This window comes from Gobio gobio (assembly GCF_949357685.1).
Source record: "Gobio gobio genome assembly, chromosome: 15".
In the NCBI taxonomy this organism is placed as follows: Eukaryota; Metazoa; Chordata; class Actinopteri; order Cypriniformes; family Gobionidae; genus Gobio; species Gobio gobio.
The window spans coordinates 28,545,556-28,605,796 of NC_137108.1; the positions used below are offsets into that span (position 1 = coordinate 28,545,556).

General features: G+C 37.9%; 2 protein-coding genes across 3 annotated transcripts; both read right to left on the bottom strand.

Annotated features, from left to right (window-relative positions):
- Window positions 1-18,476: 18,476 nt before the first annotated feature.
- Window positions 18,477-36,063, bottom strand: ddx61 (DEAD (Asp-Glu-Ala-Asp) box helicase 61). 2 transcript variants are annotated; one of them, XM_079837192.1, is made up of 15 exons: window positions 35,991-36,063; window positions 30,832-31,087; window positions 29,158-30,110; window positions 28,945-29,008; window positions 28,754-28,858; window positions 28,499-28,628; window positions 27,815-27,961; window positions 25,061-25,155; window positions 24,836-24,958; window positions 21,714-21,842; window positions 21,394-21,510; window positions 20,923-20,986; window positions 20,727-20,828; window positions 20,387-20,595; window positions 18,477-20,283 (listed from the first exon to the last, which is right to left on the bottom strand). In XM_079837192.1, exons 3-14 carry the CDS (start codon window positions 29,331-29,333, stop codon window positions 20,396-20,398), a joined length of 1,452 nt encoding a protein of 483 aa, XP_079693318.1. In that variant the 5' UTR covers window positions 29,334-30,110; window positions 30,832-31,087; window positions 35,991-36,063; the 3' UTR covers window positions 18,477-20,283; window positions 20,387-20,395. The 2 variants fall into 2 exon arrangements, with proteins under 2 accessions (XP_079693318.1, XP_079693319.1); XM_079837193.1 differs by lacking the exon at window positions 35,991-36,063 and having other exon boundaries at window positions 18,603-20,283; window positions 30,279-31,087.
- Window positions 36,064-36,722: 659 nt separating this feature from the next.
- Window positions 36,723-59,557, bottom strand: bcl3 (BCL3 transcription coactivator). The gene is made up of 9 exons (XM_079837935.1): window positions 58,621-59,557; window positions 57,087-57,237; window positions 46,926-47,034; window positions 41,286-41,493; window positions 40,572-40,660; window positions 40,343-40,420; window positions 39,900-40,067; window positions 38,460-38,526; window positions 36,723-38,365 (listed from the first exon to the last, which is right to left on the bottom strand). Exons 1-9 carry the CDS (start codon window positions 59,174-59,176, stop codon window positions 37,845-37,847), a joined length of 1,947 nt encoding a protein of 648 aa, XP_079694061.1. The 5' UTR covers window positions 59,177-59,557; the 3' UTR covers window positions 36,723-37,844.
- Between the last annotated feature and the right edge of the window lie 684 nt (window positions 59,558-60,241).

Sequence of the window (60,241 nt, forward strand, 5' to 3'; positions counted from 1 at the left end):
GAACGGGGTAAACTGGGGCAAATCATACTAGAACGGGGTAAACTGGGGCAAATCATGCTAGAGCGGGGTAAACTGGGGCAAATCATACTAGAACGGGGTAAACTGGGGCAAATCATTCTAGAGCGGGGTAAACTGGGGCAAATCATTCTAGAGCGGGGTAAACTGGGGCAAATCATACTAGAACGGGGTAAACTGGGGCAAATCATTCTAGAGTGGGGTAAACTGGGGCAAATCATACTAGAACGGGGTAAACTGGGGCAAATCATACTAGAACGGGGTAAACTGGGGCAAATCATACTAGAGCTGGGTAAACTGGGGCAAATCATTCTAGAGCGGGGTAAACTGGGGCAAATCATACTAGAACGGGGTAAACTGGGGCAAATCATTCTAGAGCGGGGTAAACTGGGGCAAATCATACTAGAGCTGGGTAAACTGGGGCAAATCATACTAGAGCGGGGTAAACTGGGGCAAATCATTCTAGAGCGGGGTAAACTGGGGTAAATCATACTAGCACGGGGTAAACTGGGGTAAATCATGGTAAACTGGGGTAAATCATACTAGAGCGGGGTAAACTGGGGCAAATCATACTAGAGCGGGGTAAACTGGGGCAAATCATACTAGAGCGGGGTAAACTGGGGCAAATCATATTAGAGCGGGGTAAACTGGGGTAAATCATACTAGAACGGGGTAAATCATACTAGATCTATCTATCTAAACTACTAAAACTCAAACTATTTCAAACTTTAAACTTTTCAAACTATTTCAAACTTTTCAAACTATTTCAAACTTTCTGGTCTAGCTTTTCCAAGCCAACTTAAAGTTTGTCTCGACGAACTTTTTTATCTAGTTATTAAGTTGGCTTGGAAGAGCCAACTTACTGAAATCCTAATAAACTTATTATTATTATTAAGTTGGCTTGGAAGAGCCAACTTACTGAAATCCTAATAAACTTATTATTAAGTTGGCTTGGAAGAGCCAACTTACTGAAATCCTAATAAACTTATTATTATTATTATTATTATTATTTTTCTTACTCAAATTTCTGACTCTAACTCCTCCTAGAGCTTTAACTCTACAAACTCCAAACTCGGCTCAGATCTTCAAACTAGTCTGACTCGCGTTGCTATATCTTTTCTAACTGATCCGACTCACGGTTTTCCTAAAAATGACGATTAAAACTCGGAAAAACTCCCATAGACTTAACATTGACGGAATGTTCAGATTTTCAAACTGTCCAACTGTCAAAAATTCAAATCTACACACTGAAGCCCAGACTCACTCCAACTGACATTCTGTGAAATACATCTGAGCCATAGAGACTCATTAAACTCATCTATCTATCTATCTATCTATCTATCTATCTATCTATCTATCTATCTATCTATCTATCTATCTATCTATCTATCTATCTATCTATCTATCTATCTATCTATCTATCTATCTATCTATCTATCTATCTATCATCTGACTATTTCTATCTATCTATCTATCTATCTATCCATCTATCTATCTATCATCTATCTATCTATCTATCTATCTATCTATCTATCTATCTATCTATCTATCTATCTATCTATCTATCTATCTATCTATCTATCTATCTATCTATCTATCTATCTATCATCTGACTATTTCTATCTATCTATCTATCTATCTATCTATCTATCTATCTATCTATCTATCTATCTATCTATCTATCTATCTATCTATCATCTATCTATCTATCTATCTATCTATCTATCTATCTATCTATCTATCTATCTATCTATCTATCATATTAGAACGGGGTAAACTGGGGCAAATCATTCTAGAGCGGGGTAAACTGGGGCAAATCATTCTAGAGCGGGGTAAACTGGGGCAAATCATACTAGCACGGGGTAAACTGGGGCAAATCATTCTAGAGCGGGGTAAACTGGGGCAAATCATACTAACGCGGGGTAAACTGGGGCAAATCATACTAGCACGGGGTAAACTGGGGCAAATCATTCTAGAGCGGGGTAAACTGGGGCAAATCATACTAGAGCTGGGTAAACTGGGGCAAATCATACTAGAGCGGGGTAAACTGGGGCAAATCATTCTAGAGCGGGGTAAACTGGGGCAAATCATACTAGAGCGGGGTAAACTGGGGCAAATCATTCTAGAGCGGGGTAAACTGGGGCAAATCATACTAGAACGGGGTAAACTGGGGCAAATCATACTAGCACGGGGTAAACTGGGGCAAATCATACTAGAGCTGGGTAAACTGGGGCAAATCATACTAGCGCGGGGTAAACTCGGGCAAATCATACTAGCACGGGGTAAACTGGGGCAAATCATACTAGAGCTGGGTAAACTGGGGCAAATCATACTAGAACGGGGTAAACTGGGGCAAATCATACTAGAGCGGGGTAAACTGGGGCAAATCATACTAGAACTGGGTAAACTGGGGCAAATCATACTAGAGCGGGGTAAACTGGGGTAAATCATACTAGATCGGGGTAAACTGGGGCAAATCATACTAGAGCGGGGTAAACTGGGGCAAATCATTCTAGAGCGGGGTAAACTGGGGTAAATCATACTAGATCGGGGTAAACTGGGGTAAATCATACTAGAGCGGGGTAAACTGGGGTAAATCATACTAGAGCGGGGTAAACTGGGGTAAATCATACTAGAGCGGGGTAAACTGGGGTAAATCATACTAGATCGGGGTAAACTGGGGTAAATCAAACTAGAGCGGGGTAAACTGGGGTAACTCATACTAGAGCGGGGTAAACTGGGGCAAATCATACTAGATTGGGGTAAACTGTGGTAAATCATACTAGCACGGGGTAAACTGGGGCAAATCATACTAGATCGGGGTAAACTGGGGTAAATCATACTAGAGCGGGGTAAACTGGGGTAAATCATACTAGAGCGGGGTAAACTGGGGCAAATCATACTAGAGCGGGGTAAACTGGGGCAAATCATACTAGAGCGGGGTAAACTGGGGTAAATCATACTAGAGCGGGGTAAACTGGGGCAAATCATACTAGAGCGGGGTAAACTGGGGTAAATCATACTAGATCGGGGTAAACTGGGGTAAATCATACTAGATCGGGGTAAACTGGGGTAAATCATACTAGATCGGGGTAAACTGGGGTAAATCATACTAGAGCGGGGTAAACTGGGGTAAATCATACTAGATCGGGGTAAACTGGGGTAAATCATACTAGAGCGGGGTAAACTGGGGTAAATCATACTAGATCGGGGTAAACTGGGGCAAATCATACTAGAGCGGGGTAAACTGGGGTAAATCATACTAGATCGGGGTAAACTGGGGTAAATCATACTAGCACGGGGTAAACTGGGGCAAATCATACTAGATCGGGGTAAACTGGGGTAAATCATACTAGAGCGGGGTAAACTGGGGCAAATCAAACTAGAGCGGGGTAAACTGGGGTAAATCAAACTAGAGCGGGGTAAACTGGGGTAACTCATACTAGAGCGGGGTAAACTGAGGTAAATCATACTAGAACGGGGTAAACTGGGGCAAATCATACTAGCACGGGGTAAATCATACTAGAACGGGGTAAACTGGGGTAAATCATACTAGCACGGGGTAAACTGGGGCAAATCATACACATGTGTAAACTTTTTAAACTATTTCAAACTATTTATTTAAAACTTTTCAAACTATTTCAAACTTTCTGGTCTAGCTTTTCCAAGCCAACTTAAAGTTTGTCTCGACGAACTTTTTTATCTAGTTATTATTATTTTTCTTACTCAAATTTCTGACTCTAACTCCTCCTAGAGCTTTAACTCTACAAACTCCAAACTCGGCTCAGATCTTCAAACTAGTCTGACTCGCGTTGCTATATCTTTTCTAACTGATCCGACTCACGGTTTTCCTAAAAATGACGATTAAAACTCGGAAAAACTCCCATAGACTTAACATTGACGGAATGTTCAGATTTTCAAACTGTCCAACTGTCAAAAATTCAAATCTACACACTGAAGCCCAGACTCACTCCAACTGACATTCTGTGAAATACATCTGAGCCATAGAGACTCATTAAACTCATCTATCTATCTATCTATCTATCTATCTATCTATCTATCTATCTATCTATCTATCTATCTATCTATCTATCTATCTATCTATCTATCTATCTATCTATCTATCTATCTATCTATCATCTGACTATTTCTATCTATCTATCTATCTATCTATCTATCTATCTATCTATCATCTATCTATCTATCTATCTATCTATCTATCTATCTATCTATCTATCTATCTATCTATCTATCTATCTATCTATCTATCTATCATCTGACTATTTCTATCTATCTATCTATCTATCTATCTATCTATCTATCTATCTATCTATCTATCTATCTATCTATCTATCTATCATCTATCTATCTATCTATCTATCTATCTATCTATCTATCTATCTATCTATCTATCTATCTATCTATCTATCTATCATATTAGAACGGGGTAAACTGGGGCAAATCATTCTAGAGCGGGGTAAACTGGGGCAAATCATTCTAGAGCGGGGTAAACTGGGGCAAATCATACTAGCACGGGGTAAACTGGGGCAAATCATTCTAGAGCGGGGTAAACTGGGGCAAATCATACTAACGCGGGGTAAACTGGGGCAAATCATACTAGCACGGGGTAAACTGGGGCAAATCATTCTAGAGCGGGGTAAACTGGGGCAAATCATACTAGAGCTGGGTAAACTGGGGCAAATCATACTAGAGCGGGGTAAACTGGGGCAAATCATTCTAGAGCGGGGTAAACTGGGGCAAATCATACTAGAGCGGGGTAAACTGGGGCAAATCATTCTAGAGCGGGGTAAACTGGGGCAAATCATACTAGAACGGGGTAAACTGGGGCAAATCATACTAGCACGGGGTAAACTGGGGCAAATCATACTAGAGCTGGGTAAACTGGGGCAAATCATACTAGCGCGGGGTAAACTCGGGCAAATCATACTAGCACGGGGTAAACTGGGGCAAATCATACTAGAGCTGGGTAAACTGGGGCAAATCATACTAGAACGGGGTAAACTGGGGCAAATCATACTAGAGCGGGGTAAACTGGGGCAAATCATACTAGAACTGGGTAAACTGGGGCAAATCATACTAGAGCGGGGTAAACTGGGGTAAATCATACTAGATCGGGGTAAACTGGGGCAAATCATACTAGAGCGGGGTAAACTGGGGCAAATCATTCTAGAGCGGGGTAAACTGGGGTAAATCATACTAGATCGGGGTAAACTGGGGTAAATCATACTAGAGCGGGGTAAACTGGGGTAAATCATACTAGAGCGGGGTAAACTGGGGTAAATCATACTAGAGCGGGGTAAACTGGGGTAAATCATACTAGATCGGGGTAAACTGGGGTAAATCAAACTAGAGCGGGGTAAACTGGGGTAACTCATACTAGAGCGGGGTAAACTGGGGCAAATCATACTAGATTGGGGTAAACTGTGGTAAATCATACTAGCACGGGGTAAACTGGGGCAAATCATACTAGATCGGGGTAAACTGGGGTAAATCATACTAGAGCGGGGTAAACTGGGGTAAATCATACTAGAGCGGGGTAAACTGGGGCAAATCATACTAGAGCGGGGTAAACTGGGGCAAATCATACTAGAGCGGGGTAAACTGGGGTAAATCATACTAGAGCGGGGTAAACTGGGGCAAATCATACTAGAGCGGGGTAAACTGGGGTAAATCATACTAGATCGGGGTAAACTGGGGTAAATCATACTAGATCGGGGTAAACTGGGGTAAATCATACTAGATCGGGGTAAACTGGGGTAAATCATACTAGAGCGGGGTAAACTGGGGTAAATCATACTAGATCGGGGTAAACTGGGGTAAATCATACTAGAGCGGGGTAAACTGGGGTAAATCATACTAGATCGGGGTAAACTGGGGCAAATCATACTAGAGCGGGGTAAACTGGGGTAAATCATACTAGATCGGGGTAAACTGGGGTAAATCATACTAGCACGGGGTAAACTGGGGCAAATCATACTAGATCGGGGTAAACTGGGGTAAATCATACTAGAGCGGGGTAAACTGGGGCAAATCAAACTAGAGCGGGGTAAACTGGGGTAAATCAAACTAGAGCGGGGTAAACTGGGGTAACTCATACTAGAGCGGGGTAAACTGAGGTAAATCATACTAGAACGGGGTAAACTGGGGCAAATCATACTAGCACGGGGTAAATCATACTAGAACGGGGTAAACTGGGGTAAATCATACTAGCACGGGGTAAACTGGGGCAAATCATACACATGTGTAAACTTTTTAAACTATTTCAAACTATTTATTTAAAACTTTTCAAACTATTTCAAACTTTCTGGTCTAGCTTTTCCAAGCCAACTTAAAGTTTGTCTCGACGAACTTTTTTATCTAGTTATTATTATTTTTCTTACTCAAATTTCTGACTCTAACTCCTCCTAGAGCTTTAACTCTACAAACTCCAAACTCGGCTCAGATCTTCAAACTAGTCTGACTCGCGTTGCTATATCTTTTCTAACTGATCCGACTCACGGTTTTCCTAAAAATGACGATTAAAACTCGGAAAAACTCCCATAGACTTAACATTGACGGAATGTTCAGATTTTCAAACTGTCCAACTGTCAAAAATTCAAATCTACACACTGAAGCCCAGACTCACTCCAACTGACATTCTGTGAAATACATCTGAGCCATAGAGACTCATTAAACTCATCTATCTATCTATCTATCTATCTATCTATCTATCTATCTATCTATCTATCTATCTATCTATCTATCTATCTATCTATCTATCTATCTATCCGTCTATCCGTCTATCCGTCTATCCGTCTATCCGTCTATCTATCTATCTATCTATCTATCTATCTATCTATCTATCTATCTATCTATCTATCTATCTATCTATCATCTGACTATTTCTATCTATCTATCTATCTATCTATCTATCTATCTATCTATCTATCTATCTATCTATCTATCTATCTATCTATCTATCTATCTATCTATCTATCTATCTATCTATCTATCTGACTATTTCTTTCTATCTATCTATCTATCTATCTATCTATCTATCTATCTATCTATCTATCTATCTATCTATCTATCTATCTATCTATCTATCTATCTATCTATCTATCTATCTATCTATCTATCTATCATCTGACTATTTCTTTCTATCTATCTATCTATCTATCTATCTATCTATCTATCTATCTATCTATCTATCTATCTATCTATCTATCTATCTATCTATCTATCTATCTATCTATCTATCTATCTATCTATCTATCTGACTATTTCTTTCTATCTATCTATCTATCTATCTATCTATCTATCTATCTATCTATCTATCTATCTATCTATCTATCTATCTATCTATCATCTGACTATTTCTATCTATCTATCTATCTATCTATCTATCTATCTATCTATCTATCTATCTATCTATCTATCTATCTATCTATCTATCTATCTATCTATCTATCTATCTATCTATCTATCTATCTATCTATCTATCTATCTATCTATCATACTAGAACGGGGTAAACTGGGGCAAATCATACTAGAACGGGGTAAACTGGGGCAAATCATACTAGCGCGGGGTAAACTGGGGCAAATCATACTAGAACGGGGTAAACTGGGGCAAATCATTCTAGAGCGGGGTAAACTGGGGCAAATCATACTAGAACGGGGTAAACTGGGGCAAATCATTCTAGAGCGGGGTAAACTGGGGCAAATCATACTAGAGCGGGGTAAACTGGGGCAAATCATTCTAGAGCGGGGTAAACTGGGGCAAATCATACTAGAACGGGGTAAACTGGGGCAAATCATGCTAGAGCGGGGTAAACTGGGGCAAATCATACTAGAACGGGGTAAACTGGGGTAAATCATACTAGCGCGGGGTAAACTGGGGCAAATCATACTAGAACGGGGTAAACTGGGGTAAATCATACTAGCGCGGGGTAAACTGGGGCAAATCATACTAGAACGGGGTAAACTGGGGCAAATCATACTAGAACGGGGTAAACTGGGGCAAATCATACTAGAGCGGGGTAAACTGGGGCAAATCATTCTAGAGCGGGGTAAACTGGGGCAAATCATACTAGAACGGGGTAAACTGGGGCAAATCATGCTAGAGCGGGGTAAACTGGGGCAAATCATACTAGAACGGGGTAAACTGGGGCAAATCATGCTAGAGCGGGGTAAACTGGGGCAAATCATACTAGAACGGGGTAAACTGGGGTAAATCATACTAGCGCGGGGTAAACTGGGGCAAATCATACTAGAACGGGGTAAACTGGGGTAAATCATACTAGCGCGGGGTAAACTGGGGCAAATCATACTAGAACGGGGTAAACTGGGGCAAATCATTCTAGAGCGGGGTAAACTGGGGCAAATCATACTAGAACGGGGTAAACTGGGGCAAATCATTCTAGAGCGGGGTAAACTGGGGCAAATCATACTAGAGCGGGGTAAACTGGGGCAAATCATTCTAGAGCGGGGTAAACTGGGGCAAATCATTCTAGAGCGGGGTAAACTGGGGCAAATCATACTAGAACGGGGTAAACTGGGGCAAATCATGCTAGAGCGGGGTAAACTGGGGCAAATCATACTAGCGCGGGGTAAACTGGGGCAAATCATACTAGAGCGGGGTAAACTGGGGTAAATCATACTAGCGCGGGGTAAACTGGGGCAAATCATACTAGCGCGGGGTAAACTGGGGCAAATCATGCTAGAGCGGGGTAAACTGGGGCAAATCATGCTAGAGCGGGGTAAACTGGGGCAAATCATACTAGAACGGGGTAAACTGGGGCAAATCATTCTAGAGCGGGGTAAACTGGGGCAAATCATTCTAGAGCGGGGTAAACTGGGGCAAATCATACTAGAACGGGGTAAACTGGGGCAAATCATTCTAGAGTGGGGTAAACTGGGGCAAATCATACTAGAACGGGGTAAACTGGGGCAAATCATACTAGAACGGGGTAAACTGGGGCAAATCATACTAGAGCGGGGTAAACTGGGGCAAATCATACTAGAGCTGGGTAAACTGGGGCAAATCATTCTAGAGCGGGGTAAACTGGGGCAAATCATACTAGAACGGGGTAAACTGGGGCAAATCATTCTAGAGCGGGGTAAACTGGGGCAAATCATACTAGAGCGGGGTAAACTGGGGCAAATCATACTAGAACGGGGTAAACTGGGGCAAATCATTCTAGAGCTGGGTAAACTGGGGCAAATCATACTAGAGCGGGGTAAACTGGGGCAAATCATTCTAGAGCGGGGTAAACTGGGGTAAATCATACTAGCACGGGGTAAACTGGGGTAAATCATGGTAAACTGGGGTAAATCATACTAGAGCGGGGTAAACTGGGGCAAATCATACTAGAGCGGGGTAAACTGGGGCAAATCATACTAGAGCGGGGTAAACTGGGGCAAATCATATTAGAGCGGGGTAAACTGGGGTAAATCATACTAGGACGGGGTAAACTGGGGCAAATCATACTAGAACGGGGTAAATCATACTAGATCTATCTATCTAAACTACTAAAACTCAAACTATTTCAAACTTTAAACTTTTCAAACTATTTCAAACTTTTCAAACTATTTCAAACTTTCTGGTCTAGCTTTTCCAAGCCAACTTAAAGTTTGTCTCGACGAACTTTTTTATCTAGTTATTATTATTATTTTTCTTACTCAAATTTCTGACTCTAACTCCTCCTAGAGCTTTAACTCTACAAACTCCAAACTCGGCTCAGATCTTCAAACTAGTCTGACTCGCGTTGCTATATCTTTTCTAACTGATCCGACTCACGGTTTTCCTAAAAATGACGATTAAAACTCGGAAAAACTCCCATAGACTTAACATTGACGGAATGTTCAGATTTTCAAACTGTCCAACTGTCAAAAATTCAAATCTACACACTGAAGCCCAGACTCACTCCAACTGACATTCTGTGAAATACATCTGAGCCATAGAGACTCATTAAACTCATCTATCTATCTATCTATCTATCTATCTATCTATCTATCTATCTATCTATCTATCTATCTATCTATCTATCTATCTATCTATCTATCTATCTATCTATCTATCTATCTATCTATCTATCTATCTATCTATCTATCTATCCGTCTATCCGTCTATCCGTCCGTCTATCCGTCTGTCTGTCTATCTATCTATCTATCTATCTATCTATCTATCTATCTATCTATCTATCTATCTATCTATCTATCTATCTATCTATCTATCTATCCGTCTATCCGTCCGTCTATCCGTCTGTCTGTCTATCTATCTATCTATCTATCTATCTATCTATCTATCTATCTATCTATCTATCTATCTATCTATCTATCTATCTATCTATCTATCTATCTATCTATCTATCTATCTATCTATCTATCATCTGACTATTTCTATCTATCTATCTATCTATCTATCTATCTATCTATCTATCTATCTATCTATCTATCTATCTATCTATCTATCTATCTATCTATCTATCTATCTATCTATCTATCTATCTATCTATCTATCTATCTATCTATCTATCTATCTGACTATTTCTTTCTATCTATCTATCTATCTATCTATCTATCTATCTATCTATCTATCTATCTATCTATCTATCTATCTATCTATCTATCTATCTATCTATCTATCTATCTATCTATCATCTGACTATTTCTATCTATCTATCTATCTATCTATCTATCTATCTATCTATCTATCTATCTATCTATCTATCTATCTATCTATCTATCTATCTATCTATCTATCTATCTATCTATCATACTAGAACGGGGTAAACTGGGGCAAATCATACTAGAACGGGGTAAACTGGGGTAAATCATACTAGCGCGGGGTAAACTGGGGCAAATCATACTAGAACGGGGTAAACTGGGGCAAATCATACTAGCGCGGGGTAAACTGGGGCAAATCATACTAGAACGGGGTAAACTGGGGCAAATCATTCTAGAGCGGGGTAAACTGGGGCAAATCATACTAGAACGGGGTAAACTGGGGCAAATCATTCTAGAGCGGGGTAAACTGGGGCAAATCATACTAGAGCGGGGTAAACTGGGGCAAATCATTCTAGAGCGGGGTAAACTGGGACAAATCATTCTAGAGCGGGGTAAACTGGGGCAAATCATACTAGAACGGGGTAAACTGGGGCAAATCATGCTAGAGCGGGGTAAACTGGGGCAAATCATACTAGAACGGGGTAAACTGGGGTAAATCATACTAGCGCGGGGTAAACTGGGGCAAATCATACTAGAACGGGGTAAACTGGGGTAAATCATACTAGCGCGGGGTAAACTGGGGCAAATCATACTAGAACGGGGTAAACTGGGGCAAATCATTCTAGAGCGGGGTAAACTGGGGCAAATCATACTAGAACGGGGTAAACTGGGGCAAATCATTCTAGAGCAGGGTAAACTGGGGCAAATCATACTAGAGCGGGGTAAACTGGGGCAAATCATTCTAGAGCGGGGTAAACTGGGGCAAATCATTCTAGAGCGGGGTAAACTGGGGCAAATCATACTAGAACGGGGTAAACTGGGGCAAATCATGCTAGAGCGGGGTAAACTGGGGCAAATCATACTAGCGCGGGGTAAACTGGGGCAAATCATACTAGAACGGGGTAAACTGGGGTAAATCATACTAGCGCGGGGTAAACTGGGGCAAATCATACTAGAACGGGGTAAACTGGGGCAAATCATGCTAGAGCGGGGTAAACTGGGGCAAATCATACTAGAACGGGGTAAACTGGGGCAAATCATTCTAGAGCGGGGTAAACTGGGGCAAATCATTCTAGAGCGGGGTAAACTGGGGCAAATCATACTAGAACGGGGTAAACTGGGGCAAATCATTCTAGAGCGGGGTAAACTGGGGCAAATCATACTAGAACGGGGTAAACTGGGGCAAATCATACTAGAACGGGGTAAACTGGGGCAAATCATACTAGAGCGGGGTAAACTGGGGCAAATCATACTAGAGCTGGGTAAACTGGGGCAAATCATTCTAGAGCGGGGTAAACTGGGGCAAATCATACTAGAACGGGGTAAACTGGGGCAAATCATTCTAGAGCGGGGTAAACTGGGGCAAATCATACTAGAGCTGGGTAAACTGGGGCAAATCATACTAGAGCGGGGTAAACTGGGGCAAATCATTCTAGAGCGGGGTAAACTGGGGTAAATCATACTAGCACGGGGTAAACTGGGGTAAATCATGGTAAACTGGGGTAAATCATACTAGAGCGGGGTAAACTGGGGCAAATCATACTAGAGCGGGGTAAACTGGGGCAAATCATACTAGAGCGGGGTAAACTGGGGCAAATCATATTAGAGCGGGGTAAACTGGGGTAAATCATACTAGGACGGGGTAAACTGGGGCAAATCATACTAGAACGGGGTAAATCATACTAGATCTATCTATCTAAACTACTAAAACTCAAACTATTTCAAACTTTAAACTTTTCAAACTATTTCAAACTTTTCAAACTATTTCAAACTTTCTGGTCTAGCTTTTCCAAGCCAACTTAAAGTTTGTCTCGACGAACTTTTTTATCTAGTTATTATTATTTTTCTGACCGCTAACTTTACAACTCTAACTCCTCCTAGAGCTTTAACTCCACATACTCCAAACTCGGCTCAGACCTTCAAACTAGTCTAACTCGGTATGCTATATCTTTTCTAACTGATCCGACTCACGGTTTTCCTAAAAATGACGATTAAAACTCGGAAAAACTCCCATAGACTTAACATTGACGGAATGTTCAGATTTTCAAACTGTCCAACTGTCAAAAATTCAAATCTAAACACTGTAGCCCAGACTCACTCCAACTGACATTCTGTGAAATACATCTGAGCCATAGAGACTCATTAAACTCATCTGGGGTAAACTGGGGCAAATCATACTAGAGCGGGGTAAACTGGGGCAAATCATACTAGAGCGGGGTAAACTGGGGCAAATCATACTAGAGCGGGGTAAACTGGGGCAAATCATACTAGAGCTGGGTAAACTGGGGCAAATCATACTAGATCGGGGTAAACTGGGGCAAATCATACTAGATCGGGGTAAACTGGGGCAAATCATACTAGAGCTGGGTAAACTGGGGCAAATCATACTAGATCGGGGTAAACTGGGGCAAATCATACTAGATCGGGGTAAACTGGGGCAAATCATATTAGAGTGGGGTAAACCGGGGTAAATCATACTAGAGTGGGGTAAAACGGGGTAAATCATACTAGAGCGGGGTAAACTGGGGTAAATCATACTAGAGCGGGGTAAACTGGGGTAAATCATACTAGAGCGGGGTAAACTGGGGTAAATCATACTAGAGCGGGGTAAACTGGGGTAAATCATACTAGAGCTGGGTAAACTAGGGTAAATCATATTAGAGTGGGGTAAACTGGGGTAAATCATACTAGCGTGGGGTAAACTGGGGTAAATCATACTAGAGCGGGGTAAACTGGGGTAAATCATATTAGAGTGGGGTAAACTGGGGTAAATCATACTAGCGTGGGGTAAACTGGGGTAAATCATACTAGCGTGGGGTAAACTGGGGTAAGTCATACTAGAGCGGGGTAAACTGGGGTAAATCATACTAGAGCTGGTAAACTGGGGTAAATCATATTAGAGTGGGGTAAACTGGGGTAAATCATACTAGCGTGGGGTAAACTGGGGTAAATCATACTAGAGCGGGGTAAACTGTGGTCTATCTATCATCTATCTATCTATCTATCTATCTATCTATCTATCTATTTATCTATCTATCTATCTATCTATCTATCTATCTATCTATCTATCTATCTATCTATCTATCTATCTATCTATCTATCTATCTATCTATCTATCTATCTATCTATCTATCTATCTATCTATCTATCTAAACTACTAAAACTCAAACTATTTCAAACTTTAAACTTTTTAAACTATTTCAAACTATTTATTTAAAACTTTTCAAACTATTTCAAACTTTCTGGTCTAGCTTTTCCAAGCCAACTTAAAGTTTGTCTCGACGAACTTTTTTATCTAGTTATTATTATTCTTCTTAGACTAAAAAACTAATTGCTACTCCTCCTAGACTGTTCAAGCTACATCCACCAAACTCGGATCAGACCTTCAGACTAGTCTGACTCGGGTTGCTTTATCTTTTTAGACTGATCCGACTTACGGTTTTCCTAAAAAAGCTGATTAAAACTTGGAAAAACTCCCATAGACTTTCATTGACGGAATGTTCAGATTTTCAAACTGTTCAACTGTCAAAAATTCAAATCTAAACACTGAAGCCCAGACTCACTCCAACTGACATTCTGTGAAATACATCTGAGCCATAGAGACTCATTAAACTCATCTATCTATCTATCTATCTATCTATCTATCTATCTATCTATCTATCTATCTATCTATCTATCTATCTATCTATCTATCTATCTATCTATCTATCTATCTATCTATCTATCTATCTATCTATCTATCTATCTATCTATCTATCTATCTATCTATCTATCTATCTATCTATCTATCTATCTATCATCTGACTATTTCTATCTATCTATCTATCTATCTATCTATCTATCTATCTATCTATCTATCTATCTATCTATCTATCTATCTATCTATCTATCTATCTATCTATCTATCTATCTATCTATCTATCTATCATCTGACTATTTCTATCTATCATCTGACTATTTCTATCTATCTATCTATCTATCTATCTATCTATCTATCTATCTATCTATCTATCTATCTATCTATCTATCTATCTATCTATCTATCTATCTATCTATCTATCTATCTATCTATCTATCTATCTATCTATCTATCTATCTATCTGTCATCTGACTATTTCTATCTATCATCTGACTATTTCTATCTATCATCTGACTATTTCTATCTATCATCTGACTATTTCTATCTATCATCTGACTATTTCTATCTATCATCTGACTATTTCTATCTATCATCTGACTATTTCTATCTATCATCTGACTATTTCTATCTATCATCTGACTATTTCTATCTATCATCTGACTATTTCTATCTATCATCTGACTATTTCTATCTATCATCTGACTATTTCTATCTATCATCTGACTATTTCTATCTATCATCTAACTATTTCTATCTATCATCTGACTATTTCTATCTATCATCTGACTATTTCTATCTATCATCTGACTATTTCTATCTATCATCTAACTATTTCTATCTATCATCTGACTATTTCTATCTATCATCTAACTATTTCTATCTATCATCTGACTATTTCTTTCTATCATCTGACTATTTCTATCTATCATCTGACTATTTCTATCTATCATCTGACTATTTCTTTCTATCATCTGACTATCATCTGACTATTTCTATCTATCATCTGACTATTTCTATCTATCATCTGACTATTTCTATCTATCATCTGACTATTTCTATCTATCATCTGACTATTTCTATCTATCATCTGACTATTTCTATCTATCATCTGACTCTTTCTATCTATCATCTGACTATTTCTATCTATCATCTGACTATTTCTATCTATCATCTGACTATTTCTATCTATCATCTGACTATTTCTATCTATCTATCTATCTATCTATCTATCTATCTATCTATCTATCTATCTATCTATCTATCTATCTATCTATCTATCTATCTATCTATCTATCTATCTATCTATCTATCTATCTATCTATCTATCTATCTATCTATCTATCTATCTATCTATCTATCTATCTATCATCTGACTATTTCTATCTATCTATCTATCTATCTATCTATCTATCTATCTATCTATCTATCTATCTATCTATCTATCTATCTATCTATCTATCTATCTATCTATCTATCTATCTATCTATCTATCTATCTATCTATCTATCTATCTATCTATCTATCTATAGCGCGGGGTAAACTGGGGCAAATCATTCTAGCACGGGGTAAACTGGGGCAAATCATTCTAGAGCGGGGTAAACTGGGGCAAATCATTCTAGAGCGGGGTAAACTGGGGCAAATCATACTAGCACGGGGTAAACTGGGGCAAATCATTCTAGAGCGGGGTAAACTGGGGCAAATCATTCTAGAACGGGGTAAATCATACTAGAGCACTACCTTAGCAACTGCATAGCAACCACCCTAGCAACCACATAGCAAGACCTTAGCAACCACCTGAGTACCCTAGCAACCGCACGGCAACCACCCTAGCAACCTCCTTAGTAGCCTAGCTTTCTATCTATCTATCTATCTATCTATCTATCTATCATCTATCATCTGACTATTTCTATCTATCATCTGACTATTTCTATCTATCATCTGACTATTTCTATCTATCATCTAACTATTTCTATCTATCATCTGACTATTTCTATCTATCATCTGACTATTTCTATCTATCATCTGACTATTTCTATCTATCATCTGACTATTTCTATCTATCATCTGACTATTTCTATCTATCATCTGACTATTTCTATCTATCATCTGACTATTTCTATCTATCATCTGACTATTTCTATCTATCATCTGACTATTTCTATCTATCATCTGACTATTTCTTTCTATCATCTGACTATTTCTATCTATCATCTAACTATTTCTATCTATCATCTGACTATTTCTATCTATCATCTGACTATTTCTATCTATCATCTGACTATTTCTATCTATCATCTGACTATTTCTATCTATCATCTAACTATTTCTATCTATCATCTGACTATTTCTATCTATCATCTAACTATTTCTATCTATCATCTGACTATTTCTATCTATCATCTAACTATTTCTATCTATCATCTAACTATTTCTATCTATCATCTGACTATTTCTATCTATCATCTAACTATTTCTATCTATCATCTGACTATTTCTATCTATCATCTAACTATTTCTATCTATCATCTGACTATTTCTATCTATCATCTAACTATTTCTATCTATCATCTGACTATTTCTATCTATCATCTAACTATTTCTATCTATCATCTGACTATTTCTATCTATCATCTAACTATTTCTATCTATCATCTGACTATTTCTATCTATCATCTAACTATTTCTATCTATCATCTGACTATTTCTATCTATCATCTAACTATTTCTATCTATCATCTGACTATTTCTATCTATCATCTAACTATTTCTATCTATCATCTAACTATTTCTATCTATCATCTGACTATTTCTATCTATCATCTAACTATTTCTATCTATCATCTGACTATTTCTATCTATCATCTGACTATTTCTATCTATCATCTAACTATTTCTATCTATCATCTAACTATTTCTATCTATCATCTAACTATTTCTATCTATCATCTAACTATTTCTATCTATCATCTGACTATTTCTATCTATCATCTGACTATTTCTATCTATCTATCTATCTATCTATCTATCTATCTATCTATCTATCTATCTATCTATCTATCTATCTATCTATCTATCTATCTATCTATCTATCTATCTATCTATCTATCTATCTATCTATCTATCTATCTATCTATCTATCTATCTATCTATCTATCTATCTATCTAAACTACTAAAACTCAAACTATTTCAAACTTTAAACTTTTCAAACTATTTCAAACAATTTATTTCAAACTTTTCAAACTATTTCAAACTTTCTGGTCTAGCTTTTCCAAGCCAACTTAAAGTTTGTCTCGACGAACTTTTTTATCTAGTTATATTTAATAGCTGCCATTCAGATTTAAAAAAGAAGAATTAAACAATAGAAATAAAGTTTTAAAATTTTACCAGATAATTTTTTTTCATATATTATTATTGCATTCCAGTTCATGTTTATTATATTTAATGTAATGAAAATGTACTTGTTTAATGGTTTTAGATAGCCCTGATTCTAGTTCAAAGTATCCACCCGGAAAGATAATGTTTGTGAAAAAATATATTAAAATTATACATTCATCATTAATTTAATTGTATTTTTGTTTTATTCTCGTGTTCTAGTGATACTGACTTAAATTGATACTCTTTAATTTGAAAAATTTAGACTGTTCTTCCTTCACCATGAAAGACTAATTTATCCTGCACAAAAACCAAAGCTTTGCCTATAATATTGCCTTTCGACCACAAAAAGATGTCTAGCTCCAAATAGATGTCTTACTCCCCACCCATTTCACAACACAAAATCAGTTTTCCAAAGTTTGAGATTATAACTTGGCCTCAGGCAGGAGCTGATATTGATCTTTCACAGAAGTGGCTTTTTTTTTAGCCTCCCAAAGAGGCTGAAGTGCTTAAGAGATTGATGTCTGGAATGTTTCTTCCATTTCAGCCAAAGAGCCCCACAGCACGGTTTGTGTTATAATTGGCGACTTGTTCCCTTTTCTGAAACTTGTCCTTGTCTGGTTTTTCAGTTTGCTAGCCTTGATATTGTGTGGTGAGCCATTTGGCTTTTTCCATTCTGTAAAAAGCTTCACCGAACAAGATATAAATGAAAGAGTTTATGTAGTGTATCCTCAATTTTTTTAATTTGTGACTTTAAAAACTTAAATTTCAACATCATAGGAAGTTGCGTGTGTGAAAAACTGTTATAGCTTACTATATTTGAAATAATCCATGTAGAGATGTGATAACATGCAGCCATTTATGTAAGTAAATTGTAAATGTTTCCAATGGTGGTGAGAATCAAGGCACAAAATAGAAAATAGCTTAAACACAGACCTAAAACCAAATTTAAAAATAAATAAATAAAAAGGAGTAAATTATAGGCAACAAACGTTCAAGCATTCAGCTGCCTATACTATGAATTAACAAGCATATTTATTCCATACCAATAAGGTCACTGAAACGATAGTTTCCTTGATTTTTAAGTACTTAGAAGAGAACACAAACATTTGGAGAATATGCTGGACTTTATTTTGTTTAAAAGAGAAGGGAAAGAATAGGCTGGCATTGACATTTGGAGCAAAAAGCTTTGGCCATTCTCCCATAAATCCTCGCAGTAAAACATACATCTACTTAATACAACACATGGCAGAGAGCACAATTCAACACATACAACAGGGGACAAGTTTATACTTCAAGAGCTACCAACTTTATTACAGCTGCCATTTGATATCAGCATTAGTGCTGATATGTTGTAAAATACATTACTTAGATTCTTTCTGTGCATTAGACACCACCAGGGAAAAACTGAATCTGATCAATCACATGGTTTTAATGAAATAAAAACCGACTGTATGTTTCAACGGGAAAAATAAGTAATGATTAATCCAAACTGTCAGCCAGATTTAAAAAAATGAAGGCTGAATTATTGAAATTCAAGTCCTACCTCACCAAATATCTGAGCTGGGATACCTGGTCGTCGGACACAAGCAAATCTATTGCTCACCCAGCCAATGCTGAGGTAGGTACTGTTCATTACCAACAAACTGGTGGGTCAAATAGAGAACAAGTGATTTATGGGTTTGAGGTACTGGAGAAGTCTAAATCTAGCTGGTAACAATTTCTTCCACTAACAATCCTGACCAAAGCAGAGTTTTTTTGCACTGCGCACCTATAGAGTGCTCCCTCCTACCCAGAGGAAGTATATAGATTAAGGCACTTAGAGAGACAGAGATGGCTGAAGTCAGAGTGACAATGCAGAGACTGAATTTTAAAAAGGGTTGGATGTTTTAAAAACTTTTGAGAAAGATGACACGGTGGTGAATCTAAAGTTAGCCAAAGAAAAAGTCTGTTTGCATTAGAAAGGACAAGCCTCTCAAGATGATATTTACACACACAAGGCTGTAAACAACCAAAAGACGACCAACCTCCCTAGTTTTCCCTGACCAACTGTAAAGCTCTGAGTAAAACTCATTATATAATGCGCAAAAAAAACTTTCATGTTAGGCGATGGATAGGCAGCACTAAACGTACTCCTAGTAAAGCTTGGGCATTTGTTTTTGGCACTAACTCCGGCCAGTATTTTCTATTTTTATTGTTATGGTAAATAAAAGAGGGGACAAAATCCTCATGAACAGCATTTATGGATGGTGAATGGTCTTTGCTAATGCTCTGGGTCCAAAGAACAGTGGCTTATTGTGCTCCAAATGGAAAAAGGGTAAGCTGCCTCAGTGAGTCCATAGAGAACAAGCCGAATGACTTATACTGGCCCCTAAACTTGTGGCAGCTGATCACATTTTACCATGGCAGTTCCAGACCGCTGAAGCATTTGGTGAGAAAAACTACAACAAAAAACAATCAAAGTCATCTTTGCGTCTGTCTTCAGTAGAAATTGTGCAGAATGCCAAGCATTGGTCCCTTTATTCTCCTGGAAGAAAGAGATATTGGTATATTACACCTAAATGTAGTCACGTCTGTATAAATGAGTTGAAGTGCTTCAGATAAGGTCATTTAGGACATGGCCTTCTTACCAGTAAGGGTTAATTAAGCTCGCCAGCTTTGTGAGCAGCCTCTTCCTCATCAGGGTTCAAGGAGTGAAACTCCGCCACATACAGGCTCTTATCAATGCTGCTGGGTATGGGCTTTATGTCAGTCATCAACTGGTCCTCAATGCCCTTTAGGTTGAAACGATCTTCTGAGGTGATCAGGTTAATGGCCAGACCCAGGTGACCGTACCTACCTGAGAACAGAGAGAGAAAACACTGAAATGCACCACATGTAGACCCAATAACAATTCAATTAACACAAAAAGATAAATGAAAACCCTATAATAATACCGAAAATCAGTTAAAATCTAATGTTGATGGTTACCTGATCTACCAATACGGTGCAAGTAAGTCTCAGCATTTTTGGGGAAGTCAAAGTTGATGACTACATTGACAGCCTGGATGTCAATTCCTCTTGTGAAAAGATCTGTGACCGATAAAACACCACCAAAAAGGTTTCAGAAACATTTAGGAAAATCCCTTGAAAACAGGAAGAGTACAGCGAATGTGGCTATCCATACCTGTGCAGACCAGGTTCCTACACAGTCCGTTTCTGAAGTCATGGAACACACGATTTCTGTATTCCTGTAATATAAAAATAATTTAGGAAAACACCAATCACAACATTATAAGAACATACACTACGGTTCAAAAGTTTGGAGTTTATAAGATTGTGTTTTTAAAAAAGTTATTTGTGCTCAGCCTGACTGCATTTATTTGATCAAATGCATTTCTTAAATATTACAATAAAAAAAAAAAATTCTATTATATAATTACTAAAAAACATTACTCCAGTCTTCAGGGTCACATGATAATTTTAATATGCAGATTTGGTCTTCAAGAAACATTTCTTTTTAATATCAATGTTGAAAACTATTGTGGAGCTTAGCATTATTGCAAAATAATCCTGTCACTATCTATAAAATGCATCCTTGCTGAATAAAAAAAACACAAAAAACTTTTGAATTGTGTAGCTGCATTCTGAAGCTGACCTGCATCATCTTGGCATGGATGTAAAAGCAAGAATAGCCAAGCTGTGTGATCTTCTTGGCAAGGAGTTCCACCCTTTGAGTGGAGTTACAGAAGATGATGGACTGGTTGATTTGGAGCTAGGAAAAAAGAATAAAATAAATACAAATAAAAGAGAAAATTAAATGACTTCCTTAGGTGAGGACAAATTGTTCAAAAAGGCTTTAAGATAATACAGTAACTCAAATGTAGTATGCCAAAGAAGCTTTGGAGTAATACAAGTGGAAAACTTGCAAAATAGAAGTCAAATCTAGAGCAGATTTTGGAGGGAATGTCCGCTTACCCTTGAGAACAGTGTGTTGAGACAGTGCACTTTCTGTCTTTCTGTCACATAGGCATAGTACTGAGTGATGCCTTTCAGTGTCAGCTCATCCATCAGATTGATTTCATATGGCTTCTGAAGGTGTTTGGACTACACAACGAGAGGGAGTCATTAGCATGGTTAAAGCTAATTTATATGAGAAATAATCTGGATGTAGTAAAACACTGTATACATTAAAGGTCCCATTGCATGGCATTTTTCTATTATTTTATAATGTTTCCTGAGGTGTACTTATATTGTTAGTATGATTTTTACATCATAAAATATCATAATTTAGAAATAAAAGGCATTTTTTCTATACTGCTGTTTGCCCTGTGGCTGAAGGCCCCGTTACAAGAGGCGTGTCTGCTGTGAGACGTCAGTAAAAACGCCCACTGTTGTGATTGGCTGACATCTTTGCATTTGATATGAGCGGAGGGGGCGTGGTTTAACGAGGTCTACGACGCACAAGCTGCTGCCAGAGAGACGGATGGACTGTAGTTCACTTCACATCGGTTCTGTCAGTCTCAGTTCAGTGAACTGTTTTAGTTACAGCATATACTTCAGGTTATTTTATAATGTTTCCTGAGGTGTACTTATATTGTTAGTATGATTTTTACATCATAAAATATCATAATTTAGAAATAAAAGGCATTTTTTCTATACTGCTGTTTGCCCTGTGGCTGAAGGCCCTGTTACAAGAGGCGTGTCTGCTGTGAGACGTCAGTAAAAAACGCCCACTGTTGTGATTGGCTGACATCTTTGCATTTGATATGAGCGGAGGGGGCGTGGTTTAACGAGGTCTACGACGCACAAGCTGCTGCCAGAGAGACGGATGGACTGGAGTTCACTTCACATCGGTTCTGTCAGTCTCAGTTCAGTGAACTGTTTTAGTTACAGCATATACTTCAGGTTATTAGTCTATTTCTAGTCGGAGGGGCTGTCACTCATGTCAGAAAGTTAGTAACTTTAGTAAATTATGGATCAGCGCTGACTGGAGATGCGAACCGTTTAAAACGATTCAGTCCGATTTGGTGAACTGATTCGGTTCACTAAAAAGAACCGGTTCAAAAGAAAGATCGTTCGCGAACCGGACATCACTAATGTACCAGAGACTGAGCTCAGCGATTGCTAACAAAGTTATTTATAGTAACTACTGAGTTATGAGAGCGCTGTCAGTCAGCACGAGTTTATTGTGTTTGTATCTGAGAGTTCTGAATAAACACGAGTCCCAGTCACGCCAAGTCCGTCTTCATCATTATTACCAACTTTGTAACACATGCAATGAACCATTACAGCTGTCGAGATGAACGAGTTATGAGTAAGTGTTGATAATACCATTATTTTTAGATGTTCCTATCATATGGAAAGCGTCAGTGACGCGCATTGAGTACACAGCGCAAACAAAGACACAACAGCAGTAATCGAATGTAATCCAGTTTATTGTGGGAATAGCTGGCTAGCCTAGCCGGATACCCTCACGTTTACCCCCCTTCTGCTTAATCTCACGCCGCGTATGGTGCCAAGTTCATGTGCAAAGCATGTGATCGCTCCCGCAATTATTGTCTGCTATAGACAATTTGCTTCTTATTTATTAAATCCAGGCAATTATCTGATTAAACGTTGATTAAAATTAAGATACAATTTATACAAAACGAAATTCACATTAAAGAAATGCTTTATAAGCAAAATCATGCAAAATTTTGTGTCTAGAAACCTGCGTTAGATTGTTGCGTTAATGTTTTATAAATGCATAGGTTCAATTAAATAACGTGGTGTTTAGATTATGTTTTATTTCTGAGAACTAGCCTAATGTATTTTTAAAAAATGAAATTATATTTGTTTTAATTTTGAATGATAATTTAGATTTTTTATGATTTTAATGATTTAAAAAAAAATGCATGGCAACTGCTAAGACATGCATGCAAACCACAGTTAGCCTACGTTTTATAGGTTCAATTAAATAACGAGGTGTTTGGATTATATTTTATTTTTAAGGTGTCTAATTAAAAAAAATAAAATCAATTGTTTTAATTTTGAATGATGATTTAGTTTTTTGAAGATTTTACTGATGATTTTAAAAAATGCATTTATGATTTTCATACGCAACTGTTAAGACATGCAACATGCTGGGTAAACCACATTTACGGTGTTTTACAGATCACCTGCATAAAGTTATTGATGTTTGTTTACCCATATTTTGATTTTTTTTTTAAAAAACGGTTTGAATATGTTACTGATAAAAGCAATTTGTCTAAATTATTGAATATCGTTCGCATTGTGTCCTGAACAAAATTTTTTTTTTTTCAAAGGTTTCTCTCTCGTTTTATTCTTAGCGTTAGTATTTTAAATGTTTTCCAGGTTTACATGTTTGATTAATATTTGTATTATTAATAGGCGATTCTATTTATAATTTAATAGCCAATAATATTTTTAGAGCTGTTTAAAACATTTAGCCAAGCCAACCTATGTCTCGTTAATTTGTAACGTGCTTCTCTTTGCGCATGTATAATAAGAACAGACACAACCAACGTCTTATCCATATACTTCAATGTTTTGCTTTAACACATAAAAGCTACTGTAGCTATGCATCAAAAACACTAAAAAGGTAAGTGTATGGTAACTACTAAGCTATTTATAATGTATTTGGCAACGCAATGTCCTGTGAGTTTATCAGGCGTCATTTTTATGATACTGTCGATTATCGTCTGATAACACTGACTGTTATCGATATCGACATATTTGCGAGACATCGTCGATATACCATAATATCGTCATATCGCCCAGCCCTAATGGGCGTGCCAGATTCTCTGGGTGGAGGAAAGGGAGGTAACCGTTCCTGCTTGGACGTCAAACCAGGAGACTTCAGGATTGGCTCGTCTGGCCTGTCATTTTCTCAAAGGCAGAGAAAGACAGCCAGAACTCGGAGTTACACCGATCAACATTTCTATCCACTTGGGGACAATATTCAGGCTAGGGGAACTCATATTAATGTTGAAAAACCTCATAAAATGAAAATTTCATGCCATGGGACCTTTAAATCCAAGACATTTGGCTTCAAAAAGTCTAGGCCAATTATAAAAACAGATTAGAAAATCTCTCACCATAAATTTCTGCACACTGATTGGGAAAGTGGCAGAATAGAGAAGAATCTGACGGTTTTTGGGCAGGAAGCTGATGATGTCCTCAATAAGCACCACAAAGTCTTGAGAAAGCAACTTATCAGCCTGTGAAGAACAAAGCAGACATAATGGACTTCCATCATATTAGGACTCATTTAGAGAAGATGCTTAGTTAGAAATCGGCTCTTTTTGCATAATTTTTCTCACCTCATCCATCACCACCATCTGAGCTTTGTCAACCTTGGCCACACCTTTCTTTATCAAGTCAAGGATTCTTCCTGGGGTAGCTATTATAACATGTACTAGAGAGAGAGAAAAAAAGGTTTACAGAGAGATTCATCATTGGAATGTGTATTTAACATCAAAATCGTGGTCCTGGGGGCCTACTGCTCTGCACATATTTGATGTCTCGCTTATTTTACACATCGGATTTAGATCATCAGCTCAATCGGAAAAAGCTACAAAAACTGAACGTGTTCGTTCAGATAACGAAGACCAGGATCAGGATTGAAAACCATATTATAAAAGGGGTGTCCAATCCTGCTACTGAAGGGCCACTATCCTGCAGAGATTAGGTCCAATACTAATTAAACTTCAAATTTCAAATCTGCTGAGTTATCTTCAGTGTATAGCGAATGCAGGGCCACCGACTTGACTTTGACCTCAATACCAAAACTACGTCTAGGAAATAATAGTACACAAAGTTTGAGTTTAACTATTTTCTCACTCACTTGAAATTAACATGAAGCTTCCGTGAAGAAAAGTTAGTAGCAAGTGGCTATGAGCCGAAGATGAACGAACAAGTAAAAAAAAACAAAAACAAACAAAAAAAAGACTCTTAAGTATGACATTTAAGGGATAATAATCTATATTAATTAGGGGTGTATTCACCGTTTTGGTACAAGGCTTCCGGTAAGGTTCCGAATGCAATCTTTAACGGTTACCAGTAAGTTAGGCTTGTTTTACTCGCAGAACATACTTCAATCCGAGTTCCCACACAAACACATGAAGTATTCTGTCCATTTTAGCACGAAATTCAAACGATAAATGCCGTTATGACGATCTTTTATCTGACGTGACTGATCACTGTATGTGACTGGCACGTAATTTCAAGGGGCAGCACGCGAGTGAACGTGATCATCTCTTACTGATTTGTGACTGACTTACTGAATTAACATCTGAGGTATGTTGAGGATACATTACAACTTACCAAAACGTATCTTATGTCGTATAATCACTCAGTGTTTCAACGGCAGAAAGACATCAACAAAACCGCTTGCAAACATTTACCTCATAAGTCGTTCAGTGTCTACAGCAGCTGGTTAGTTCACTAGAGAAACGAACACTTTTGCTAAATATATGCACTATATTTGCCTATATATTCATTATATTCGGTCTTGTGATGTCTTGATTATTTAATGCATGTTTAAATAAATGTCATGAAAATGACAGCCACCGTGTATAAATGATTCAAAGCCTATATTTCAACAATGAATTGTTAATATTGATAGTTTTAATAGTTTTGGTTCTGTTGTTATAGTAATGTGCAAGTAAGAGCACCCGATAGCCTATGGTTTACAGCATTAGCAGAGTTTTGTTTTCAACGCTGCACCTGAAAATAGGCCAACTTCCGTTAACATAACCAACGTGACAACCTGCTTGCAAAGGGAGTGTGCTGGGGACTATTTTCAGGCGCTGCATAATATCATTGCGCCGCTACACCCATAGTCTGGCAGCAAAGTTCCTTGATCATCATGCAGGAATGAGAGTATAGTTCCTAGCCATATCGGCTTAAAAAAAAAATGTAATTGTCCGACGGTCTTAGTATAGATGTAACTACAGAAGAATAGGAAAAATATCAAAACTCTTTGGTCATTTTGAGCGAGATGCTAATGATCAAATCCGATTCAATGATCTATGCTAAAAGTGCTACCGCCAGACCTGGAGATCGGCTGAATGGATTCGAAAAACTTAAAACTCAACTGTTTAACTCTAGGGTAGTTGGAAAATGTGCCCATTTTCAAAAAAAGTGGAGTGTTCCTTTAATATAGAGCGGCGATTCAACTGACTTGGAACTACCTGTGCATTAAACGATTTTATTGTACACCTCCCAGCCAATCAGAATCAAATATTCAGACAGACCATGGCATAAATTATTTTAGTTATTGTTAAACTAAAATGTTAAGGAATTATGTATACTTTTACTTAAGATTTCCAGTGAAAACTCTACCAACTTGTAAGCAAAGTAAAAAAGTAGCCTTGGTTGGCACATTTGACTCTGTGTGACTGACACTACTATTGGCTGCTGCTGCTGCCACCTTATGACAAAAGATTTACACTTTGAAGTATTCTGTCATCAATGACAGTAGCTCATTGGAAAAGGATGGAAAATGCCCTTCATTATGTTTGCACTAATAAATGCTGCTGCCTAACAGCTGCAATCAACAATAAATATTTGTTCCATATATTTTTTTCTATATCGCCATAAATCGCAAATATTCTTGAAATATCATGATATAATTGAGGCTATATCGCTAAACTGCAGGATATTGACCTCCCAGGAGCAGGATTGGGCAACCCTGCATTATAATGCAGTGCATATAATTGAGACTCCTTGTCTAATAACATTGCTCTTTGAGGAACAAGGAAGCACAACTTAAGAATTGCTCAAATGACTGGTCTGGCAAGACTTCAGAAAAACAGGCGGCAGGTGTGGCGTTCCGTCAAATCAAGCCATTTAGAGTGGAATGCAACCTTTGGGCAAATTTACTGATCAAACTTTTCTCACTGAAGAACTTACAAGAGGAGTGCCTGCAAGGCTGCCATTTGTAACTTTGTTACTGTAAAGTTTTGTTTTTCCTCCAATTTTATAACCCTTTCTTTAATTTCTTTAATTCTCAAATCACTACAAGTGGTTTAAAACTTGGGAAACACTCAAGGATGTTAGAGAAATCCAATTACCAGTCTCATCAAGACGCATGATGTCATCCCTCAGGTTGGTGCCACCTGTTGTAGCCATAACCTTAACGCCACCAAGGTGCTTGCTCATGTTGATACTTATCTGGCTCACCTGCAGAGCCAACTCACGAGTTGGTACCATCACTAAGGCTAAAATAAAGTCAGAAAAAGAAAGAAAATAAATTTATATGCACACGACCATTCAAAAGTTTGAGGTAAGCAAGATTTTCTTTTTAAAGAAATTAATACTTTTATTCGCCAAGGATGGATTAAACTGATCAAAATTGAGTTATAGACATTTAAATGGTGACAAAATTTCGGTTTTAAATTGGTGCAGTTCATTTAAACTCCCGAAAAAATGAATCACGGTTTCCATAAAAATATTAGGCAGCACAACCGTGGTCAACAATGATCATAAGAAATGTTGCTTGCTTATGAGAACGCTTTCTGAAGTATCATGTGACTGGAGTAATGATGCTGGAAAAATCAGCTTTGCCAGGAATAAATAACATTTAAAAATACATTAAATGTTTTAACTTGCAATAGTATTTCACAACATCAGTGTATTTAATAAAAAAAATTACAGGCTTTGTAAGCATGAGACATCATAATCTCAAAATGTTGAATAGTAGTGCATGTAATTAATGTACAGAATTGTATAAATAATAAATTCAATGCATGTCAAACCTTGAACATGGTCTTTCTTCAGATCAATCTTTTCCAAGAGGGGGATGAGGTAGGCTCCACTTTTACCTGTACCATTTTTTGCTCGGGCGAGAATGTCCCTCCCTGACAAGACAATGGGAATACTCTCCTCCTACAGAGACAGACAATGCGGGATCGATCAATCTCAGGACAGGTTCATTTGACAACCATTCTAAAAGGCATAAGCCAAGCAAAGAGACCAGAGTTTATTTTGTAACTGTACACAGGTTAGACTACCTGGATAGGGGAAGGTTTCTCCCAGCCCATCTCAAATATACCCATTAGCAGTTCCCTCTTAAGGCAGTAATCTTCAAACTCGTTCCCCTTGGTTGCAGTCACATCCTGTCCAAAAATAGGGCATACAATGTCAAAAACAAGCAACTCATTCCAAAATAACCATCTAATAAGAAACAAGTTTCACAACTTACTGTGGTTCGCACTCTCATGTCTTTTGGTGGAAGTTGCAGGGACTTCTTCCAGTCATCTCCAAACCTAAAATAAATTGTTTACAAAATGAATTGGACTTTATACATTATACAAGATTTAATTAATTTATTCATAAACAGTTCAACTAAAATGATTAATATGATGAATCAATGTCAAATTACTAGACTGTTCAAATAAGATTAAACAATGCATACCTGATACCGCCACTGCTTTGGGGTATACTGCTTCCTTTCTGGGGCATCAAATGTGTTTTTCCTGACTGCGCTGAGGAAGTAAGTGATCCTGACTGGAGGTTCATAGGCCTGGACTGTCCATTCTGTTTGGTCATTGGCATGACTGATGAAGGGATCTCTGTTCTCGCTGTAGCCATTGTCAGATGTTTTTCTCAACTGTTTCAATCAAATTACCCTTTTTTTTTGGTGCTACTTTTGAGCTATTCGTTAAACTGTTTTACAGTTACGCTCAATGCGCCTTTGTGTAAACAGTTTTCGGTACGTACAGACCTCTTAAAAAGAAGAGTGCCTGTCGTATAACATTTATTTATAATAAGCTCTCCCAAAATAGGAGAAAATTATATTTATATGAATAAATATATCACAAGCCTAGAGTCAACTTACAAAATAACTAGCAAACAAGTACTTGTAAAATTCAAGTCTTGCACAAGGATTTCAAAAATGCAAGTGAGCAAAAATCTATTAATGCCTATCAAAAGTCACTTTTACGTTATCCCTGAAAAATGACAAAGTATTCACTTTCAATTTTTTCTTTCTTTCCTTTTTTTAAACAGCTGGATTGCAGAAATCCTGAAGTACCCTCTGTTTTCCTTTTGGTATCCAAAATGTATAAAGTATTTACATTCAAAAGCACAAGGCTCAGCTAAAGGTTCTTAATGTGCTCTAAAGATTCTAGTATTCTCTTCGTCATGAGGAATTTCAAACTTTACTCAGTGTTACTTGCTCCTATTTAACCTGCTGAAAAACTCCAACGACACTGAGGGTTTTCAATCTGAAAGTCAATGCAGGATTGAGAGTCCAAAATTAAGTTAAAAGTCCATAAATGTTTCCACTCTTGGCTTTGCAATGTCTCGTATCTCCTCACTTTACTGTCACAGTTCCTGAACACTTCAGTGGAGGAAATTCTGGAACACCTGCCAAATGTGAAAGTTATAGGACAAAATGAGTTTCATATCAAGGACAGACTATTTCTGGCATCAAACAAAGGGCTAGTTTCACATTTTATCTTTAAATACACGTGAACAGATGTGTTCAAATAATATTAAAGAGAAAATAAAATAAAATACACTTTAATAACTTACCTCACTTTCAATACACTAACTAGCAAGACACCCACGTTTAGCTAACAGTTTCAAACACTTGTTAAAAGTGTGGAAACACTTGGAATTCGTATGACAATTCGGAATCCGAATCTGATTTAATGTCCTTCACTAAATCGCTAAAGGTTTAACGATAAGCTCTGAAGCTAAAAGTGTGCACGAGCGTCAGGAGTTGTTAGCGGACCATAATGAGCTAACTTAGCCGACAAGAACCACAAAGGTGGTTTATCGACAAAGTTTTTTCGTTCCACATTCAACGAAAGAGTTCGCGAATATAGTTCCGAACATTATATAAGAACAACTCAGCGCAAAACGTTTTTTTCTGGGGACAGGGTGAACTTTGTTTCCTGAGTTGAGATATGTTAACTAAATTTAAAACATATTATTAAACGGCATGCTAGCTCAACCTGCCAGCGGTACATTGTTAAGACTGGTTAGCTTAGCTAAATGCTAATAAGAGAGCTAGAGAGAGACGCTGTGAACGTTTGGAAAGATACATGTCTAATTTAACTAAATTCATGTTTGACTATGTTACCTCCTAGTTTTGAAGGATTTGAATCTTCGTGGATTTGATTAATTCTTCGAATGTTTCTTGAGAAATTCTTTGTTGCTGTGGCTTTTGTCTCTTCCGTCTAGAGATTTAACATGGCCGTGCGCTGAATTCTTCTTCTTCTTCTTCTTCTTCTTCTGTTTTATGGCGGTTTGGCAAACCAACTTAAAAAGGTGCATTCCCGCCACCTACTGATCTGGAGTGTGAAGCTCACATATAGGCTACTTAATCATCTCTTTACCTTAAAAAAAAAAAAAAAAAAAACCATATTCAAATTCTATCCATTATTCCAATCCTTTTTAAATACTTCAACATTATTTCATATACCCTTGATTGCATTAACCCATTTCCTAATAGCACCTGCATCGATATATTATTTATTCCTATCATTTCTAATTCATGAGATAACTGAGATCTTTCACTTTCATATGCAACACATCTTAAAAGAATATGCTCTACCGTTTCTGGCAGACCACATTTGTCACAATAACCATTTTCATGTTTCCCCATCCTTTGCAGACTGTGATTTAATGTTGTATGCCCTATTCTCAATCTTGATATGATCACATCCTTCCTTCTATTGCCATACCTTATCCTTTCAGCACCAACACATCCCTGAACCTGATATAAATGTCTTCCTTTTTGATCACAATCCCAAATTTTTTGCCATTTCTTTCTTACTTCAATCTTTATTAATCTCTTCATTTCAGCTTTACTTATTGAAACCGTAAATTCAACTTGATTTTGTTTCAGGGCTTTCTTTGCCAGCTGGTCCACTTCCTCATTCCCTTCCACTCCTACATGTGCCGGCACCCAAAGGAAATATACAATTATACCCAACTGTCTTACTCTGTACAAACACTGTAATATTTCATATATTACGTCTTGTCGTGCTTCAGATTTTCCACTCTGTAAACTTTTAAGGGCAGCCATTGAATCTGAACATATCACTGATGTATTAGGTTGCACCTCCTCTATCCACTGTAAAGCTATACATATTGCAATTAATTCGGTAGTATATACTGAAATATGATCTGATACTCTCCTTGCGATTTTGACTTTAAATGTAGGTATATACATAGCTGCTGCTGTTCTTCCAGATTCTGGTTCTTTAGACCCATCAGTATATATCTGTAATACTGAAAAATATTTTTGATTAATATATTGTTGTATCATTGTTACTGTTGAAATGTTTATATCCTTATTTTTAATCTCATTATGTATATCTAGATCAACTAGTGGCATTTGAAACAACCATGGAGGAATTGCAGGAATCGCCACTGATGGTGCAATCTCATAAACATTCAATCCCATAATCTGTGCCTCCTTCCCAACAGTCCACCCAAAACTTACTTTTTCTTTATATTCATACTCCCAACATTCTTTTAAAATTTTCTTAACTGGATGACATTCTAAATGACCCTTTACTCCAGTCCAGTATCCCATCTTCAATTGAAGTCTGCGTAATTCTAGAGGCATTTCTCCTGATTCTACCTGTAACGCTACCACTGGAGATGATCTCACTGCTCCGCAACAAATTCTCATTGCTTGAGATTGTATTGCCTCAATCATTTTAATACAAGTTATACTTGCCGAGCTATACACCATGCTACCATAGTCAATGTTAGATCTTATTACTGCTTTATATATTCTTTTCAATGACTGTCTACTTGCCCCCCATTCTACTCCTGCTAAGCACCTTAATATGTTTATCCCTTTTTTACATTTTTCTATCATTTTCTGAATATGTATTCTGAAGTTTATTTTTGAGTCCATCCACATTCCTAAATATCGAACTACATTTACTTCTTCTAACTGATGCCCATACATTTTAATATTCATAGATGGTTTAACTTTCTTATTCGAAAAACATAACACCTGAGTTTTTGCCACAGAAAATCTAAAACCCCATTTCTTTGCCCAATTCTCAACCTCATATACTGCATTTTGCATTTTCTTTTCAACATAAGCAACATTTCGCCCCCTTATCCATAAAGCTCCATCATCCGCATACAATGACCTACTTACTCCCTCATCCACATTAGTAAAAAATGTCATTTATCATCAAGTTAAAAAGAATAGGACTACTTACACTTCCTTGAGGAGTACCATTCTCTATAGGATATGTATGTGAATATGAGGACCCCACTCTTACTTGAATTGTTCTTCCATACATAAAATTCAAGATCCAATTATACATTTTCCCTTCTATCCCCATACTATCTAACTTCATTAATATACCCTCCTTCCAAATCATGTCATACGCCTTTTCTACGTCAAAAAACACACCAATTACAACCTCTTTACTAACTTGTGCTTTTCTTATTTCGTTTTCCAGACATAATACTGAATCCATGGTATTTCTCCCTTTTCGAAATCCACTCTGATATGCTGATAAAAGATTATTGCTTTCTATAACATACAACAATCTATTCATAACCATTCGTTCCATTAGCTTACACATGTTTGATGTCAATGAAATTGGTCTGTAATTGCTGGTCTGAGTATTATCCTTCCCAGGTTTTGCTATTGGTACAATAACTCCATGCTTCCATGCTTCTGGCAAAGTTCCTGTCTCCCATACCATATTAAAAAGTTTTAGTATCATACTCAATGACAGATCTGATAAATGTTTAACCATCTCATTACATATATCATCTTTACCAGGGGAAGTCTGTTTAACACCTGCCAAAGCTCTCTTCATCTCAAACAATGTAAAATTAGAATCTAATGTACCTCCTGCTGGTATTTTTTTTTTAAATATCTTAATATTGTCCTTCACACTCTGTTCCCTATACTTCCTCATATCATCTGGCATATTTGCGTTACTGTGTACCTTTACAAATGATTCCACTAGCATCTCTGCTTTATCGCTATCTGTTACCGCAATTTTATCATTATTAGCTAAAACAGGTATATTATTTTTCCTCTGAATCCCTCCCATCTTCCTAATCATACCCCATAACTCATTAATGTCTATTTCTTCCCCGATGCTATTACAAAATTCTCTCCAATAATTTCTCTTTGATACTCTAATTTCTCTCCTCACCAATGCCTGAGCTCTCTTATAGCTTATATAATCATTGAACACTAATGTTTTCCTTGCTTTCTTAAGAGCTTTATTTCTTTTTGAAATTAATTCACTACATCTTTCATTCCACCATGGAACTGCCTTTCTTTTCTTGGTATTTTTATTTTTTCCAATTACCTCCTCTGCTGTATTCCTAATAATTTCATTTATTTTTTCATTTAATATCTCTATGTCTCCATTCACTTCATTTAATTCATCCATTTTATTATTACACAATTCTTTAAACATATCCCAGTTGGCATTCTTCAACTTCCACCTTGGATTACTCTCCACTACTGCTTGAGTTACATCCACCCCTATTTTAAAAATTATTGGAAAATGGTCACTTCCAATTGTGCTTTGATTCATTATGCTCCATTCACATTTCCCTGCCAAGTTTTCAGACATTAGCGTTATGTCCAATGCAGAATCATGCCCACGAGTAACATCTATTCTTGTATCACCCCCATCATTAACACAAACTAATCCTCCCCAATCAAGCATTTCTTCCACCACCAGCCCATTAAAATCTGTTCTAGCACTCCCCCACAATGAATTATGTGCATTAAAATCACCACACCATATCACTTTGCTTCCTTTATTCCCTCCAATACTTTCCAGTACATTCTTATTTAACTTCTCACATGGATTATAAAAATTTATCACTTTTATACTTTGATTCCCTTCCCATATGTCCACCACCACTACCTCTTGTTCTATATCAACTTCTACCTTTCTAAACCCAATTCCTTGTTTTATAAATGTGGCTACCCCACCACCATTCCCTTGTTTTCTATCTCTCCTTACTATTGTATACCCTTGTATTATAAAATTCAACTGTGGTTTGAGCCATGTTTCTTGCACACAAATTAAATCAGGGCCATTTTCTTGATTTGATATAAATTTCTTAAATTCTTGCCCATTAGCAATTAGACTTCGAGCATTCCACTGCAGTATTAATATTACCATTAAGATCCACCACATCCTGATTGCGTGTTTGTTATCTGTACTTTTAACTTCTCATTAATCATGTCTACAGTTATTCCTTCCATCTCTAAGTACTTTTCAGCTGCTTTGATTATTATTTTGATTCTTTCTGTCCGACTTTCTGTTTGAGCAGAGCAGTTCACAACTTCTGCCATGAATGTTACAAATGCCACTTTGTCTGCAATCTTTGAGGTCTCATTAACTTCCCCCTGTTTATCGTTCATCATTTTTCCTTGAGGAATTGATACCGTAACATTTGCTTCTTCGTTATTTTTTCCGACTTTCTTTAGTGCTTCCGCATATGATATTCCTTCCTCTACTCTGACGTTCTGTACTTGGACTGCGTGTTTCCTCACCTTACATCCTCCATATCCCGCACTGTGATCACCACCACAATTACAGCACTTGGGAGAAACGTCTTGTCCACACTTGCCGTACTCATGCTCACCCCCGCATCTCGCGCATCTCTGTTTACCCCTGCACACTGCCGCTACATGTCCATACTTTTGGCATTTATAACATCTTAGCGGAGGGGGGATATATGGTCTTACCATGTAACTCACAAATCCTAAGAACACTCTACTAGGTAGTTTCTCTTCATCAAAGTTAATCATCACTGAAAAACTGTCAGTTTTCTCATTGTTTCTATTGGATGTCAATCTCTTAACGTCTAACACTGCTGCTCCAGTTAAACCTTTCTTAATCTTTTCTACTGGAACATCTGGGGAGATACCTGTAATAACTCCTTTAACCCATTTTTTTTCTTCTGGGATCGAACATATCACTTTTTGCCCTAGAATTATTTTTACCCCTAGAGCTGTTCTTTGTTGTTTGTTATCTTTACAAAATAACATCAATCTACCATCCCTAAATGACTTAACACTTTCAATCGTTCCGATCATTTCCTTAATAGCTTTAGAAAGCTTCAACGGATTAATGGCATTACTAGACCCAGCAGCAAATTTCATCACTACCTTATACTCTTCTTTTCTCCTTCTTGCCACATAATTTCCTTTCTCACTATCAGTTTCAGATACCTGACCACTATTTTTCTTTCTTTTCCTGTTTACTACTACATTCCATTCACCTTTCCCATTCCCTCCGCTGTCCGCGCCAATCATTTCATCCTCCATTTCCGGATCACTACCGGAATCAACACCACTTCCTACCATGCACGCTCCAGTCACAGATCAGCTGTTGCCAAACCGCCTCGCGAGAATCTGTCCCTACCGTCGTCACCCCCCCGTGCGCTGAATTGATCTCGAAGGACGTAAACGCATCGAAAAATTGACATCGACCAATCAAATGACAGAGTTTGAATTTGTTGGGCGGTACCGTTATCAAATCCACCCCCGTACTTCTACACTTTCGTGCCTGTGGACAGAAACATTTCTCACGCATCATAAAAATATTCTATTTTCATCACCCATCACAAGTTTTATATTTCATATCAAACATGCTACACTAGCAAGGCCAAATATTTAGTTTTGTTGAAAATGTTTTGCCATGTTTGAAAAATTATAATATTAAAATGATTACTGATATAAATGACATTGCGTATATTTAGATAATTAGTTTTAAACATGAAATAATGTTTTTATATAAATATTGAAAGTCTGAGTCGTGACAAAACGTGAATAAATAAATACATATATAGCTACACACAAAGTAGAAAAAGTAGTAAAACAGATTAAGACCTTCATTTAACAAAAGAAAAGCATTAAAAAAATGTCTTTGTTGTTTCATAAGTGCTTAATGTTGTTAAAATAATCATATGGCTACTGTATTATGCAAATATTAGTCATGGAAAACACATATATGTATAAAAAAATATGTATTTTTTATTCAAAGTAAACTATTTTACTTTATATTGCTGCACTTCTAATCACACATTCATATGAAAATCACAATTTATACATTCACATAAATGTCAGCAATATCACCATTAAGTACCTTTATGGTAATTCATGTCGTTATCGTTTTAATCACAGTTTCTAAACATTCTGGCAATGGTTTTAATTCTCCATTTACCACAATTACCTTTTCTCCACACTGGCTTTTTACAGGATTATCCATTTTAAGCCACTGGACAGTGAGTCAAAACTTATAATTTGTCACCGAACTTCATCAGACAGAGATTTCAAGCTGCCATTCAAAGATTTACACTAAAATAAAAGTGGCACGAGTCACAATGTAGGTTTACATGGCATTATCAACATGCACATAAACAATATCTCAATATCAAAATGCTAACTTTGACAATATTAACAATGTTGGTTGTAGATAAATCTATCCTGACGTAGGCATTGTACTTGGTTGATATTGGCTGTCATGTGTGTACCCGAATAATACCCTTTTGAGGGCCTCATTGTGTGAAATACAATTATTGACAATAAAAAAATTTCTGAACCAAAAATGTTCAGAAAATCTGAACATGGTAAAACCAAAATGTTGTCAATAAATAAACAGACTCCATGGTAAACAAAAGAAGACCACAAATGAAAACAGGAAAAAATAGAAGATAATTTAGAAGATAATTCTGCTGTCTTGCTATTGAAGTATAAATATCATAGCTATTTAAAATACTTTAAAAATCACCATAATAATTTCAATTACATAGCTAAACACTTGGTAACACAAATACACAGTTACATGTTATTAGTTTTCATCAGAATCAACTTTTAAAAAATTGAAAAGATTTGAAAAATGTTTAGAAATATATACATGCTGTAGAAATCAGTCAGTTATGTTATCATGTTATCTAAACATAAATAATATTCAAACACCACTGAAAGCAATCATTTCACCCAAAAATCATAATTTACTTACCCTCATGTTGAACGTTCAATGTTTTTATTTTGGGGTCAATGGAAGTCTATGGTCACCAAAGCCATTTGGTTATTACATATATTCAAACAGGTTTTCATTTTTGGGTGAACTATCAACTCACACCTTTTTCTTCACTGTTTACACTCACAGTAGACATGTCTGACTGGTCACTGCTGCGACTGGATGGCCGTGATTGGTTAATGGCACCCTGTGAGGGAGAGCCATATGTGACTGGCACAGGGATACTGGGAAGTAAGATTATCTGTGCATCTGAGTAATATGGAGGTCTTTGAATACCAGGGGGATAGTAAAGAGGGGAGGTGATTAGAGTCCTTCTCTGGATGTGAGAGACAGTGGGCTTCATTTGGTCATACCCAGACGGTGACAGATATTGGAAAGGATGGAGTGCCATTCCATAGCCTACCCTGTTGTCTACTGCTATATTATGGTGTGTCCGAGGCAACATTTGCAGAAGAGTTTTATCATTGCTGTTCATCGGTGATTGACGTTCTGAAATGCTCTCCACTGACTGACTTCGTGGTAAATTTGGAGTCACAGGAGAATGTGACGTACTGCGCTGAAAAGTGGGAGTCCTCCGGAGAGAATGGTTGGAGCTGCCAGGGGACAGAGAGCCTAAACAGGGGGAAGAAAAGACAAAAAACTTTAAATGGCCTACTTGAGGTGGTTAGAGATAATTTCACTCTTGTAATTTCAGAGCGACTCTTACCATTACTGCTATGTAGCGTTTTCCCATTGCAGCTGCGAGTGCCCCTCCCCCGCAACACATCAGACACCTTAAGACAAAACCACATAAATACTTGTTTAGATGAGTTACAGAAGCTATGTGGACACACATGGATGGATTATGGGGCCAATGTTGTTGTTGTTGTTTTTTTTCTACTTCAGAGACCTTTAACTTGAGAGGCCTGAAGTGGAATTACACAGGAAACAAGACTAAAGCTAATGTAGCATTGAATTTGACAGATGAATAGAGCTTGAATGTGTGACAAAGTGAAGTAAAGACATGATAAATGTTATTCATCCCATTAGTAATATAAACTTGCAATTTAAGCATCGATTTAAGGATTTAATGTTATAATTATGAGAAATAGATGGATCCAGGGAGCAGGTCAGTGATTTGAACTTTGATAATAGAAACAGTGTTATTTGAGGCTTATCCAAGCTGAATAACGGCAGTAAATGGCAGCCCAAAAATGTAAGGCCAAAAAAGTGCATCCATCCATTATAAAAGTAATCCACACAGCTCAGGAGGGTTAATAAAAGCCTTCTGAGGCGACTCAATGGGTTTGTGTAAGAAATAAATCCATATTTAAAACTTTATAAAGTAAAATATCTAGCTTCCGGCTGACCGCCTTTTGTATTCAGTTTATGCAGAAAGTGTAACGCCTCCCGCAGTTCAAATGCTTGCGCTATACAGAAGGCAGTCTGGCGGCAGCTAGATATTTTATTATCATCATCATCATCATTTATAAGGTTTTAAATATGGATATTTTTCTTACACAAACGCATCGCTTTGCTTCAGAAGGCCTTTACTAACCTCCTGGAGCCGTGTGATTACTTTTAGAATGGCCTTCAAGGCCTTTTTTGGCCTTCAAATTTTGGGCTGCCATTATAATGCTTGGATTAGCCAGGACATTTTTTTATATATCTCCGAATGTAATTGTCTGAAAGACAAATGTCATATACACTGAGGATGGCTTGAGGGTCAGTAAATCATGGGGTAATTTTCATTTTTGGGTGAACTATCCCTTTAAAATTCAGAGATTTTAAATCACAATTTAAATCACAAGTTGCAATATGAAATGTTATTTTGTTTTTTGTTTTTATTTTTTACAAGAAATGGTCTGCATGGGGCTTCATATAACTATAATTCATCTTTGGTGATACGTCTGACTAGTAATTAAGGTGTATGTATGTTTCATATGCAAATCAACTGAGCAATGAAGGTTTTGTGAATCGCCACTTGTTGGCAGTGTTCACATACTACATTTATATTTTACTGGCTTTTTCTAATTTATTTCAAAATATGATGTTGATAAATAGGGGAAAAACACTTTATTTGGTCAATAAATACATAACTAGGAAAGAGTTATAAACATACAGCACATGTTTTCAAATGCACTACTGCCATCCTTTCAGTTCTTACCTTTTTGTTTTTTGCTACCATGATTGCGGTGTCATTGTGGTTGTTTTTAAGACTGCTGTCAGCTCCGTTCTTCAGCAAGACCCTGACAATCTCTATCTGACCTCTGCCACAGGCGATGTGTAAGGCTGTGTTCCCACTATAAGACTGTGCATTCACATCACACCCACTCTGAAAGAAACAGCACACAGAAAAAGACATTGTGAACACTAATAACTGCTTCTCATCCACACTCAGACAAACACTGAGTAATAATGAATACTAGTTAAAGATTTCAGTGTCATAGTAATACATGTTCTTTCTTGTGCTCCCCAACAGAGAAGTAAAAGATAGAAATGAAAGGAACAGACAAAAGTGATGATCAGGAAAATGATCAGCTGAACAGCTGACTCATTGGATTTGACGTGTGAAGTGTGAAAAAACTCAACAGAAAACTGCACACACACCTCGATCAGCAAGATGACCATGTCAGTAGAGTTGTTTTCTACAGCATGAATCAGTGCACTGCGACCACTTTTATTATCCTGTGATTAAAGAGGAAAAGAGACACAATAAACAAATAGCGTGTGCAATAAACCATTGAGATCATAATACACAACTAATTGCACAGATACTGCAGAGATAGTATCACATCGAAAGCATAAAAGTAGTGTAAATGACAACTAATTCACTGACCCCAGCGTTAATTTCAGCTCCGCTCTCCAACAAGAGTCTTGTCAATGTTTTATCTCCTCTCTGCACAGCCAGGTGGAGAGGCGTCAGACCTTAAATTAAACAACAAAATATTCATGCAGTAAACTGAATGACCCAATGGAGCGAGTTTGGGCCTGTTTCAACAATACACAAACAAAACATGTCCTCTCTGTGTTTCTAGGGACTTTTTGAATCATGACAGCAACAGGAAATGTCTCATCTTACATTTCTTACACATGAATGAAGCCAATACCAAATAAGCCAATAAGGCTGTTTAGGACAAATGATAATCCTCTGAAACTCTGAAATAACATAAAATATTCTCAAATGAAATAAAATAAAACTGTTTAGTTAGCATACTTAAAAAAATAAAAAACATTCTTAAGTAGTACATAAGTAGTTATTATCTGAGTATTGTACTCTTACAAGAGGGAATTATTGTGTCAGAATCCACAAATAAAGCTAGATGGCGATATACCCTCCTTCCTGATGAGCAAAAATTTTCTAAAACAATGTAATCTTACATTCATGCAGGAAATTCTATGACCAGCAGCTCTTTTTCTGTCTGGAGTCTTTTAAGGGGTGGAGCTTAATCTAATTATGAAACAACATTTCCCTGAGACCAATTGTGCTACAAAAAAATATGTGTGTGTAATTCAATAAATATACCCATCTAGATGTAGGTCCAGCACTCACCCTCATAGTTCCTGATCTCAAGGTGGTTGGAAGAGTTTTGGGGGTAGTGTCTAATGATGACAAAGAGGCAGTTCACATCTGTGTGCTCGCAGCACAAGTGCAGCGCTGTCTGTCCATTGCGGTCCAGAGCACCAGGGTCAGATCCTGCATCCAGCAAAGCTTTCACCAGAATAGGCTGATGGGTGATTACAGCCAAGTGCAATGGTGTCTGAGAGAGTGAAAGGGAGAAAGAGAGTTTAATCAAATCCACAGTATATTTAAGGTTATATTTAGACCAAATGATCAAAGCTCTCACAACTCTTCTTGCATGTCAATATTTAAGCAGTGTATCACAAAAATCTACCACTCTGATGTCTGATAAGGTGTTCAGGTTTATTTGGGCTAATAGGTTGAGTCATATCCTGGTGTGGATTCCTGTAACCGTAGCTGCTAACCTGGAACTTGTCTAACAGGTTAAAGGTCAGTTCCACAGATCTGATGAGATAATAAATGAGATAAAACAGGGCTAACGCCCCTTTGTGAACAGCTATACAGTAACTTATCTAACACGCAAACAAACTACTACTAAGGGCGTAAACATGACAATATTCTGGATTAAATATGCACATATCCACTCTTTATCGTATGCAAATATGCTAAAAGCGGATTTGTTAATGTTTCCTTTCTTGTCACTTCAATAATGGAATGCATGAATCTCATAAATGATTGCCTATATTTTCATATAATAGTTTGCATCACTGGATATTACTGCCAGTCTTTTAACCTTTCTAGCGTAAAACTATTGGAATTCCCATTCAACATCTGTGAATAGCAAAGCCCGAATTTGATTGGCCATATTTGATTACAATGTCTATGATTGGTGTACTATAAACTGATTAAAGTAGAGTGAAAAATGTATAGAAAAATATAAAATAATTATTTAAATTTAACATTAAATTAACTGACATGACTGTTACAAGCCAAAGTTTGTGTGTCTGCTTGGTGTGTCCGCATGAGTGAAATGTTACAAGTCATTTTCATTTCCTTCACCTGAGGTAAATTTCTACAGAACTAGCATTGTTGAAAGCAGTTAAACAATAAAAAGAAAAAGGCTTCACGACAAGATGACAACACACAGCACTAGTTCCTTCAATGTAAGTATATACCTCAGGCGAAGGAAGCAAACATAAAGTATTACACGAGTCACTTGACAGTTCTTGAAAATATAAATATCCAATCTGGCATTCAGACATGCAATAAAGTCATATATCCATTGAAGGTTAGCATTTTTGCTAATATAGGGGGCTAAAACTGCATAGTAAGTTAAATGATCTATCGTGTGTGTGTTTTGCTGACAGACAGGAAGATTGAAAGAAAGATAAAGAGAGGTTTGTGGTTTATAATGATACCCGCTAAAGATTAGCATCAGTTCAGACTTGCTAGGAGGTAAAGTTGGTTCCTGGCTAGCCGTGGGGGGGTGAGGGGGATTGTGTCACTGGAGGGAGGATGTTCCAGGAAGGCACAGAAGAAAAAAAGTACAGCGAGAATGAAGACAGAAATTCCTCTGGTGTCACAATGCCTTTAGCCCTGCCTTCCTATGAAAACAACTCTCCTATTTCCCTGAATCCTGTCTGACTCACCGAGCATCACACACTCGAGTTTTGTGTGTATGTGCTAAAAGATGTTACCACACACGTAAAATTTGATGGGTTTTTCTGTGCTCAGATCAATCACTACAAATCTAACTTAGGAACAGGGATGGATAAAACACTCACATCCTCTTTAGGCAAGCCCTGAAACAGGAAACTGTATAAGAAAGGACGTCACATTAAATTGAGAAGAGAAATTTTAGTGCGATAGTACCTTTCTCATTTTACAATTCCAATGAACCTGCAATTACTGACCAATAAACCACCAATACAATTTTAAAGAGAAACTGTAAGTCCTTGGAAGAGCAGGAGGGGAGAAAAGGAGGGACGAGAGAGACAGAGAAAGGGAAAGGAGGAGCCGGAAATGATCGAGCAAAGGGAGCGATGAAGGGAAGAGATGGATAAGAGAGGGAAAATCCCTTTCCTCTCCCCTGCAGTGAGTCCTTAGATTCACATTCCTGTGTGTAAACAGAAAAGAAAAAAAGAATGAAAAAGAGGGATGTTGGATGAATAAGGAAAGTGATTGAGGGGAAGACTCATGACACATACATGAGCCAAAAACACACTCTAGCGAACTGAAACTAAATCTTACATGATTTAGCATTGATGACTAGGCTGAAACAAAAACACACAGACAAGAAAAAACAGTGCACTCAATGCATGCAACAAAAAGATGAATTTTATATTTTCCATGGGGAATTGCAAAAGGGGGTCTTGCATTGGAGCCAGATCTTAATGCTAAATACCTGAAAAATCCAGGGTAAACCAGCATAAGGTGGTTTGCCAGTATTATGCGGTATAAGCTGGTCTCCCAGCCCGGCCAAGCTGGTGTTCAGCTGGTTTTAGGATAATCGGTTGCCTGGTCCCCCAGGCTGACCATCTCAAAATGGCCCCAAACCCCTCTGAAACCGGCCAGTCTGACCAGGCCGAGAAACCAGCCAAGACCAGCACAATAATGTAGGCTTTATTATTTAGGTTTTAGTTGGGGTTATTTTCAGCAAGGTAAATTTGTAAAGGTAAAATAATGCTAAATACATGAAAGATTCCACTTAAACCAGCCTAAAATTGCTGGTCTTAGCTGGTCTCCCAGCCTGGCATAGTTGGTGTTCAGCTTTGTTTAACTATCTGGTCCCCCAACCTGATCATCGGAAAAGTGCCCAAAATCCCGCTAAAACCCCTCAATGGAGTGGTGTGATCAAGCTAAGCAAGGTAGCTATTTGGCTATTGTTTAATATTCACATTAAATTACATAAGTTGACAGGAGCATGTTTTGACATTAAAAATAGAAGGTATTCTTTTGGAGTGACATGAACCAACAAAGCATTCACAATAAGACCAGGTACATGCATTAAGGAAGTAACAGGCACTATTATAAGATTATATGATTTATGCTTGAAATTAATGCTACTATAGCTATGCATAATTAACTTATGCTTCATTCTTTTTGATATCTAAGGGTCTCTTACTCGTAGTAAAAGCAGAAAGTTTTATAATTCAGAGGAGGAAAAGATAAGAATGTTACAAGAGTGCAGAGAGAGAGAGAGAGAGAGAGAGAGAGAGAGAGAGAGAGAGAGAGAGAGAGAGAGAGAGAGAGAGAGAGAGAGAGAGAGAGAGAGAGAGAGAGAGAGAGCGAAAGGGAAAGTCCCTTTTAATACCCTGCAAACCTCAACACAAGGTATGTTGAGAAACAACCCAGGGTGTGAGGGGGGGTCATGTGACTTCTCGGAATGAGGATACTTAAGTTCAGATGCATAGAGCAGCCACTTTAACTGTGTTTGCACATACACTCATACTGGTATAAAACCATACACACTCCTGTAAACTGAATTCACTGACAGGCCATGCAAACAGCTCATCAGCTGCAGTCTTGCTTGACTGATAATACGCAAAACACATTTGTCATGTGCACACACACACACACACACACACACACACAGCATGCTTCTTCTCATGTGCATTTCAAATGTCAGTGTCAGTGAGTGTTGGTCATGACAGACATGTGGGAGGACAAGACTGACAAAAGTGAGGAGCGGAACTATGGCGATAGAAGTCAGTCTAGCATGTACAATATCTGGTGGTAGTAATAATGATAGCTGTAGTAACACTTTCCTTGGTACCGTACCAGTCAGCTGTGTGTCTACCGGCCATTATAATATCACATCATTAATTGTATTCACTCACTAATCTTGGATTTAGAAACACCAAAACAGTAATTTTCAACAAATGCTGCAACAAAAGTTACTCAAAACTCCATCTAAGCTTCAAAGACATGCTAATGTTCGGTTCACATTTCTGGGGAAATAAGAATTGTACACAGGATATAACACAAAAGTTAACCTCAACAATCTGACAGAAACACGTTTCAGCCCGCGGCTAAGACGTGCGCAGATTCTGGTAACTGCCGGCTGCCTGTGAATGTACAAGCATTCGTGTTTGTGTGTGTGAAAGAGTGCGTCTGTACGTCAAGTGAAACCTAAACATGAATTTGAGGTGATTTTTGAGGTCTGGCTAGACATGCAATAGCAGTAATTGATAATGTTGCTGAGTGACAGTGGTGGAAGTAAGGGTTAATGCAAACAGAAAAGGAGAAGAGCAGGAGGTGAACGCCTGGGAACAGTCTGACAGGTTTGTGCGCTCACAATGCTGCTGACACATGGGAGCAAGATGAAGCAGAGCACACAGGTTGCATGTGTTGTGGTGGACATGTGGTGAGCACGCAAGTGGGCAGGCCAGTGACTTCTGAAGGTGCTCGAATAACCACAAACAGTACGGTGGCACTGCCTGAGAACAACAGTGCCCTAGGAGTAATTTCCTCTTCTGTTTAAACCTAAGCTAAGTGTATCACGTAACAGTAAAGAACACATTTGTGGAAATTACAGTTAACCAACATGCCCCACAGGGACAAGAATTCAGGTTTAACTAGCCCGGTGTTCTTTGTGTATTAAACCCTAATCCAACAATCACTCAAATTAATTCCCTTTCCTTCTACACCCTGCTGTAAAGACCTATTCAATCCGAACAATACAATTTTGTTTTCCAATTACAATATTACAATAATATTTCCTCCAGTATTTCTGCTATAATTGTGACAAAGCTGCTGGTTTTTATAAACAGAAAAAAAAATTATTAAGAAGAAAAATTAAATTTTTGATTTCTTGATTTTATGTATTTTTAAATGTTCTAATTAAGTATTAAATACTTTTTGCATTATTATATAATTTAAATGTTTCAATTATTTTATTGTATTAACAATTATATTAATATTTACCTTATCAATAACAATATAATAATTTGAATAATTAAAGGGTTAGTTCACCCAAAAATTTATTCAAATTTTTTTTAAAGAAAATTGCAACTTTCACTTTTTTTCTCAGAACTGCATGATATAAAGTCGCTATTGTGAGAAAAAAGTCTGAATTGTGAGATATAAACATAATTAAGTTATTAAATAGTTTATATCTAAGTTTATATCTCGCAATTCTGACTTTATAACTCTCAACTGCGACTTTATATCACACAATTCTAACTTTATAACTCTCAATTGCGACTTTATATCATGCAATTCTGAGAAAAAAAGTTCCAATTTCAAGATTTATACTCACAATTCAGTCAGAATTGTGAGATAAAAAGTCGCAATTACCTTTTTTTTTTTTATTCCATGATAGAAACCGGCTTCCATATCAAGTTGTTCCAAGCCTGTATGAATTTCTTTCTTCTGCTGAACACAAAAGACGATATTTTGAAGAATATTTGTAACCAAACTGTTGATGGGCCCCATTGACTTCCATAGTATGAAAAAAATACTATGGAAGTCAACGGGGCCCATCAACTGTTTGGCTACCGACATTCTTCAAAATATCTTCTTTTGGTTTCAGCAGAAGAAAGCAGGTTTGGTGAAACTTAAGGGTGAGTACATGATGGTAGAATTTTCATATTTGGATGAACTATCCCTTTAACAAATTAAACCTTATTGTAAAATGCTGCCTTTTTTGCTGTGTTTGTATACACGTACCTGTCGTAGGGTATTGAAAATGTCCAGGTCTTTGTGTGCCCGTCGAAATATTTCAATAAGCCAATTGACCAGTTGGATGTTCTCCTTGACCACAGCAATGTGAAGAGGTCTGCAAATAATACACACATGCATTATTCACCTAAACACTGCAAAAGGAGCATAGTCATGTAAATGCATTAGCATTAAACCACACAAACAAAACTAGTAACATTAAAATGTATTGTGATGCATTTCTTTTAACAATACGGGGTTGACTGTCTTTTTAATGGCCTGCACAACTCAACAAGTTCAAAAGGTTGACTGAATGACACTTCACCTGGTGGACTAAAGGTTTTGTGAAACAATCATATGTATGACTCATCTTGTACACAGTGGCTTTAATGCAACCACTGTTGGTGAGTACAGGGAAATGCTTATCTCCATATCATTTCACAGAAAACCTCTCAGAGGTGAGAGTGTAGAAGTCAAAGTTTGGGAACAGGAAGAAAACAGTGTGTGAGAAAGAGAGAGGGACTCTTCATGAAATGTTTTAAATGATTTTTTTTCTCTTCTAAATCTGCTTCCAGTAACAGCTACTTTGGTTTGAAGTCACTTCCTGCCCTCAGGGACAATGGCACCGTTCTTTCTGTTTTGAATACTAATTATCATTATATTTACTGTTGCATTAGGGGCTTTCTGTGCTTTTCAGACTCCTCTAGCAGAACTTCCCATGAAGCCCTGAGAAATTTACAAAGAATAACCTTGCACTGACTTAAAACACAAGCACGATATATTCACAACACAAAATGCTCCATTTACATAGCAATTAATTAACAATATTAAAACAGTGGAATCAATACAATGCGCAGAATGCAACAACATATAAGGCCGTAGAATATTATAAACCAAATATCTGAAGCATTGCAAAATATGCAAAAGTAATCAAGATAAAAGATATTATAATTTTAAAACACTTTTTAGAGCAACTAACACTTAGGCTTGTTATCAATGCAGACATCAATGTAGAATGTTCATTTCTTGCATTATGAACTATAAACCAGTTCTTGGGAATGTGGCAAGAATGTTAACAGGCCCTGATGGGAAAAAAAAGAGAGATAGAAATAAGGGAACCGAGAAGAACAGGGACTCTCATTGTTTATATTGTCTTTTGACATGCATATTGAGTCATTGTGGGATGAATCAAGCCGGAACACAGACAGTGGGAAAGCAAATGATTTGAATTATAGTGCTGATTCATATTCCTAATGATAATTGTAAATATTGTCCTATAATGTGCTGTTGCAATTGCCTCATGTGGGTTATTCCATTGTGACAAGATTTTGGAAATAAACAAAGAGAAGGAAATCAAATACTATACAAGCACAAGTATATAAGAACATGTATTGGAACAGGTGACGTGAAGAAATGCCAGTTTTAAATGGCCACACCTCATACCACCTGACATACTGAGGTGTGACTTTTCGTTTGGATCAATAGTCACCATACAATAAAAGTCCTCCATAAAGCATCAAACAAATAGAGGAAGAGAAGAGTGATCTAGTCAAAATGAATACAAGAGTCAGGCTATGACCCGCCTCAGTGAACTGCCTGTTCCTTGGTTTTGATAAGAAAGCAGAAGAGATTATTAGTAGCTTAATTCTTTCTTTATTTGCCTCCTTTCCTGTAAGTGAGCTCAATGTCAGCGTACTTCAGGAAATCTCATGCTTTTTCAGTTCTGCCATCAGGGACATGTGTTCAGCCCTTGTGACAAGACCCTGTTTTGGATCAAGGAGTCTTTATCAGGTTTGAGAAATTTTTACACAGAACAAGTACGACAAGTCCTGCATCATGGTGCAAAGGGCAAATATGGGCAGAAGTATTTACATTTAATCATTTAGCAGACGCTTTTATCCAAATCAACTTACAAACTTAACTTTTGGAGAGAAAAAAAGGCCACCCTTGCTGCAGCATTCTGGATCAGTTGCAGAGGTTTGACAGTGCATGCTGGAAGGCCTGCCAAGAGAGCATTACAATAGTCTAGTCTGGATAGAACAAGAGCTTGGACAAGGAGTTGTGTAGCATGCTCGGATAGGAAGGGCTTGATCCTCATAATGTTCTATAAGGCAAATCTGCAGGACTGGGCAGTTCTAGCGATGTGATCTGTGAAGTTCAACTGATCATCAATCACAACTCCAAGGTTGCTGGCTGTCTTGGATGGAGTTATGGATGACGAACCTAGCTGAATGGAAAAGTTGTGATGGAGTGTTGGGTTGGCTAAGACCATAAGCAGCTCTGCATTTACACTGCAAGTAGAGGTGCAACAATCAACATATACTGCATTTGCAGTAAGTGCTGGAATAGTAAATTAACACATGGCTCTTTAAAGTTGTCATGGAACGGAAATTGCAATGGCTTTCTCTACTGGGACTTCTCGAACAACAAAAAATGTAGGGCGGGACTTGATTTTGTCCATTGGGAATTAATTGGATCGTTGGATGGTTGCCGTTTACTATTTCTGTGATTCGTGGGTGACAGGTTGTCCTGCCCTCATGCCAGTAAACACATCATAAGAGAAGAGATTAGATGTCGCTGCAAGATTTTGATTGAATAATGATGTGCACGGATTAATTATTTAGAAAGAGCACCGCAATATTCCATAAAAAAATAAGGATTGATTATTTTAATGGCCTTGCAATGTAAACATCATAACAAAGTGAGTAAATACATTCAAATGGTATATTACTGTTAAATCAGGCTTAAATACAACTTTATACAATATTCAAAAGACCCTCCATCTATATTCACCAAGGAGTCCTTGGGCTGAAAACGGTTGAAGGCCCCTGATGCATAGAGCAAAAACAACAACAACAACAAACAAACAAACAAACAGGTATTCTTTCATTAAATTGGTCAGAGATACTTTATATTTTATGTCACTTTGTGGCTGACAAAGAAAAGCCAACTTTTGTGTTTTGGCTAAACAGACCCATCATAAACACATCAAATGAAAACATAATTTAATGTACATAATATTGTAAACTAGTTGGCCATATATCTTATATTCTTGTCACATATCTGTCTGTGTGATGATCACTGGTTTTGCTGTCGCTTATACTGCAGGTCAGAATTTAGTTTCTCTCTCTCTTTCTTTTCGAAAGATGAAACTCTCTGGGTTCCTGGAAGTGACTGAGAGTTAGTTAGACCGCAGCCCCAGATAAGGCCCTGGCTGAGACTGACGTAGGAACCTGAACATCACCAGAAGGAGATGAAGGGCTTATGGCGGGGCAGTGGCGCATGTGTGGCATCCTGTACAACCCAGAAACACAAACCTCTAACATCCCATGTAGCATACTGTTGCTGCTGTAGCAAACAAACTCAGAGTCTAAGACCTAAACAGCCTGAGCCAAATACATGCAACCACTCTTATAAAAAAATTCTTAAAGGTATAGAAGAGACTATAAAATTCCTATAAGCAAGGTGAGTGAAAGTAACCTTGTCAAGGCTCTATGTTTCTCTGAAAAGCCACGAGAGCTGAAAACAGCCTTCACATCAAATACAACCTAAAAATCTACATCAATACATCTGACAGACACTTTTATCCAAAGTGACTTCTAATGCATAGAATATGCTACATTCCCTGAGAATAAAAATCATACACTACTGTTGGAGAAAAATAAATGTGTCGTTCCAAGTCTATGAACCACAAAAGAAGAAATTTTGAAAACGTTTTTTGTTCATATAATGAAAATCAATGGGGTCCAAAAATATACATTGGACCCCGTTGACCTACATTGTATGGACATTTTTCAAAATATCTTCTTTTGTGTTCCACAGAATGAAGAAAGTCACAAGCCTGTTATAAGGTTTGAAACTACATAAGGGTGAATAAATTATGACAGAATTTTCACTTTTGGGTGAACTATCCTTTTAAAGTGTGCATGACCTGTCATGCAATCTTATGGTGCTTCATACAAATGTGCAGACTACAAAAGAGGAGGAAGGAGGAGAAAGTGGGTATGAAGATTAGAAATGGCAAAGGGATGTAAGCTTACAGTACAGAGAGAAAGGGGGAGAGAGAGAGTGATAAGCAACAGAGAAAAAGCGGTAAAGGAGGAAGTGAAGAGCGGATGTTTGGGTTTTTGAGCCCATTCATTTTAAACATACAAGGCAGTGAAAAAAAAGATGAAAGAGAGCGAGAGAGAGAGAGAAAGACACCTGAAAAAACCACAGTCACACAACAGACTCACACTCACATCAGGCTTTCCCGAAAATGAGGGTCTGTGAAGTGCTGAGAAAAAAACAAGGTGAGAGCACGAGACGCCCTTTGACGCAAGAGCCAGGACAGAGTACAGACAAGGGGGAGGGCAGCGTGTGAGAAAAATAAAGATAGAGAATGTTGTTTTTCTGTTTGTGTACATGCAGTTGATTTAATAGCATGATTGACATACAGTATGTACATGCAAACAATACTGTAGACTGAAACCAGGAAATAGGGATATACTGGAAACCAAAACTTTGCTAAAAATGTAAGCAGCGTATCAGTTCAGGGAAGAAACGTGGTTAAAAATTTTACCAATTAGAAAGCCAGACAAAATCTCCACAACATTTTATCAAGAACAGTTCACCCTAACTGTTCACCTCATCGTTTGCATGTTATTTTAAACTTACACATTCATTTTTTTTTTGTTGTTGAGAAATTCTGAAGAATTGCACTGGTGGCTCTTTTCCATGCAATTACAATGACAAACAAAAGCAACATAAATGTGGTCCATATGACTTGTGTGCTACATTACATATTATCATGCATTTCTTGGGAATCTAACCCATGACACTGGTGTTGCTAGTGGCATGCTATACCATTTGAACGACAAGAATTCTGTATCTTTATGAAAGAAACAAACATACATTTAAGTTATTATTATACATTTAAGTATTCACTGATATTCTTCTTCCAGGGAGCAAGTCAGTGATTTGAACTTTGAGAATAGAAAAAAATGAGACCGATTCACGATTCACGATTTTGTGACAGGACCAAGCGATTCATTAAAAAGATTTGACTCAAAAGAATGATTAAATCTGGAATCGCTGATTCTTTAATGAACTTTCCTTAAAGGAATAGTTCATCATTTACTCACCCTCAAGCCATCCGTCTATATGACGGATATTCTTCTTTCAGCCGAACACATTCAAAGTTACAGTGGGGCAAAAAAGTATTTAGTCAGCCACCAATTGTGCAAGTTCTCCCACTTAAAAAGATGAGAGAGGCCTGTCATTTTCATCATAGGTACAAAAAAATCCAGAAAATCCCATTGTCTGATTTTTAAAGAATTTATTTGCAAATTATGGTGGAAAATAAGTATTTGGTCAATAACAAAAGTTAATCTCAATACTTTGTTATATACCCATTGTTGGAAATGACAGAAGTAAAACATTTTCTGTAAGTCTCCACAAGGTTTTTACACACTGTTGCTGGTAGTTTGGCCCATTCCTCCATGCAGATCTCCTCTAGAGCAGTGATGTTTTGGGGCTGTCGCTGGGCAACACAGATTTTCAACTCCCTCCAAAGATTTTCTATCGGGTTAAGATCTGGAGACTGGCTAGGCCACTCCAGGACCTTGAAATACTTCTTACGAAGCCACTCCTTTGTTGCCCGGGCGGTGTGTTTGGGATCATTGTCATGCTGAAAGACCTAGCCACGTTTAATCTTCAATGCCCTTGCAGAGGGAAGGAGGTTTTTACTCAAAATCTCACGATACATTCATTCATTCTTTCCTTTACACGGATCAGTCGTCCTGGTCCCTCTACAGAAAAACAGCCCCAAAGCATGATGTTTCCACCCCCATGCTTCACAGTAGGTATGGTGTTCTTTGGATGCAACTCAGCATTCTTTCTCCTCCAAACACGACAAGTTGAGTTTTTACCAAAAAGTTATATTTCGGTTTCATCTGACCATATGACATTCTCCCAATCCTCTTCTGGATCATCCAAATGCTCTCCAGCAAACTTCAGAGTCCCTGGTGGCGTAGTGTGTTACTGATGGTAGCCTTTGTTACTTTGGTCCCAGCTCTCTGCAGGTCATTCACTAGGTCCCCCCGTGTGGTTCTGAGATTTTTGCTCACCGTTCTTGTGATCATTTTGACCCCACGGGGTTAGATCTTGCGTGGAGCCCCAGATCGAGGGATATTATCAGTGGTCTTGTATGTCTTCCATTTTCTAATAATTGCTCCCGCAGTTGATTTCTTCACATCAAGCTGCTTATCTATTGCAGATTCAGTCTTCCCAGCCTGGTGCAGGTCTACAATTTTGTTTCTGGTGTACTTCGACAGCTCTTTGGTCTTGGCCATAGTGGAGTTTGGAGTCTGACTGTTTGAGGTTGTGGACAGGTGTCTTTTATACTGATAACGAGTTCAAACAGGTGCCATTAATACAGGTAAAGAGTGGAGAGGAGCAGAGGAGCCTCCTAAAGAAGAAGTTACAGGTCTGTGAGAGCCAGAAATCTTGCTTTTTTGTAGGTGACCAAATACTTATTTCCCATCATAATTTGCAAATAATTTTTTTAAAAATCAGACAATGTAATTTTCTGGATTTTTTTCTCATTCTGTCTCTCATAGTTGAATTGTACCTATGATGAAAATTACAGGCCTCTCTCATATATTAAATAATATCCTGGCTCTTTCCAGCTTTGTAATGGCATTGAATAGTGCTTGTGTTTTTGAAGCTCCAAAAAGTGCATCCATTCATCATAAAAGTAATCCATACAGTGGGTTAATAAATGCCTTCTGAATCAAAATGATAATCACTGGCTTCCAGGCAACGGCTGTACACACGTTGGAACTTTAAAAACCGGGCACTATTCAATTAATTACAAAGCTGGGAAAAAACAGGATATTATTTAATGTAATTTAATATAACATTTGTGTTCGGCTGAAAGAAGGAAGTTATATACATGGATGGCTTAAAGGTAGGGTAGGCAATTTCAGAGCGGCTAGCAATAGCACTCTTCAAAGCCACGCCTCCTTTAAATGGTAAATGGACTGCATTTATATAGTGCTTTTAACAGACCAATGGCCATCCAAAGAGCTTTACACATTGCCTCACATTCACCCATTCATACACCGACAGCGGTGTCAGCCATGCAAGGCTGCCATCCAGCTCATCGGGAGCAGCTGGGGTTAGGTGTCTTACTCATGGACACCTCGGCACTTGGTCAGGTGGAACCGGGGATCGAACCACCAACCTTCCGGTTTGTAGACAACCTACATGAACCACTGAGCCACTGCCGCCCACACTGCTTTAAAACACATGAACACACACAAAGCGCCTGGCAAAATCCAGTCATTTCAAAAGGAATCTCCAGTATGCAATCGGGAATTTTGTGTGAGGGCAAAAGATTTCCCAATGCAGATTTTGCAATGGGTTCAACGGATTCACCGTATTGACCATACTGTTTTAAAGTGATTTCTGTGTGTGTTGTGCTTCATACATCAATACACTATTGACAATAGACTGTGGACCAACATTTTTTGATAAAATTTCACTTAAGTGACCACACTTTAATGGGTTTGGAACGACAAAAGGGTGAGTAAATTATAACAGAATATTTTTTTGGGGGGTGGGAGGGGGTGTAATATCCTTTTAAGTAGCTATATGGGATAGGCTTTGTGAAGCTATGCAGGATGAGTCAAATAAATATCTTGTTAGTAAAAATACGCAGTGCTCCATATATCACATTTATCAAAAAGGGAATCGGCTTCATTTGCTTACTAAGCATTAAAAGCTCACAGCAATGACAGCAATAACTGCTGCTGACTAAACCTTGATATCAATATTGCGTGACACCAGGTGTCATTTCACTCACACGAGAAACTATATTTCAAACTGAGTGAAGGTTCAGATATTACAGTAACACATACATGTATTTGTGTTTATGCCAAAGCCTGGGGGAGCCAGAATGTTCATCTCTGGCATCCCTATGACCAGCCACACTCATAAAACTAAGTCCTGAAACAGCAGCACGTGAAATAGCGAAAACCAGTTTCTCTCAAATCACTCATACTCATACCCACAAGCCATACCCTCCTCCAGAATCAGTCTCCCTTTCTCGCTCACACACAAAGAACAGAGAATCTCTTTCTTTGGTGTTGATCATCATCAGATAAGATGATTTTTGGTGGGCTCAGTGACCTTGTTGAACAGGAAGTGTAACTGTGATGAAATGTACTGGGTAACAGGGGTCACAATGACTCCCTACCAAAATCTTGTCTTATGTGATTCAACATAAACAGAAGGCGCGTCTACATATTCTTAAACACCATGGATCTATGACTTCAGAATATTTCTTTTTGTTCTAGATGACTAAGCAAGAGTCAGAGTGGCATGTCTAGGACAATCTGGAATTCCCAAAAAGCAAACAGAAAGTACATGTCACTGATCCTCATAATTTACCTATAGATACTAATAATAAACCCATGTGCACCTTAACAATGAATCTGACTATTTAAAGGCACAATATGTAAGATTTTTGGATTAAAATATTCAGAAACCACCTGAACAATGTTATATACTGTGTTTTGTTGACTTGTGCACATACATTATTCCAAATATTTCCAAGAATGCTTAAATATAGAGAAATAAGCAATTTTAACCAGGACAAGGACCATGCATCGCCTATCAATGACGTCATACCCGCGTTACCCTCGATTTCCTGTTCTATTTTGAAGAAACCATGGAAACACCAAAGACGCTTTAATATATTATGTGTTTTATTAAACAGGTGAGCAACTGTTTGGATACATTCATCGACAGAAAACAAATCATTGTTATATAGCTCAACACAGTTAGTCTTATTGTTTAAATCTCATTTTCTTGATTAACCGTGAGTACCATGTTTTACCATGCGTAATATTGATCTAGTTTACTGCAGTGTGCAACAAGTGTCTCATATTAACGCACAGAGTAGCATTATAACATAACTTTCAACACACTCAAATGTACCTAATATGATAAAACAGCGTAATAAAAGCTCCACTGCTCTCCAGCTATGTGTCGCGCTTGTCTCTCATTAGCAATCACTCCAGCGGCCTTGTTCCGCTCCAACGGCTTTCAGCCCCATCCTGCTTCATACTACAGTAACGTTAAAAAATCTTTAATACATTAGCTCATCCATGACTATGATTTCGGGCCGAGTCCCGTTGGATTCTTTTCCACCGACTGTAGAGGTAAAGAAAACAACTCCCATGATTCCACAAAATCAAGGAGTTATCAAGCTTTGTTTTGAATAAGCGACCTCTAGCGGCGAAAATTACATATTGTGCCTTTAAATATACAGTACAAATGATCATATATGGTCTGATCTACTTCTTTACTTGCTGAAAATCCTATCTTGAAATGCATGATGGCCCTGTGACCATCTTGAGGGATGTTTCATCTTAAAGGGATAGTTTACCCAAAAATGAAAATTATCCCATAATTTACTCACTCACTCTCAAGCCATCGTAGGTGTATAAGACATTCTTCTTTCAGACAAATACAATCGGAGTTATATTAAAAAATGTCCTCTTCCAAGCTTTATAATGGCAGTGAATGGCAGCCCAAAATTTGAAGCCCAAAAAAGTGCATCCATCCATTCTAAAAGTAATCACATGGCTCCGGGGGGTTAAAAAGGCCTTCTGAAGCAACTTGATGGGTTTCTTTAAGAAAAATCTCCATTTAAAACTTTAAGTAAAATATCTAGCTTACGCCAGACCGTCTTATTCAACTTACGAAGGAAGTGTAACGGCTCTCGCAGTTCAAAATGCTACGCCTGACATCATCGTTATGGCAATTGCGCTTTTTCTCGTAAGTTGAATACGGAAGGCGGTCTGCTGGAAGCTAGATATTTTACTTTAAAATGTGATAAAAGTGGATAATTTTCTTACCAAAACTCATTGATTTGCTTCAAAAGGCCTTTATTAACTTCCCGGAGCCGTGTGGATTACTTTTATAATGGATACACTTTTTTGGGCTGCCATTAACTGCCATTACAATGCTTGGAAGAGCCAGGACATTTTTTTTATATAACTCGAGCTTGAGGGTAAGTAAATCATGGGGTAATTTTCATTTTTGGGTGAACTATCCCTTTAATCAATTCTTATACAGCGTCATACCACAAAATGAGACCTCATGAAAGGGTTAAAGACTCACGTGTCACCATCTTCATCCTGACGTGTTGCCACGGCAATATCTGCCAGCAGCTGATCTGCGCTCTCCAGCGGAGGCGAAAGAGTGGGAAACGGCATGGCAATGGATTTGATGTATTGCCGAGGCCACTGGAAAATTTGATGGCCTGGTATAACTTCAGAGAAGAAGAAATATTAATATTAACCAAAACAACCATGCATCTCAAACCAACATTGATGAAAAAGAGTTAATTGAAGAGTTAGCCAGCACTCCAAAAATGTAAATGACCATAATCAAAAATGGACCGTAGCTATGTATAGAAAGTAGTTTTTTGCATCGCAACTTCCTTACATTTTACCAACTAAGAAGAAGTAAAAGGACAAATGTTTGCTTAGAAAATTTTTGGAAAGTTGCAGTGTAGATAGGCTACATTTGGTTTAGATGATCTTTTTGACAAAATTAGATAGTTCTGCACAGCACACTATCAAGACCATAAAATAGACCAGTAACCATAATGTATTCATGCCAATGTGTGACGCTTTCAGTATAATTAAGTCGATTTTTATTTGTATGTATAATATTATCTGTATAAAGGAGGCCGAGAGATGGTGTAAAAGTAGGTAGGATGTAACACTGTCAGTTAAACTAATTAGAAATTAGCTAAAGGGGTTATCATATGGCTACCACCTGACACCATCTAGATTTAAATCTGAGCTGTGAAGTTATACAACATCACACATATAACAGCACATAAGCTTTTTATTAACTTTAAAAAACAAAACAGAAATAACATGACTAATGATATGGGGAAGGTGTGGGACAGGTTATTTCATTGACATACATTTATGCACATAATTTATAATGTATACGGGTGAATTCAGGGTGATTGGGACACTTTTTGCAATTGAGATGACTTGGAAAAGGTGTCCCAATCACACTGAATTCACCTTACACTCTAAAAAAATGCTGGGTTAAAAACCCAAGTTGGGTTGACAATGGACTAACCCAGCAATTGGGATGTTTTAACCCAGCAATTGGGTTGTTTTAAGCAAACAATTAACCCAACCACTGGGTTAAAACAACCCAATTGCTGGTTTAAAACTCCCCATTCATTGGGTTACAACAACCCATTCACTGGGTTAGTCCATTATCAACCCAACGTGGGTTGTTTTTAACCCAGCATTTTTTTTTTGAGTGTATGTTTAATTTGATAAGTAAAAGGCCTACAAGGACATGTTACACTGGGGGGAAAAACATTATGTATTTGGCTACTCCTCGGTTTAACCTACATGTGTTAACCCACTGACACGTTTTGAAAGCTGCTGAACCAAACATCCTGCTGATTAGCTCGATGGTTTCGGGTTGACTCTGTGGTTCGCTGACTGGACTGACCATGACTGCGCAATCATATTACGGACGCACGAGTTCCACACAAACAGACACATACTTTCAAAATGACACATCAATTACGAACCAGCTTAATTGCGCGAAGACATCCAAGTTTGCGCTTAAAATATAAAGTGAGTGATCAATAAAAATAAACATATTGTAAACTTACGATATGGTGTTACGTGTTGCACGAACTGAGGGTCATTAACGCTCTGGATATTAGGAATTGCATTGAATATCCGCGGTGCATCTGTGAGTATTCGACCCCCTTCAGAGTGCTTTAACTCTGCACCCGGGCTATTTGGAATAGTTCTTGGACCACTGGTATCATGATCCACATCCAGAGGGAAAGGACGTTTCCTTATCGGAAGCTTGTAAAAAGAGGAATCTGCCGGCTTCCCTGCAGTGTCCGTCTGATTGTTGCCCCTCACGCTAGGGGTTATAGTTCGGGTTTGTTTGGGACCCTCGCGCGTCCTGTTTCCTCTGTCATCCCCATCGTCTGTATGAGACGTCTGCGAAACTGATCCATCACAACTGTCCCGTGGTTCAGCAGGAAGAATTCCGTGTCCATTGCAGCACTTGTGCGCCGGTTTCACCTGTCTTTCTGGAGTATGTTTAGGGCGACCTTGGTCTCCCGTCTGCGCGCTGCTCCCACGCTCTCTGGTTTTGTTGGTAAGATCCAGTGGCACAGATGGCACAGTGTGATTACTGCCGCTCATGGTCATTGTCCTCAGGTAGGCGATATGGGTCCTAGACGAATCCTTTTATTAACATTATGTCAATATGACTAACTTGACTCGGTCCCAAGATGACTATCACCTCTTGCTGCCTAGATTAAACAACATAGCCTACTTACATACACTTTGCTCAAGATGAAGCACTTAAATGCATATCTTCGCATATGCAGTTTTCTTTTAAATGTTTAGTTAAAAAAATAGATCTGAATAAACATCTTAAATAATTGCACATGCAATTAAAATAATGCAGTTTTAGGGCAATGACAATATGTCATGTGCATTATTATTATTAGGCTATTATTGATCACGCGCTGCAGTCTTGATGATAACCTCTGCGCTGTGCTGCTCGATGTCTCTATGGTCTGAACTGAATTCACAGAGTCTCCCTCTCATTCACTCAAATTAGGAAGTAGGTGGGTTTGTGAACTGGGGTTTTCCCTTTCAGCTATAACTGAATCGTTCGCAAGCCACGGCCACCCATTTGTGAAACAATTAAACGCTCTGCTGAAGGTTTGTGCAGTTGAGATCAAAACTAGTAGCCTGTTTATTAGTAGGCTACTTTGTATTTAGCATTATTATCACTTTTATACGTCGCATAAGATCAAATGTGTCTAGGAATCGGTTTCGGTTTTGTTGTTAGATGACGGTGCTTGGCGTGTTTTCTTTTCTGGCTATTGAACCTATCGTTCGAACCTAGCCTGTGTGTTTTCATCTCTCAGTGCAGCTGAATGTGTCCTGAGCTGTTGAATAACAGGTGTGCAGTTTTGCTTTCCTTTTAGTCGAATTACACCTTTGTCTTCTTTTTTTCACCCTGTCGTGCCTGGTAGGGAGCGGGCTGGATCTCCGGCGGGGATCTCCCTCACAGCTGTTGTCGGGAAACCTGCCAGGCTCGACCTCTTGTCTTCCTGTTGCCTTTTTGACCAAATTCACATTGGGTCAGCGGATCATTAGTGACTGACTGAACTGATATGATAGGGACCTTTTCTTACATTAGACTAGAGATTAGATTTATGACTCATATCGATGAAAACAACAAATTACTGGCTTTCACAT

Excerpts from the sequence above, each read along its gene's own strand:
- bcl3 (XM_079837935.1), bottom strand. The coding sequence starts at position 59,176 with ATGACCATGAGCGGCAGTAATCACACTGTGCCATCTGTGCCACTGGAT. Across the intron at positions 40,421-40,571 it reads GAGCTGAAATTAACGCTGGG|GATAATAAAAGTGGTCGCAG; the intron begins GTCAGTGAATTA and ends CTTTAATCACAG. Across the intron at positions 40,068-40,342 it reads TGGTCATCTTGCTGATCGAG|AGTGGGTGTGATGTGAATGC; the intron begins GTGTGTGTGCAG and ends TGTTTCTTTCAG.
- ddx61 (XM_079837192.1), bottom strand. The coding sequence starts at position 29,333 with ATGGCTACAGCGAGAACAGAGATCCCTTCATCAGTCATGCCAATGACC. Across the intron at positions 24,959-25,060 it reads AGATGGTGGTGATGGATGAG|GCTGATAAGTTGCTTTCTCA; the intron begins GTGAGAAAAATT and ends TGTTCTTCACAG. Across the intron at positions 21,511-21,713 it reads TCAACACACTGTTCTCAAGG|CTCCAAATCAACCAGTCCAT; the intron begins GTAAGCGGACAT and ends CTTTTTTCCTAG.